The 71,733-nt window shown below is 51.2% G+C and overlaps 1 protein-coding gene across 3 annotated transcripts; it reads right to left on the bottom strand.

Annotated features, from left to right (window-relative positions):
* Positions 1-17,788: 17,788 nt before the first annotated feature.
* Positions 17,789-62,559, bottom strand: LOC140428195 (uncharacterized). 3 transcript variants are annotated; one of them, XR_011948732.1, is made up of 3 exons: positions 62,447-62,559; positions 35,184-37,499; positions 17,789-20,828 (listed from the first exon to the last, which is right to left on the bottom strand). XR_011948732.1 is itself a non-coding variant. In XM_072514380.1 (2 exons), the coding sequence occupies exons 1-2, from the start codon at positions 62,468-62,470 to the stop codon at positions 35,421-35,423; spliced, it is 2,103 nt and encodes a 700-aa protein (XP_072370481.1). In that variant the 5' UTR covers positions 62,471-62,559; the 3' UTR covers positions 33,150-35,420. The 3 variants fall into 3 exon arrangements, 2 of the variants coding, with proteins under 2 accessions (XP_072370481.1, XP_072370491.1); XM_072514380.1 differs by lacking the exon at positions 17,789-20,828 and having other exon boundaries at positions 33,150-37,499; XM_072514390.1 differs by lacking the exons at positions 17,789-20,828; positions 62,447-62,559 and adding an exon at positions 48,149-48,365 and having other exon boundaries at positions 33,150-37,499.
* Positions 62,560-71,733: the final 9,174 nt, after the last annotated feature.

Here is a 71,733-nt window from a genome sequence, read left to right as displayed (position 1 = left end):
ACGAGGCAAGTTTTTTACGCAAAGGGTAGTGGGTGCCTGGAACTCGCTACCGGAGGAGGTGGTGGAAGCAGAGGCGATAGTGACGTTTAAGGGGCATCTTGACAAATACATGAATAGGATGGGAATAGAGGGATACGGACCCCGGAAGTGTAGAAGATTTTAGTTTAGACGGGCAGCATGGTCGGCACGGGCTTGGAGGGCCGAAGGGCCTGTTCCTGTGCTGAACATTTCTTTGTTCTTTGTTTTTTGTTAACATTATCATTGCTTTTCATTTCAAGGTGGCTAGAATTTTCATTGCATCTCTTCTTTTGTCTCGCTGACACTATTGACCAGAGAAAACGGGACAAGTGAAGCTCGACTTCAGTGGGTGGATCTGGGTAAACTCTCCCACCTTGGCTTGTTTCTCCAGAACCACAGAGATGACATTGAGACCTTGTTAAGTCTCAGATGTTGAAGCACATGACAACAATCCCTCTCACTCTGCATCATACATTTTCTATTTGGAGAGTTACTGCCCTTCTCAATCTCTCTCAGTAATTTCAGGTCTGTATTGGGGTGAATCCTGGTTGATGTGTTGGAACCCCACTTGCAATCTTCTATTCGGGATTAACTGTCTTCCTCTTCTTCTAGGGCAATCCCTCAGCATTGAGGATGAGGATTGAATGTAGTTTAAAAGCGGTTGGTGGAGCAGGTCTCTAGCGTCACGTTTCCGTGCCGAGCATTTGGACAATATATTTTATGCGGATGGCGTTAAATCTGTTAGAACGTCACTGGCCTGAAACATTAATTCTGTTTCTCCCTCCATAGATGCTGCCGGACCTGCTGGGTTTGCCAGCATTTCCTGCTTTTATTTCATTTTTCCAGCACCAACATTATTTTGCTTTTGAATCTAAACTGGGGCCCAACCTCTGTCCCAACATTTTGTGTTCTTCAAATAGGTTGTGATAACTAACTGATCTAATAATTGCATCCAGAAATCTTAATGCAATCATTCAATCTACTTCCTTCAGGTCAAATAACAAAAAAAATCACAGAGTCCTCGAAAGGATCATTTAAATGTACAAAATGTACAAATGACAGGCATCCAGGACGACATTACGAACAATTTCATGACCTGTTTTTAAAATTAATTTATGGAATGTGGGCGTCGCTGACTAATCAGCATTTACTGCCCATCCCTAATTGCCTTTGAGCAGGTGGTAATGAGCTGCCTTCTTGAACTGCTGCAATCCTGAGGGAGAGGTACACCCACAGTGCGGCTAGGGAGGGAATCCGGAGGTTTGGCCCAGCAGCAGTGAAAGAACGGTCCATATATTGCCAACTCTGGATGGTGAGTGACTTAGAGGGAAACCTCCAGGTATTGGTGTTCCCAAGTTCTGGTTGCACTCATCCAGGCAAGTGGAGAATATTCCGTTACACTCCTGACTTGTGCCTTGTAGATGGGGGACAGGCTTCAGGGAGTCAGGAGGTGAGTTACTCGCCATACGATTCCTGGCCTTTTTGTGCTAGCGTACACTTTGAGGTTAAATACATTTACAACCACATAATTACATTATTGGGAAGATAAGGGGCGGGTTTCTCCCCTACCCAGCGGGTAGGGCGGTCCCGGTGCCGAGGAGTGGCGTGAACCACTCCGGCGTTGGGCCGCCCGGAAGGTGCGGAATCCTCCGCATCTGCAGGGGCTAGGCCGGCGCCGGCAGGGTTGGTGCTGCGCCAACTGACACGGAAGGGGCTTGGCGCCAAAGGGCCTCCGCCAGCCGGCGCAAATTGGCGCATGCGCGGGGGAGGTGCATGCCAGCGCATGCGCAGGGGGGTTCATCTCCGCACCAGCCATGGCGGAGGTCCACAGCAGCCGGTGCAGAGGGAAAGAGTGCCCCCACGGCACAGCCCGCCCGCGGATCGGTGGGCCCTGATCGCGGGCCAGGCCACCGTGGGGGGCACCCCCCCCCCGCAGAGCCAGATCCCCCCGCACCCCCCCCCCCCCCCAAGGGCCCCAGAGGCTGCCCGCAGGGCCAGATCCCGCCGGCAAGTACCAGGTCTAATTTACGCCGGCGGGACCGGCCTAAAACAGGCGGCCGCTCGTCCCATCGCGGGCCGGAGTATCGCCGGGGGGGGGGGGGTGCTGCTGCCAGCGGCCGCCGACCGGCACGGCGCGATTCCCGCCTCCGCCAAAACCCCGGCACCGGAGAATTCAGCAGCCGGCGGGGGCGGGAATCACGCCCAAGGGGTTCGCAATCCTTTTTGCTTCTGAAATCCACCCTCCTATTTTATAAAACATCTACTGATTTCCTGTCACCCCCCACAATTACATTTCCTGTGTAAAAAATAATTCTGCAAATAAACACATGACTTTTATGTCAGTTTCACTTGCGAATGTGAACCTCGTTGTTGCTGCTCCTAAGTGGCTTCTGTGAAATGGTAAAAAATCAGCAAATGTTTTACTGGTGGGCGGGCCCATGGCTTAGCGGTGTTTTCAGCACCAAGCTGATGGCTGTCATTGCGAATTGATGCAGGTTTTTTTTGCTCACTTTCATAAAATGCGAAATATCCTTGAGAGGTTCGTGGAAACAGAGAGGTGATTGGAGCAATCTCTCTGGTGAGGGCTCATCTTCGCTCCTTGGAAACCCTGTTGCATGGTATGTCGTCTATCCTGGCCGACTCGGGGAGGATGTGCCGGACATGGAGAGTTTGTGCGCCTGGTCTCCCGCGAGAGCGGGGGACGAATCCTCAATCGATTTTGAGAGTTCACTGCCATGCTTTCGCAATCTCTATTTGAAGACTGGTCTTCGGGGCCTGGGGTTGGTCCGAGACTCCGACCACTGGTCTTAGGTTGTCTTGTCCTCGAAGATCGTCAGGAGGGGTTGGAGGCAGCTGGATGCGTCGGGTTGTCCCCTGCTCCTGGGGCCTAGGTTCTTTGCTCCTGGGCATCGGGAAGACAGTGTGACAGAGGTATAAGTGCTTCGTTTGATGGAACTTTGGAGGGACCCTGAATGCTGCTCGATGATTCTGTCATGGCTTTTGCCTTTCCAAGCGCCAAAGATGGTGTTATTGGGCGGGATTCTCAGACCCCCCGCCGGGTCGGAAAATCGCCGGGGAGCGGCGGGAATCCCGCCCCTGCCGGCCGCCAAATTCTCCGGCACCAGAAATTCGGCAGGGGCGGGTATCATGCCGCGCCGGTCAGCGGACCCCCCCCCGGCAATTCTCTGGCCCGCGACGGGCCGAAGTCCCGCTGCTGTCATGCCAGTCCCGCCGGCGTGAATCACACCACCTACCTTACCGGCAGAACTGGTGGCGCGGGCGGGTTCCTGGGGGGGGGGGCGTGGACCGATCTGGACCTGGCGGGGTGTGCCCCCAGTGGCCTGGCCCGCGATCGTGGCTCACCGATCCGCGGGTGGGCCTGTGCCGTGGGGGCACTCTTTTCCTACCGCCTCGGCCACAGCCTCCACGATGGCCGATGCGGAAGTGGCCCCCTCCCACTGCGCATGCGCGGGGATGACTTCGGCCCCGGCTGGTCTGGCGCCAAAGGCCTTTCCCGCCGGCCAGCGGCGCGCCAACCACTCCGGCGCGGGCTTAGCCCCTCAAGGTGAGGGCTTGGCCCCTAAAGGTGCGGAGAAATCCACACCTTTGGGGCGGCCCGACGCCGGAGTGGTTCCCGCCACTCCATCCCGCCGGGACCCCCCGCCCCGCCGGGTAGGGGAGAATCCCGGCCGTAGTTTCTGTCTCATCGTGCCCTATTTTTTTGGGTTATAATCCTTGCATTTTAGTCACCACTCACCTTGTTTATAGAGAAGATGAGTATAGTCACAGCAAGGTGCTGGATAGATGGTTGGTGTGGTAGTGGGTGGTACGGTTCGGTAAGTCTTCACTTGGATTGAGGAAAGCCCCCAGTTAGACATATCTGTATCGAGTTTTTATTTTGTAATTTTGTTACTTTCTATCTTTTTAAAAAATATATATATTTATTAAAGTGTTTTAACACAATTTTTCTCCCTTACAAACAATAACCCCCCCCCCGTAACAAAAACAAAAACAAAACAAAAAAATGAGAAATCGTGCAGAGCAAGATATATACATGGCAAAATGATATATTTACACAGCTTTGTGCACTGGGACTCACCCGTACGTGCCAGTTTCCCCAACCCTTCATGTTATCTCTTGCTCATCCACCCTCCCAGGCAGTCCCCCCTCCCCCCCCCCCCCTTCCCAGGATGACCCCCCCCCCCCCCCCCCAAGATTGCTGCTGCTGCTGACCGACCTTCCTCTAACGCTCCGCGAGATAGTCTAGGAACGGTTGCTACCGCCTGTAGAACCCCTGCGCAGACCCTCTCAAGGCGAAACTAATCCTCTCCAACTTTATGAACCCAGCCATATAATTTATCCAGGCCTCCAGGCTGGGGGGCTTTGCCTCCTTCCACATTAGCAAGATCCTTCGCCGGGCTACTAGGGACGCAAAGGCCAGAATGCCAGCCTCTTTCGCCTCCTGCACTCCCGGTTCGTCCACTACTCCAAATATTGCTAGCCCCCAGCTTGGCTTGACCCGGACTTTCACCACCTGAGACATTGCTCCCGCCACTCCTCTCCAGAACCCCTCCAGTGCCGGGCATGACCAAAACATATGGACATGGTTCGTCGGGCTCCCTGAGCACCTTCCACATCTGTCCTCTACCCCAAAGAACCTACTCAACCTCGCCCCCGTCAAGTGCGCTCTGTGGACCACCTTAAATTGTATCAGGCTGAGTCTGGCACACGAGGAGGAGGAATTAACCCTACCCAGGGCATCAGCCCACAGACCTTCCTCGATCTCCTCCCCCAGCTCCTCCTCCCATTTACCCTTCAACTCTTCTACCAGCGCTTCCCCCTCTTCTTTCAACTCCTGGTGTATTTCCGACACCTTGCCCTCCCCGACCCATACACCCGAGATCACCCTGTCTTGAACTTCTTGTGCCGGGAGCAACGGGAATTCCCTCATCTGTCGCCTCACAAAAGCTCTCACCTGCATATATCTAAAGGCATTTCCCGAGGGTAACTTGAACTTCTCCTCCAGGCTCGCAAACGTCCTGTCGATGAACAGGTCCCCCATTCTTCCAATCCCCGCCCGATGCCAGCTCTGGAAGCCTCCGTCCATCTTCCCCGGGACATACCGGTGGTTACCCCTGATCGGGGACCACACCGATGCTCCCATTGCACCCCGTGCCGTCTCCACTGGCCCCAGATCCTTAGCGTTGCCGCCACCACCGGGCTCGTGGAATACTTTGTCGGCGAGAGCGGCAGCGGTGCCGTCACCAACGCCCCCAGGCTTGTTCCTTTACAGGACGCCATCTCCATCCTCTTCCATGCCGCCCCCTCTCCCTCCATAACCCACTTGCGGATCATCACCACATTTGCTGCCCAGTAGTAGCTCCCCAGGTTTGGCAGCGCCAACCCTCCTCGGTCCCTACTGCGTTCCAGGAACCCTCTCCTTACTCTCGGGGTCTTATTCGCCCACACAAACCCCATAATACTCCTGCCTACTCTCTTAAAAAAGGCCTTAGTGATCACGCTGGGAAGGCACTGAAACACAAACAGAAACCTCGGAAGGACCACCATTTTGACCGACTGCACTCTACCCGCCAGCGAGAGCGGTAACATGTCCCATCTTTTGAAATCCTCCTCCATTTGCTCCACCAACCTCGTCAGATTCAGTTTATGTAGGGTCCCCCAACTCCTGGCTATCTGGATCCCCAGATACCAAATGCTCCCCTCCGCCCTCCTCAGTGGTAGGTCCCCTATCCCTCTTTCTTGGTCCCCCGCCTGTAATACAAAGAGCTCACTCTTCCCTACATTGAGCTTATAGCCCGAAAACTCCCCAAACTCCCTTAGAGTCTGCATGACCTCCACCATCCCCTCCATTGGATCCGCCACGTACAGCAACAGGTCATCCGCATATAGCGACACCCGATGCTCTTCTCCCCCTCGGACCACCCCCCTCCATTTATTAGACTCCCTCAATGACATGGCCAATGGTTCGATCGCCAATGCGAACAACAGGGGGGACAGGGGGCACCCCTGCCTCGTCCCTCGGTACAGTCGAAAGTACTCCGACCTCCGCCGGTTCGTCACTACACTCGCCATCGGGGCTCTGTAAAGGAGCTTAACCCAATTGATAAACCCTCCCCCGAACCCAAACCTACGCAGCACCTCCCAGAGGTACTCCCACTCTACTCAGTCAAAGGCCTTCTCCGCGTCCACAGCTGCCACTATCTCCACCTCTCCCTCCTCCGATGGCATCATTATCATGTTTAAGAGCCGCCGCACATTGGTGTTTAGTTGCCTGCCCTTTACAAATCCCGTCTGGTCCTTGTGGATTACCCCCGGGACACAGTCCTCGATCCTCGTGGCCAGCACTTTTGCAGCAACTTTGCATCCACATTGTGGAGCGAGATCGGCCTGTACGATCCACATTGCAGTGGGTCCTTGTCCCGCTTTAGGATCAAAGAAATTGTCGCCTCTGACATTGTCGGGGGCAGGGTCCCCTCCTCTCTTGCCTCATTAAAGGTCCTCACCAGTAGCGGGGCCAACAGGTCTGCGTACTTCCTGTAGAACTCCACCGGGAATCCGTCCGGTCCCGGGGCCTTCCTCGCCTGCATGCTCCCCAAACCCTTGCTCAGCTCCTCCAACCCAATTGGTGCCCCCAAACCAGCCACCTCTTGCTCCTCCACCCTCGGGAATCTCAGCTGATCTAGGAATCGTCCCATCCCCAGTGTGGCTCTGAGGCAGAGCAGACGGGGAGAAGTTGCTGAACACAGCGGGTCTGGTGGCCTGAAGTGCATATGTTTTAATGCAAGGAGCATTACGGGTAAGGCAGATGAACTTAGAGCTTGGATTAGTACTTGGAACTATGATGTTGTTGCCATTACAGAGACCTGGTTGAGGGAAGGGCAGGATTGGCAGCTAAACGTTCCAGGATTTAGATGTTTCAGGCGGGATAGAGGGGGATGTAAAAGGGCAGGCGGAGTTGCGCTACTGGTTAGGGAGAATATCACACCTGTACTGCGGGAGGACACCTCAGAGGGCAGTGAGGCTATGTGGGTAGAGATCAGGAATAAGAAGGGTGCAGTCACAATGTTGGGGGTATACTACAGGCCTCCCAACAGCCAGCGGGAGGTAGAGGAGCAGATAGGTAGACAGATTTTGGAAAAGAGTAAAAACAACAGGGTTGTGGTGATGGGAGACTTCAACTTCCCCAATATTGACTGGGACTCACTTAGTGCCAGGGGCTTAGACGGGGCGGAGTTTGTAAGGAGCATCCAGGAGGGCTTCTTAAAACAATATGTAGACAGTCCAATGAGGGAAGGGGCTGTACTGGACCTGGTATTGGGGAATGAGCCCGGCCAGCTGGTAGATGTTTCAGTAGGGGAGCATTTCGGTAACAGTGACCACAATTCAGTAAGTTTTAAAGTACTGGTGGACAAGGATAAGAGTGGTCCGAGGATGAATGTGCTAAATTGGGGGAAGGCTAATCATAACAATATTAGGCGGGAACTGAAGAACATAGATTGGGGGCGGATGTTTGAGGGCAAATCAACATCTGACATGTGGGAGGCTTTCAAGTGGCAGTTGAAAGGAATACAGGACCGGCATGTTCCTGTGAGGAAGAAAGATAAATACGGCAATTTTCGGGAACCTTGGATGACGAGTGATATTGTAGGCCTCGTCAAAAAGAAAAAGGAGGCATTTGTCAGGGCTAAAAGGCTGGGAACAGACGAAGCCTGCGTGGAATATAAGGAAAGTAGGAAGGAACTTAAGCAAGGAGTCAGGAGGGCTAGAAGGTGTCACGAAAAGTCATTGGCAAATAGGGTTAAGGAAAATCCCAAGGCTTTTTACACGTACATAAAAAGCAAGAGGGTAGCCAGGGAAAGGGTTGGCCCACTGAAGGATAGGCAAGGGAATCTATGTGTGGAGCCAGAGGAAATGGGCGAGGTACTAAATGAATACTTTGCATCAGTATTCACCAAAGAGAAGGAATTGGTAGATGTTGAGTCTGGAGAAGGGGGTGTAGATAGCCTGGGTCACATTGTGATCCAAAAAGACGAGGTGTTGGGTGACTTAAAAAATATTAAGGTAGATAAGTCCCCAGGGCCTGATGGGATCTACCCCAGAATACTGAAGGAGGCTGGAGAGGAAATTGCTGAGGCCTTGACAGAAATCTTTGGATCCTCGCTGTCTTCAGGGGATGTCCCGGAGGACTGGAGAATAGCCAATGTTGTTCCTCTGTTTAAGAAGGGTAGCAAGGATAATCCCGGGAATTACAGGCCGGTGAGCCTTACTTCAGTGGTAGGGAAATTACTGGAGAGAATTCTTCGAGACAGGATCTACTCCCATTTGGAAGCAAATGGACGTATTAGTGAGAGGCAGCACGGTTTTGTGAAGGGGAGGTCGTGTCTCACTAACTTGATAGAGTTTTTCGAGGAGGTCACTAAGATGATTGATGCAGGTAGGGCAGTAGATGTTGTCTATATGGACTTCAGTAAGGCCTTTGACAAGGTCCCTCATGGTAGACTAGTACAAAAGGTGAAGTCACACGGGATCAGGGGTGAGCTGGCAAGGTGGATACAGAACTGGCTAGGCCATAGAAGGCAGAGAGTAGCAATGGAGGGATGCTTTTCTAATTGGAGGGCTGTGACCAGTGGTGTTTCCACAGGGATCAGTGCTGGGACCTTTGCTCTTTGTAGTATATATAAATGATTTGGAGGAAAATGTAACTGGTCTGATTAGTAAGTTTGCAGACAACACAAAGGTTGGTGGAATTGCGGATAGCGATGTGGACTGTCGGAGGATACAGCAGGATTTAGATTGTCTGGAGACTTGGGCGGAGAGATGGCAGATGGAGTTTAATCTGGACAAATGTGAGGTAATGCATTTTGGAAGGTCTAATGCAGGTAGGGAATATACAGTGAATGGTAGAACCCTCAAGAGTATTGAAAGTCAAAGAGATCTAGGAGTACAGGTCCACAGGTCATTGAAAGGGGCAACACAGGTGGAGAAGGTAGTCAAGAAGGCATACGGCATGCTTGCCTTCATTGGCCGGGGCATTGAGTATAAGAATTGGCAAGTCATGTTGCAGCTGTATAGAACCTTAGTTAGGCCACACTTGGAGTATAGTGTTCAATTCTGGTCGCCACACTACCAGAAGGATGTGGAGGCTTTAGAGAGGGTGCAGAAGAGATTTACCAGAATGTTGCCTGGTATGGAGGGCATAAGCTATGAGGAGCGATTGAATAAACTCGGTTTGTTCTCACTGGAACGAAGGAGGTTGAGGGGAGACCTGATAGAGGTATACAAAATTATGAGGGGCATAGACAGAGTGGATAGTCAGAGGCTTTTCCCCAGGGTAGAGGGGTCAATTAGTAGGGGGCATAGGTTTAAGGTGAGAGGGGCAAGGTTTAGAGGAGATGTACGAGGCAAGTTTTTTACGCAGAGGGTAGTGGGTGCCTGAAACTCGCTACCGGAGGAGGTAGTGGAAGCAGGGACGATAGGGACATTTAAGGGGCATCTTGACAAATATATGAATAGGATGGGAATAGAAGGATACGGACCCAGGAAGTGTAGAAGATTGTAGTTTAGTCGGGCAGCATGGTCGGCACGGGCTTGGAGGGCCGAAGGGCCTGTTCCTGTGCTGTACATTTCTTTGTTCTTTGTTCTTTGTATCCTCTCTTCCCCCGCTGGGGGCTGGGATCTGTGCAGCTCTTCATAAAAGGCCTTGAATACCTCGTTTATTTCTGTTGCACTCCGAACCGTGGCTCCCCTTCCATCTTTGACTCCCCCTATTTCCCTCGCTGCCATCCTCTTACGGAGCTGGTGTGCCAGCATCCGACTAGCCTTTTCCCCATACTCGTAGGTCGCCCCCTGTGCTTTCCTCCACTGTGCCTCCGCCTTCCCTGTGGTCAACAGGTCAAACTCTGTCTGGAGCCGTCGTCTTTCCCCAAGTAATCTTTCCTCCGGGGCCTCTGCGTATCTCCTGTCCACTCTCAAAATCTCCCCCACTAACCTTTCCCTTTCCATACCCTCTGTCTTCTCCCTATGAGCCCTAATGGAAATTAGCTCTCCCCTGATCACCGCCTTCAACGCCTCCCATACCACCCCCGCCCGCACCTCCCCGTTGTCGTTGGCCTCCAAGTACCTTTCGATACACCCCCTCACCTTCCCACACACTAGCTCGTCCGCCAGCAGTCCCTCTCCTCTCCCAGCTCCAGTTCCACCCAGTGCGGGGCATGGTCCGAAACGGCTATAGCCGAATACTCCGTCCCCTCCACCCTCGGGATGAGCGCCCTACCCAGAACAAAGAAATCTATCCGGGAGTAGGCTTTGTGTACATGGGAGAAGAAAGAAAATTCCCTGGCCTGCGGCCTTGCAAACCGCCATGGGTCCACTCCCCCCATCTGATCCATAAACCCCCTAAGTACCTTGGCCGCCGCCGGCCTCTTTCCAGTCCTTGATTTGGAACGGTCCAGTGCTGGATCCAACACTGTACTGAAGTCCCCTCCCATTATCAGGCCTCCTATCTCCAGGTCCGGAATGCGTCCCAACATGCGCTTCATGAATCCTGCATCATCCCAGTTCAGGGCGTATACGTTTACCAACACCACCCACGTCCCTTGCAGCCTACCGCTCACCATTACATATCGCCCTCCATTGTCCGCTACAATAGTCTTGGCCTCAAATGACACCCGCTTTCCCACCAATATTGCCACCCCTCTATTCTTCGCGTCCAGTCCCGGGTGGAATACCTGTCCTACCCATCCCTTTCTTAACCTGACCTGGTCCGCCACCTTCAGATGTGTCGCTTGGAGCATGGCCATGTCCGCCTTCAGTCCCTTTAAGTGCGCGAACACTCGAGTCCTCTTCACTGGCCCATTCAGGCCCCTCACATTCCATGTTATCAGCCGGATTGGAGGGGCTCTCACCCCCCCCCCCCACCCCCCCCCACGCCCCGCCGACTAGCCATCTCCTTTTCTGGGCCAGTCCCGTGTCCACCCCTCCCTCACCCTCCAGTCCCCCAGAGGGGGGACCCCCGTCCCGACCACCTCTTCTGTGTCCCATTCCCTTTAAGCCAGTGCAGCAGCAACCCTTTTTCCCCCCTTCCCCCCCTCCCCTCCCCCGCTAGACCCCTGTCTAGCTTTTTTGCTCCCCCCATGTCACTCCCGTAAGTCAGCTGACGCCTGCTGACCCCGGCTTCCCCCGCCGTCCCATTGACCTCCCCGCGTGGGAGTCTCCCAATCCATATGCATTCCTTTGTTCCCTTTCCGTCTTTCTTCACGCGCGCGGGAAAAAACCCCGCGCTTTCCAAAGCCCGCTCCGCCCCCTCTGGCGCAGCTCCTGTCGTGGCCTTGTCTCTCTCCCCCAGCCCATGTAACATTTCCTGCGTGTGATTGACCCCCTATATACAACAACCATCACCATCAAACCTCAAACATCCCCCCTACCCTCACAAACCCTCAGTTAGAGTCCAACTTTTCGGCTTGTACAAAGTTCCACGCCTCCTCAGGCGTTTCAAAGTAATAGTGTTGGCCCTTGTATGTGACCCACAGTCGCGCTGGCTGCAGCATTCCGAATTTCACTTCTTTCCGGTACAACGCCGCTTTGGCCCGGTTGAAACCCGCTCTCCGCTTTGCAACCTCCATGCTCCAGTCCGGGTATATTCGGATCTCTGCATTGTCCCACTTACTGCTCCGCTCCTTCTTGGCCCATCTCAGGACCCACTCTCTGTCCGTGAACCGGTGGAACCTCACCACCATCGCCCTTGGCGGCTCATTTGCCTGGGGCTTCCTCGCCAGCACCCGGTGTGCCCCGTCCAACTGCAGCGGCCTCGAAGGGGCCTTCGTGCCCATCATCGCCTCGAGCATCGTGCTCGCGTATGTCCCGGCATCAGCCCCCTCCACTCCCTCAGGGAGACCCAGGATTCGCAGATTCTTTCTCCTCGACCTGTTCTCCAGGTCTTCGAGTCTTCCCGCCCACCTCTTGTGTAGCGCCTCGTTCTGCTCCACTCTCACCGCCAGGCCCACGAGGTCGTCCTCGTTCTGACTGATTCTTTTCTGTACCTCCTGGTTCTTAGCTTCGTGGGCCTTCTGGGTGATCCCGAGTACTTCAATTGCCGAAAGCATAGGCGCCAACATCTCCTTGCGCTGCTCCTCGAAGCAGTGCTTGATGAACTCCTTCCTTTGTCCCTGGCCGCCGCCATAGCCGCAACCGGAAGTCGAGAGGGAATCCTTTTGGCAGTGTTCGCTTCACCAGTCTGCCCCAAAAGGTCTATGGAAACTCCTGAAAAAGGTCTGAGAGCCGGTTCCAGATGGGAGCTGCCGAATGCGCGACCTACTCCTTCATGGCCGCCACCAGAAGCCTCGTCCCCGCCTCTTCAATGGCCTTGGTAGATCCTTTCACAGTTGTTCCCTCTGCTGCTAGAATTCACCTTTGATAGAGTCAAGTCAGATTGCAGCTTTAAACTTGCCCTTTCCCCGCCTGCATGCTGGAAGAGGCCTTTGTCTATTGCTGCAGCTCAAGCCAAATCCTTCACTGTTTCTGCCGGGTCTGGTAGCCAAAAGACATAATATTCCTGGGGGACACTGTCAGGGGAATGTTGCAGTCTTCTTCCCACACCGGGAAATGTCAAACAAATGCCGTGGGGGCCCTGTAAAAGAGCCCAAAAGTCCGTTCCAAGCGGGAGCTGCCGAATATGCGACCTAGCTCTGCATAGCCGCACCCGGAAGTCGTTACTTTCCATCTTGAGATCCTCCTACAAAAGCCCAGACAGATTGTGTATCCGCGAGAGAACTGGGTTCCTTGTGATTCTTCTTTGTGGTTGGTGACTCTGGAGTTTTGGGAGTTGGGGGAAATGTGTGATGGGGTGTACCTGGGTGTGGTCGGTTATTCCTTGTTCGACTTGTTGCAATGAGAGTTTGTATGCTGTGGATCTGTGGTGTTGGAGCCTTTCTTAGGTTTGAGGGTAGGCCAGATGGGAGGAGATAAGCATCCTCCACCAGGTGGTCTTATATGCTTCTTCCTGACTGCCATCCTCATTGCAGTCGGATCTTCCATGGGAAGCAGTGTTGTGTCCATGTTGAGGCAGCGCTGCTTTGTCCCCGAGTATCCTCTTTCTAATGGTGTGCACAGTGCTGATCTGTGTCCAACATTCTTTGATTAACCTGGGCGCCCTCCTTTATGGGGGTTTCTTCTCTTTATCTGGGTGGGCAGCTGCGGGTCTCGATTTGGTCTTCTGGATTACAAGGTATTTTCCTTACTGTATTGGGGGAGGATGATTGGCCTCCTCCCAGGATGTCCAGTTGATGGGTGTCTTGACGATTCTTCTCCTCGGTGGTGAGGTCTCCGTGGTTGAGGGTGACACGACTTTTCTAGTGTCGGTGGGGCTGGTGCGCTGCCTTGGTTGCGGTTAGTGAGGGGCAAGGCCGGTTCGACGGTGAGTCTTGGCATGTGCTGAGTATCCGTGAGGTACTGACTCCTGCAGCAAGAGTGTGCTGGACGAGGCTAGGTCCAGTGCGGTGACGGGCTTCCTCTTGTCCCCTAACGCTTGGGACATCCCTTCCCAAAGGCACTTAGTAAGGACGTCCTGAGAGGCTGAGGCTTGATATTCCTGAGCATCCTTGGTTGACTGACTCCTCGGTGCACAAGGGTGTGGGGCTGGGCCAGGCCCTGTACTGTGGTTGGTCTCATGGTGCCCCCCTTATGTTTGGAACATTCCTTCTTAGCTGGAATGTTATAAGAAGCTGAGTGGGGTTTGAGCCAGCAGCTTTTCTCTTTGTTTTATTATAGTGAGGGGCGTCTGCCGGAGAATCATGGGTTTCTGGTTGTGTCCTAAGACCCTCTCCTCCTGGTAGTTTTCCCTTTTTATCCTGCCTCAGTTAATTGCTGGTCCTCTCTGTGTAAATCTGTTGGATGATTGTTCTGTACTGTGCCTGAGTTTGGGGTTTTGTTACATCTTGTGGTATATGTAAAATACCCTTTTAGAACTGGACTGGATTCTCCAATCTCCCAGCAGTGTCTTTCATGGCGGTGTGCTGTTCGCTGGCAGTATGATTCTCTCTTCCTGCCGCTTGTCAATGGTATTTCCCATTGAAGCCACCCAGCCCTGATATTCTCGCAAATGTTTGGCTCTGTAATTTTTTACTTCTTTAATTGTGGGTTTACAGAATGCAGGATTGGTTCCTGCAAGGGGACAGACAGGTCTGATTATGTTGAGGCATTTTTGCTACGCTGTATCATTCCTGTGGTTTTGATGTCTTATTTGTTAAATTAGAAAAACTTCAATAAAAATACATTTTCAAAAATGGTGGCTGGGATTCTCCATTTGAGAGGCCCAAGGCCGGGATTCTCCCCTACCCGGCGGGGCGGGGGGTCCCGGTGGGATGGAGTGGCGGGAACCACTCCGGCGTCGGGCCGCCCCAAAGGTGCGGATTTCTCCGCACCTTTGGGGGCCAAGCCCTCACCGTGAGGGGCTAGGCCCGCGCCGGAGTGGTTGGCGCGCCGCCGACCGGCGGGAAAGGCCACGCATGCGTGGGAGCGTCAGCGGCTGCTGACGTCATCCCCGAGCATGCGCAGGAGGGGGTGTCTCTTTCGCTCGGCCATGGTGAAGGCTGTGGCCGAGGCGAAGGGAAAAGAGTGCCCCCACGGCACAGGCCCACCCACGGATCGGTGGGCCCCGATCGCGTGCCAGGCCACCGTGGGGGCACCCCCCGGGGCCAGATCGCCCCGCGCCCCCCCCCCCCCCCCCCACAGGACCCCGGAGCCCGCCCGCGCCGCCTGGTCCCGCCGGTAAGAGAGGTGGATTGATTCTCGCCGGCGGGACAGGCATTCCAGCAGCGGGACTCCGGCCCGTCGCGGGCCGGAGAGCCGCCGGGGGAGGCTCGCCGACCGGCGCGGCGCGATTCCCGCCCCCACAGAATATCCGGTGCCGGAGAATTCGGCAACCAGCGGGGGCGGGATTCATGCCAGCCCCCGGCGATTCTCCGACACGGCGGGGGGTCGGATAATCCCGCCCCATGTACTGACGCTGGGACTGAATCGCGAGAGTTCTACGTTGACGAAAGTGGTGCCAATCCCGGAGCAACTCAGGACACGTTAATGGGCCAGGCCCGACACCATTTGGAACTGGTGCAATTTCAACCAATGGCGGCATCTGATTGACTGGGGTCAGGATTGGCACTGGGGAGCCTGACAAGCTGGAGCTGCACATAAGCACCCTACCCACCACACACACACTCATTCCAGCCAAGATGATGCCACCCCGAATTGCGGCCCCGCGATTCACAGATGCGGAGCTGGAGACATTGTTGGATGGTTTGGAGGAGAGGCGGGACGCCCTGTTCCCCGGGGTGGGAAGCAGACTGCCATCCGTGGACGTAAACCGGGCCTTGCCGCAAGTGGCAGAGACCATGAGCGCCGCCGGCTCCACCGCCTGAATCGGCCAGCAGTGCAGGAAGAAGCTGCACAACCTCCTCAGGGTGGCCAGAGTGAGTCCCCGTCCCACACCCTCCACACCCAGAGCGCCCCCCACTCGGTGCACACACACACCACGAGCTGCGGCCCCCTGTGTGGCCCACGTCCCAGTGTGCATTATCCGTCCCCCTCGGAGAAGGCAGCCCACAAGCGCAGGGAGAAAGAAAAGACCCGAGGGAGCCCGCCAGACCTGCGGCCCCTCACCGCTACCGAGCAGAGAGCGTTGGACCTGGGGTGTGGGTAGGCCCCGAGGCAGAGGTCGGCATCGGGGAAGCAAGTAAGCCCCCGATAGATGGTGGTGTCCGTATGGCACCCCCCCCCCCCCACCAAAACCCCTCACAGCCCCACCCTCCCACCCCGCCATCACCCTCAACCCCCCCAACACCCACACCACCGCAAACTCCAATCCCCCCCCCCCCCCCACCCCCACTACCTTCACCCGTGACCTAACCATCCGTCTTGTCCTTTGTCTTCTGCGGTGGAGGCTTTGGTGAGATGGTATCGGCCATGGGTCAGGATGTTCAGGGCCTGGGACACTCTGTGCGTGTGGTGGCCGTGGCACAGGATAGGGCCACCATGTCACAGGCAGCCATGTACCAGGGCCACATCGACATTGCAGTGGTGTTCCAGAGCTTGGCCCAATCACAACGGGCCATGGCTGCAGGCGTCGAAGGCATTGGCCTGGCGCTGGTTGACCTGAACCAGACACAGAGCAACCTGGCACGGTCACTGAGTGACGTGGCACTGTACCAGAGGGCCGTGGCACAGTCCATGTGTGCCATGGCCATGAGGATGGGCCCTGAGGTTTGGATTTGACACACTCTTGAAACATTTCAGAAGCCTTTCAGAGGACTGCGGACTCAATGCATGCTGTCGCTGATTCAGTTTTGGGGCGGGTTGCTGGATTGACCTTCTGTGATTTCATGTAAACAATTCCCTTTTCAACAACACAAGTTCAGAAAACAGAATTGGACAGAGTTGAAGTAATTCACAGCCCAGATCAGTGGGAGTTCCTGCATTTGCTGCACAGGATCTGATTGTGTCAGGATCTGATTGTGTCGGAGTGAGTCACTAATCCAGTTCAACTGGTTGCAGTTTTTTATAAATAACATCTCAGGGACTACGCCTTAAAGGAACAGGGATGTAGAATTTTACAGCACAGATCAGGGCCAGTATGCCCATCAAGTTCATGGAAATGTACACCTCAGGTGTTTAGATTTTAGTTTCCTGTTTTCCATCCAGTTGTGGGGTTTGCTAATAGTTCCCTTTATAGGCCTCCATTTCATCATGCAAAGATCTGAGAGGTTGATGTAATCCACAGGGCATTTCCTCACTGTGGATTTATACCCCAGGGCGAATTAACTGCATTAGGATTGAAGCTGCTGAAATATAAACATACCTTTTCAAATGTGTTTGCCTCTTGCATTCGACAGTGTGATATCATAGTTTGAATTAAAACACATCCCAAACTCACTCTGGGTAGGTATATTTTCAAAAGTATGCAGGACAAGAAAAGGACATAGGGAACTCTAATCAATCCGAATTCTCTCTGCACAGTCATTTGTTCCTGCTCTATAAAATATTTCTCTTCACTCGATTCTATTGACTCGATTTCCAGGCTAGCAACAATACCTTGGGCGAAATTCTCCGGAAACGGCGCGATGTCCGCCGACTGGCACCCAAAACGGCGCAAATCAGACGGGCATCGCGCCGCCCCAAAGGTGCGGAGTGCTCCGCATCTTTGGGGGCCGAGCCCCAACATTGAGGGGCTAGGTCGGCGCCGGCCGAATTTCCGCCCCGCCAGCTGGCGGAAAAGGCCTTTGGTGCCCCACCAGCTGGCGCGGAAATGACATCTCCGGGCGGCGCATGCGCGGGAGCGTCAGCGGCTGCTGACGGCATTCCCGTGCATGCGCAGTGGAGGGAGTCTCTTCTGCCTCCGCCATGGTGGAGACCGTGGCGGAGGCGGAAGGGAAAGAGTGCCCCCATGGAACAGGCCCGCCCGCGGATCGGTGGGCCCCGATCGCGGGCCAGACCACCGTGGGGGCACCCCCCGGGGCCCGCCCGCGCCGCCTTGTCCCGCCGGTAAGGTAGGTGGTTTAATTTACGCCGGCGGGACAGGCATTTTGGCGGCGGGACTTCGGCCCATCCGGGCTGGAGATTCGGGGGGGGGGGCCGCCAACCGGCGTGGCGCGATTCCCGCCCCCCGCCGAATATCCGGTGCCGGAGACTTCGCCAACCGGCAGGGGGGGGGGATTCACGCCCCTTGTGTAGCGCACAATGACTTACACAAGTCGAGAAGTGATGAAGTCTATCGAGGCTTTATTAAGCAAGACTTGTTCCCCAGCAGCTCAGTTACAGAATGCGGCTGCTGGGAGAACTCGAGCTCTTATACTCCGCCTTCAGGGCGGAGCCAGAAGTCGGCAGATCCAACCAGGACCTGGGACCTGTCAGCCAACAGCCTCTCGGCTTCACAGGTACCATATTACCCCTAATACATACCACCACATTCACCCCTTGTTAAAAAAGAACCCGGCGGGGTGGTGGTTCGCATGGTGGTAGGGGTTTACAAGGCTGGTCCTGGAAAAAAATTTCGAACCATGGCTATGCATTTTTAGCCCAACATTTAGCTATGTACAAGTTTGTGTCAGAATTATTTACAACAAAATTATTTACAACAGAATTCTTGTTTTCTTGGTGTCACGCGGATTCCACGAGTCGAGCGGGTGGCCTGGTCATCCTCGTTGATCGCCTCAGCCCCGGTGGTGGTGCAGGTGCTGGCTCGGGCACTGTCGTCTCTGGGAGCGTTGCGCTGTTCGTTCCTGTTTCTTTACTCCTGGGCGGGCACGGGAGGAGGACCGATCCACCCGGGAAGGGGGCGGTCGTGGGGTGCGCCGGTGGCAGGGAGGGGGTGATCGGTTTTGGGGGTGTGTGTGCGTTGTCGGCGGGCGCCAGGTCCCGCAGGGAGACCGTGTCCTGTCGGCCGTCGGGGTACGCCACGTAGGCGTACCGAGGGTTTGCATGGAGAAGGTGAACCCTCTCGACCAACGGGTCCGATTTGTGCGCCCGCACATGTTTCCGGAGCAAGATAGGTCCTGGGGCTGCCAGCCAGGTCGGCAGCGACGTTCCGGAGGAGGACTTCCGTATCTAGGTGAGTAAAACTTTCCGTGCTCCCGGAGTCGATCAAGCATGGCGTCTCGTATCCGAGTCGTCGTTTGGAGCGTCCAGGGCCGCGATTGATCCAGAGTCACCGAAGCCAGTCGTGGTAGTAGCGTCGCGGCGTTTTCTTCGGACCCCGTGGAGCCGTCTATGCTGGGGTCCTTTGTTGTCAGCCAAGATGGCGGTGTCCATGGATCGCACGCGGTCAGGGGTGGACAAAATGGCAGCCCCCATGAATCGCACGTGGCCGGGGGTCACAACATGGCGGCGCCCATCCTCCCCTCGTGGTGTCCGGGACCTAAAATGGCGGCGCCCGCGGGTCGCGCATGGATCGTTGAGGGGGGGTTGGGGGGGTTTGGAATCTGCTGTCCTCGTTCTTCCCCGGGGATTGCGGTGACCCCCCGGGACCGGGACACTGCCGCGTAATGGCCCTTTTTGCCGCAGCTTTTACAAATAGCTGCGTGGGCCGGGCAGCGCTGCCGGGGGTGTTTCGCCTGCCCGCAAAAGTAGCAGCGGGCCCCACCGGGATGATCTGATGCTCTAGACACGCAAGCTTGCGGGGGTGTGGGGGGTGCCGGGGAGTCGGTCGCAACGGGGGTCCACGGAGCCCAAGGGGCTGCCACGCGGTCGGGGCCATAGGCGCGGGCGTTTTGAGAGGCCACATCAAGGGAGGCTGCAAGGGCCCATGCCTCTGAGAGTCCTAGCGACTCTCTTTCTAAAAGTCTCTGACGAATTTGGGGAGAAGTCATACCTGCCACGAATGCGTCTCGGATTAGCAGGTCCGTGTGCTCGATCGCGCTCACCGATGGGCAGTTGCAGTTTTGTCCCAAAATCAGCAGCGCGCTGTAGAATTCGTCAAGCGAAATATCCAGGAATTTGCCGTCTCGTTGGTGGCGTGCGTAGACCTGGTTTACGGGCCAAATGTAGACACCTTTCAGCAACGCGAGCGCCGTCGGGAAATCCTCCGCGTCTTCGATAAGCGTGTAGATCTCCGGGCTCACCCTGGAATGCAGGACCTGCATTTTCTGCTCTTCCGTGGTCCGGCCGGGGGCCGTTCGAAGGTAGCCTTCGAAGCATGCTAGCCAGTGTTTGAACACAGCCGCCGAGTTTGCTGCATGGGGGCTGATCCGCAGGCACTCCGGGGCGATCCGGAGCTCCATAGTCTTTTAAGCTCGCTTAATAAATTGTAGCGCACAATGACTTACACAAGTCGAGAAGTGATGAAGTCTATCGAGGCTTTATTAAGCAAGACTTGTTCCCCAGCAGCTCAGTTACAGAATGCAGCTGCTGGGAGAACTCAAGCTCTGAAGGGTGGAGCCAGCAGGCGGCAGATCCAACCAGGACCCGGGACCTGTCAGCCAATAGCCTCTCGGCTTCACAGGTACCACATTACCCCTAATACATACCACCAGACCTTGTATTTATATAACACCTTTAATGCCGTAAAGTACCCCAAGGCACTTCACAGGAACATTCTCAAACAACAAATGACACTGAAATACACGGGAAATAATAGGTCGGTTTTCAGGAACGTCTTCGGGGTGAGAAGGTTTATGAAGGGATTTCCAGAGCTCAGAACCGAGGATGTCAGGGATGATATGTCACAAAGCCATTCTTCACACAAAGCGAAATGGAAATCTCACCCATACCCCATAGCATTTGAGGGCCGGGGCAAGAAGGAAGGAGGGAAGTTTGAAATTCTCAAAACTGAGAGTGATAAACTTTTGATAAATTGGAATATTAAAGGTTCCAGATTAAGATGCAGATCAATCAGAATCTTATTTAATAGTCGAATAGACTCCAGGGACTAAATAGCCTCCTACCGTTCCAATGTTCCCCGTGGATTTGACTGGTGTCCTCTCAGAATTTTGGGAGAGGCTGGGAGGGGCTTTGTGGAATTTCAAGCCCTGGATGGGTTCATGCAAGGGAGATCCCAGTAAAATAAAGTCCTTCAACACAAGGAGGTGGATCAGCAAGAGCCATTCAGCCCATCAAACACTCTACCTCTCACTGGCCATGTACATTCACCATCCATTTAATCTGCAGAAGCACAGTTTTCCTCTGAATCAAAATTCTTTCTTTGAATATGGGCGTTGATAGCACAGACAACATTTATTGTATGGGGCCGTTCCTGGCTGCTCCCCAGAGTTCGGTTCTCATTCCTGATTAGCCATCACTCAAGGCCCCTAAAAGATTAAACCACAAAAAAAACAGGTCACCATTCACAGGAAATAGCATTTTTAGTTTCTCTCAGTAAACAATTGGATTATAACACAGGAAGCGTAAGTCGGTACAAACAAAAGAAATGCCACAATATGATTGGATTGAGTTACAAAAGGATTGCTGACTTCAATCAGCAAAGGACTGGATAATATTGATCATGATAAAGTGGGTTTCATCCTGAACAATCGATCCAGAGATTGCAACCTGAGTTTAAAGGGGACCGGGAAATTAAAAACTAACCCACGTAGACAATGGCCGGAATTCTCTGGACATTGCGATTCACCTTTCCTACTGGCAGTGCATCCCTGCCCACGGGTTTACCAGCGGCATGGGATGGTTACAATGGGAAATCCCATTGACAAGCGGGGAATGATATAATCCCGCCGCCAGCGGATGGCACGCCACCTCGAAACACGCGGCTGGGGGACCGAAGAACCCCGTCCATTATTTTGTTCAGTGAGTAATCAATCCCTGGAAATGGTTCCCAGAGGAGAGAGATGATAAAGGACAATATTGACCCATTCACAAATCAGATAGATTCAGTTTATAAAAATGACGGACGGGATTCTCCCTCCTGATGGCAGAGTGTTGACTCCGCCGTAAAAACCGGAGAGTTTTACGACGGCGTCATCAGCGATCCTGAGCCCTACAGGGGGCCAGCACGACACTGGAGTCACGCCGCTCCAGCTGCCGATACTGGCGTCAAACGGGGGCCGCGGGTCTGCGCATGCGCGCTACGGCCGGCGTCAACTCGTGCATGCCGCTATCTTCCTTCTCCGCGCCGGCCCCGATGCAACATGGCGCGACGCTACGGGCCCCGGGGCTGCTCCGATTCTCCTAGCCGGATGGGCCGAATCAAACCACATATTTAACAGCGTCAACCAGTCATGCTGGTTGACGCTGGCCAGCGCGGAGGTAGGGCTCGGCATGGGGTGGGCCCTGGGGGGGGGGGGGGGGGGGGGGGGGGGGGTGAGTGCCGGGGAGGGGGGTGCCGGGGAGGGGGGGATGTGGGTGTGCATGCCAGGGGGTGGGGGAGGGAGAGTGCCACGAGGGGGCGAGTACCGGGGAGGGGGGATGAGTGTGAGTGCCGGGGAGGGTAAGTGCCGGGGAGGGGGTGGGGGGTAAGTGTGAGTGCCGGGGAGGGGTGTTGAGGGTGAGTGCCGGGGAGGGGGGTTGAGGGTGCGTGCCAGGGATGGGGGGGGGGGAAGAGTGTGAGTGCCGGGGAGTGGGGGTGAGGGTGCGTGCTGGGGAGGGGGGGGGGTGAGGGTGAGTGGTAGGGAGGGGGTTGAGGGTGAGTGCCGGGGAGGGGGGTAAGTGTGAGTGCCGGGAGGGGGGATGAGTGTGAGTGCCGGGGAGGGTAAGTGCCGGGGAGGGGGGGGGGTGGTAAGTGTGAGTGCCGGGGAGGGGGGTTGAGGGTGAGTGCCGGGGAGGGGGGGTGAGGGTGCGTGCTGGGGAGGGGGGGTGAGGGTGAGTGGTAGGGAGGGGGTTGAGGGTGAGTGCCGGGGAGGGGGGTAAGTGTGAGTGCCGGCGAGTGTGAGTGCCGGAAAGGGGGGCAGGCAGTTGGGGGTCTCAATGGTGGTGCGCCCCCGACCTCTGCATCCGCAACCTCCCGGTCCTCGGGTCTGCCTGCCAGGTCCAGGGCCATCTCTTTGTGAACGGTGAGGGGGCGCATTCCAAGTGGACCCCCTCTGGTCCTCTCACGCTTCCGGTTGTTATGTGCGCGCTTCTCCTGCAGGGCGGGGGGGCGGGGGGTGGGGGGATGAAGGGCAACAGTGTTTGGCAGAATTATACATGCGGACCAGCGGTTGTGTGTATGTTGGCAGAGGTTCACACCCCATCCTGCCAATGCAGCCTGCATGGGTGGGTGCAGCCCTGTCGGTTACAGGTACGGATGTCCCGCACTTCGGGTGTGGGGGGGGGGTGGGTGGTACTTGCCCTGGCTGCCCTGACTAGGTCATTGACCTTGTGGCACTGGGTGCCTGTCCTGGCTGTTACGGCCACAGCACTGACGGCTTCTGCCACCTCCCTCCCCAGACGCCGGCTGAGGCGTGGAGCGACCCTGCGTCCGTGCCCGGGATACAGGGCCTCCCTCCTCTGTTGCACTGCGTCCAGGAGCGCCTCGATGTCCCGCTCTTGGAACCTTGGAGCTGCGCGGCGGGCGGCAATTTTGCCTGGTCTCCGGCGGGGGTGTCTTTTGTGGTGCGATGCCGCACAGCGTCATTGACGGTGCGCGCATCGGCAACGGGTGACACCGGCGCGAATAGCGTCACGCCGCTACTAGCCCTTTCCGGGCCAGAGGAGTTTTGACGTTCCGGTCGGCCCGATGCCGGAGTGGTTCGCACGGTTTTTGACGGCGGCGTCGAGTCGTCGCGCCGATCGCGGAGAATCCGGCCCATAGTCTACGATGAGAAATTATTTAGCTGTTTGCTGGTTTGTGATGCAGAACAAGCCCAGCAGCGCGGGTTCAATTCCCGTACCAGCTTACCTGAACAGGCGCCGGAATGTGGCGACTAGGGGCTTTTCACAGTCACTTCGTACTTGTGACAATTAAAGGTTAGTATATTATTATTATTATTATGTGTGCTGAGTGTAGTTTGGAAGGCACAGGAAGGTTTGGACCTATGATTCCAAAAGCCCTCCACCAATGGGGGTTTTCCTCATTTCAAATTTAAGTCTGTTGTAGAAATTGATTTCTATGATTAGCCAATAAGTTACATTGTATTGTACCATTTGACAACCAGGGTGGGAGGAGAATGAAATGGGCCTTCACTTTTTACATCCAGAAATCCGAGTTCCTAAACTTCAAGGTGAACATCAAAGGATTCAAATTCCATTTATATCTGATTTTGTATTTATAAAGCATCTTGATTGATTTTAGGATGTTCCAAAGCTCTTCACAGCCAATGTTATACTTTGAGTTGTAGTCACTTTAGAAATATAAGGAAAGTAGGAAATAAAACAACCAATTTGACACAGCAAGCTCCCACAAACACGAGGATGACCAGATAATCTCATAGAGTCAAATTTTACCAGCCCATTGTGTCTGCGCCAGCTATCAAGCACCTCGCTATTCTAATCCCTTCTTCCAGCACTTGATCCATAGCCTTGTATGTTATGGCTTTTCAAGTGGTCATCTAAATGTTCCTTAAATGTTGTGAGGGTTCCTGCCTCCACCCCCCTTTCAGGCAGCGAGTTCCAGATTCCCACCACCCTCTGGGTGAAGGTTTTTCCTCACATCTCCTCGAAATCTTCTGCCCCTTACCTTAAATCTATGTCCCCTGGTTATTGACCCATCTAAGGGGAAAAGTGTCTTCCTATCTACCACATCTATGTTCTTCATTTATTTCATACACCTCAATCAGGTCCTCCCTCAGCCTGCTCTGCTCGAAGGAAAACAATTGCAGCATAACCAATTTCTCTTGAAAGCAGAAATGGTCCAACCCAAGCAACAACCTGATTAATCTCCTCTGCATCTTTTCTAGTGCAATCACGTCCTCCCTAAAGTGTGGCCACCAGATCTGCACACAATACTCCAGCTGTGGCCTAATGAGTATTTTATACACCTCTCGCCTCTTTTCTGCTAGGCATCGGCTAATAAATGTAAGTGGGGCACACACCCACCTGGAGAGGTGAGAGTGCTACCCGTTGAGTCATGGCTGCTCAGTTTTAACCTAATAACTGACGGCATGGTGGCACAGTGATGCATCACAGCTCCCGGGACCCGGGTTCAATTCCGGCCTCAGGTGACCGTCTCGTGTTGTCTGCACATTCTCCCCGTGTCTGCGTGGGTTTCGTCCGGGTGCTCCGGTTACCTCCTACAGTCTAAAGATGTGTAGGTTAGTTGAATTGGCCATGCTAAATTGCCCCTTACTGTCCAAAGGTTAAGTGGGGTTACGGGGATCGGACATGCACTGGGGAGGGTGCTCTTTCAGGGTGCAGATTCGATGGGCTGAATGGCCTTCTTCTGCACTGAAGGTATTCTATGGTTCTAACTCATTGCTACCTGCAGATAGTTTGATGTGAGTGAGATTAGGCTCTGGGGCCAATCACGATAGCAGTGAAAATGCGAAACATTATCCATCCTGTTGACTTTTCCCTCTTCCTGTGAGAACCACCCATGAAGAAAATGTAAAAAATTAATGTTTATATAGAAGCCAGGATAGTGAGAGAAGGGAAACGTTTACATTCTGAGTTAAAATAAGACGTAGGGCACAGTCCATATAAACAGTGGTCAAAGCCATTCATACGTTAATCCCTGGAAAATGTGATCAACCACAATGACTACGACAAGAAGACAAACTTTTGGGAAATAACTCCTCTGTCAAATACTCCAGGATATCTGTCTAATCTTACAGTCTACCCAACCCTGTCGCTTACCTCAGATGCCATCTCAATGATCACAGCAACACAGAAATCCTCTTGTCCCTCACAGAAATTGTTTACCTGTGTCTGCGCTTAATTCTATAACTTCCACTCCTTTTTTTTATTCATTCCCACAAAACTTTTGATGATTGCTGGAATATTGTTTCCTATCACCGGGAGTCTATGTGTTGATAGACAATAAACCCACTCACCTCTATTACTGCTTCAGTCATGCTGGGCTTGCATTAATAAGAGTAGTTGTGTGTGTCCCTCATCCTAAACAGGTCCGCGTACTGGTGAGGGGGAAGCAGAGAAAAATAGAGAATAGGCCAGATATGAAATGAAATGAAAATCGCTTATTGTCACAAGTAGGCTTCAAATGAAGTTACTGTGAAAAGCCCCTAGTCGCCACATTCCGGCACCTGTTCCCCTACCAGCCTCCCCGAACAGATATTGTGCCCCTATATCCAATTGTACCTGTTACTGGTGGGGCTGTTTAAGGAGTCTTACAAAGTTAATCCTTCTCCTCTCCTGTCATTTATGAAGTTTACTCACTCCTGAACCAGTGTAGGGAGACCGTCCTTACTTACTGCACTAAACCCTGCATAAGTATTGACTAAAATCCTCTTTTCTCCTCCAATGCCCTGTCCCTGGTATAATCGCTGTGAAAATCTTCTGTACCTACCTCCTGAAATAATTCCAAATCCAATATTCTCACCATGGCTGAGCCAATGATTTGGATAGGTTAAGCTTCAGCTTTTTGCTTCAGTGTGTGATAATTTGTTTTATAGCTCAAAGCAGGAAGTCGTGCTGTGCTGACTACTGCATATTGTCCATCAATAATGTAAAAAGGAGGTGACTTGCCTGATGGGCTTTTTTCTGCTTATCAGCAAATTAGATTTTTTTTCTGCTGCCCCAACAGTTTTCAATTCAATTAGACGATTTGCTATTCATTTCAGGAGATTTAATCTTATTAAAAGCCTTGTTTAAAACGAAGTAAATGATGTACACGGAAAAGATTAACTGGTTGCGTCCTGGGAGTCACGCATTAGCAACTGCTCTGATGTCACATGAGAACCGCCCAATCGTTGCCGCTCTCTTCAGCAGGCCAATGAAGAGATGCCCCAGACTAAAAGGAGCTGGTCCTCCCTGTTGGACGAAGAATGGGTTGTGAGGGAAGTGAGACAGTCATGAAGGGGGAAACAAAGAAAGTGAATTGGCCATGTTAAATTTCCCCTTAGTATCCAAAAGGTTAGATGGGGTTAAAGGGATAGGGTGGGGACCTAGGTAGGGTGCTCGTTTGAAGGGCTGATGCAGACTCGATGGGCTGAATGACCTCCTGCACTATAGGGATTCTACGATTCTATGGGGGTGTAGACTGGGAGCCAGGGGCAGGATTCTCCAGTCCGCCAGCCGTGTTTTCCTAGGCGGCCGCTCTTGCCGGCAGTGGGATTCTCCGTTCCCGCCACCTGCCAATGGGATTTCCAATTGTGGCCACTCCATGCCACCAGGAAACCCATGTGCATGGGTGTGTTGCCGGCACAACAGAGAATCCTGCCCAAGATATTTGGTAGCATAGTGGTTAGCATTGTTGCTTCACAGCGCGAGGGTCACAGGTTCGAATCCCGTCTTGGGTCACAGTCTGTGCGGAGTCTGCACGTTGTCCCCGTGTCTGCGTGGGTCCCTTCTGGGTGCTCCAGTTTACTCCCATAAGTCCTGAAAGACATGGGGCTCGATTCTCCTTTTTGGAGGATAAGTCTCCATTCAGCGTTAAAACGATGGTCTTTTACGCCAGGAAAACTGGCGCAAAACGGCCACTGATTCTCCGTTTTGCTGGGTGCTAGCAGGGAGGCAGCGGAGAGCTCGCAGATCTAGCTGCCAATGTGGCCCTCAGTACTTCTGGTTCCGAGGCCGCGAATGCGCATGGCGGCGGCCTGTAGTGGCTGCGCCGTGATCCATAATGGACTCAGCCCATGGACCCGGACCGCTAAAGTAATGCCCCCATCCGACCGCTCGCATGCCCTGGACCACCTGCCCACAGTCCCCCCAGCCTCGAATGAAGCGCCCTTGCCCGCGGATCGGCCCTCGCCCGACTGTGGCGGCCCCGGACTGAGTCCGCAGCCACCACGTGAGGTTCCCGCACGGCTGAGACCATGAGAGTCCCACGCCGTCGGGAACTCGGCCGGTCGGGGACGGAGCATCGTGGAGTGGGCCTCAGGCAATAGCATGAGGCCGTGAATAATCAGCGCAGCGGACTCCTAGAGTATGCCGCTGTTTAGGGATCTGGGAATTCAAAAACCGGCGCATCTTCCAATTTTGGCCCTGTTATGGGTCAGGGTTTAGAGACCCTCAAAGTGCATCATGGCGATCACCTGACCCACAACTTTTAATAGATTGTGGTATGGGGAGCACACGGCCCACTCTGCAGGTGTGGTACAGCAGAAATGGAAAAGTATTTTTTAAAGCAAAACAATGTTTATTATATAAACTCAAGTTAACCTTTTTAAAACATATAGGGCGGAATTCTTCGGAAACCGGTGGGGCGGGCAACTCCGCCGCGAAGGAGTGGCGTGAACCACTCCGGCGTCGGGCCGCCCCGAAGGTGTGGAATCCTCCGCACCTTCAGAGGCTAGGCCAGCGGCGGAGTGGTTTGCGCCGTGACGGCCAGCGCAGAAGGGGCTTGACGCCACGGCAACCTGCGCCGAAGGGCCACTGCCGGCTGGCGCCCATTGGCGCAAGTGCGGGAGCATCAGCGTGTGCTGGCGTCATCCCCGCGCATGCGCAGGGGGTGGTTTTCTTCTCCGTGCCCGCCGTCGCGGACCGGTACACCAGCCGGCGCGGAGGGAAAGAGTGCCCCCATGGCACAGGCCGCCTGCGGATCGGTGGGCTCAGATTGCGGGCCAGCCCACCATGGGGGCACCCTCCGCGGCCAGATCTCCCCCCCCCCCCCGAGGACCTCGACTAATACCCCTTCTGGCTGTGACTGCAGCTATCCAGCTCTGAAAATGAAACTAAAACACACCCTGCAGCAAACAGCCTAAAACGAAAGTAAAAAGCTGACAGACAGCCCAGCTCCACACACTCTCCGACATCTCTGCAGTAATAAATGAAATGAAATTACATGAAATGAAAATCGCTTATTGTCACAAGTAGGCTTCAAATGAAGTTACTGTGAAAAGCCCCTAGTCGCCACATTCCGGCGCCTGTTCGGGGAGGCTGGTGCGGGAATTGAACCGTGCTGCTGGTTTGCCTTGGTCTGCTTTAAAAGCCAGCGACTTAGCCCTGTGCTAAACGAGCCCAACACCCATTTCTTAAAGGTACTCGCACTACAGATATTTATATACACACCCATTTCTTAAAGGTACTCTCACATGACAGGCGCCAAAACGGATTCACCGCCCCTTCGCCGAACGTGATTTCGGTGTCGGGGAGTGGAGAATCCAGCCGGGCTTTGACAAAGAGTCATTGGACTCGAAACGTCAGTTATTTTCTCTCCCTACAGATGTTGCCAGACTTGCTGAGATTTTCCAGCATTTTCTCTTTTGTTGGAGAATCCAGCCCGTGCTGTTAGGTAATTTGGACATTCTGAATTCTCCCTCTGTGTACCCGAACAGGCGCCGGAATGTGGCGACTGGGGGATTTTCACAGTAACTTCATTGCAGTGTTAATGTAAGCCTATTTGTGACAATAATAAAGATTATTATTATTATGTTTGTGGGCTGGTGAGGAACTGAGCTTCGCACAGGCAATAAATGGTGGCATTTATTGTACAAATATCTAATTTTAGAAACTTAAAATAATTGCATTGAGGACTGTCACTTGTGGGAAATGGAACTTATCTTTAGTCAAAAAGGAAGTTTGGCAGTGTTGAATTATCAATGCATTAACGCAAGAAATGTAGAGAATAAGGTGGTTGAGACAGAGCAGATTGACACGTGGGAGTAATATACTATCACTATTACCGAGGCATGGCTTCGGAACAGCTGCTCAACATTTACTGCTTACAGGGATTTCAGACGAGACAGAGAAAGGGAGATAAAAAGGAGGGGGATCAGCAATATTGATTAAAGAAACAAGGGGCGTCATTCTCCGACCCCCTGCTGGGTCGGAGAATTGCCGGGGGCTGGCGTGAATCCCGCCCCCGCCGGTTGCTGAGGTCTCCGGCACCGGATATTCGGCGGGGGCGGGAATCGGGCCGCGCCGGTTGGCAGGCCCCCCCGCTGGATTCTCCGGCCCGGATGGGCCGAAGTCCCGCCGATAAATTGCCTGTCCCGCCGGCGTGGATTAAACCACCTTTTGAACAGCGGGACAAGGCGGCGTGTGCGGGCTCCGGGGTCCTGGGGGGGGGCGTGGGGCGATCTGACCCCGGGGGGTGCCCCCACGGTGGCCTGGCCCGCGATCGGGGCCCACAGATCCGCGGGCGGGCCTATGCCGTGCGGGCACTCTTTCCCTTCCGCCTCCGCCACGGTCTCCACCATGGCGGAGGCGGAAGAGACTCCCTCCACTGCGCATGCGTGGGAAACTGTCAGCGGCCGCTGACGTCCCGCGCATGCGCCGCCCGGAGATGTAATTTCCGCGCCAGCTGGCGGGGCAACAAAGGCCGTTTCCGCCAGCTGGCGGGGTGGAAATTCCTCCGGCGCCGTCCACAGCTCATTAGTTTACAGCACTCAGGGTGCAGGTCCAGGTACCTTTTCAAAGAGTTTAAGGTCTCTGCCACCAACTCGGGCAGCAAATTCCAGACTCCCCACTACCTTCTGCGTAAAAAGGCTTTTCTCATGTCCACTCTATACCTTCCAAACTCAGCAAGGCAACACCCAGCCTGACATTTCCATTTGCTGCCTCCAGAAAATATTTGAACATCTGACGTAGGAAATGGGCGGGAGGTGCAGTTTGAGTTCTGTTGCTGATTTGTGTGTGTATTATGAAGTGGCTGAGAATAACCGAGACTTTTTCATCCTTCACCTCCGGCGGAGTCTGGAGACAATATCTCAAATATTATTCAAACACAGGGCTCCACGATGCAAAGATAATCTTTTTTTACTGATAATGGGGTTTGCACGCCACTGGAGTAATTGCTCTTGAGTAGGTGGTGTGTGAGCCGTCTTATTGAACCACTGCAATTCCTGTGGTTTGGGTACACCCACAGTGCTGTTAGAGAAGGAGTTGTTTGAGGCGGGGTGAGGGGGGCGGGCTTGAGCTGTAGCTGGGATCCACGTTCAGGTACCTAAACAAACAAAGATCTAAAGGTGGCTAATTGAGCCTTAATGCGACACATTTCTTCGTAAGCAGTGTCGGTGAGGTATTGTGGGGATGAGCGCCTCCACCTTCTTGACAAAGTGAGAGTGAATGGGTGCATGGGAATAGAAAATAGAATCTGAAATAAGAGACAACCCTCACTTTCAATTAGTAACAACTTGAAACAGTGACTACATTATGCGAGGATTAGTTGCCCATTGTGCAATTTCCTTTGAAAATAGGACCAGTGAAAAGAAGAGAGAATTTTTAAGGAACCAAATAGTTTGTGTCAGTAAACATTTCTTACAGAAACAAACAGTCCCCTCATTATCCCACAAGATTTAATTGTCAAATTAAAAGACAGATCCCAGCTTGTGGAATCTTGTGGTTTTGGAGCAGGACTCAGGCCAGCAGGAATTGTGACTTTGCACTGATTGTCAAGACTGACTTTTGTTCCTTTCTGCTCTTTTCCCAAGGAATTCTGCTCAGCTGGGGAGCAATTCAGGCGGCCTGCTCCTCGGGCATCGAGGAGAAGTTCCACAGTCTTCCATCCCATGGTCCTTCCTCCCTGCCAATGAAGCCCCAGCTGGATGGCCTTCTCTACCTGTCCCTAATGCGGCACCTGAAACAATCACACGCATGGGCGTACGCCCTATCACCCTGCGGCACCAACCTATTGGCCCTCCGATACTTTTAGCTGCATTGCCAATTACCTATTCATTTTGGAGATATGGGGCGGGATTCTCCGACCCCCCGCCGGCAATGTCATTTCCGTGCCAGCTGGCGGGGTACTTCTGCCAGCTGGCGGGGCGGAAATCAGTCCGGCGTGGGCCTAGCCCCTCAAGGTTAGGGCTCGGCCCCCCAAGATGCGGAGGATTCCGCACCTTTGGGGCGGCGCGATGCCCGACTGATTTGCGCCGTTTCTGCCGGCGGACATGGCGCCGATACCGGAGAATTTTGCCCATGGTCATCACTGGAAAGAGCAGCAATTAGCGCCTGTCCACGGTACTGGAAGAGGCACTGGCGAGCTGCCCCCTTCTTGCACCACTGCAGTCTATGTGGTGAAGGCTGTTGATACAATTAGCAGCTTCCTGGTCACGTTTACTGAAACCGGAGTTTTATTTTAAACTGAATTAAAATTCCCAAACAACCAATGATGGCATTTGAACTTACATTCTCCGTATTATTAGTCCATTAAATACCCATTACGTTACTGTATGTGTGATCCCAAGATTGCAGGTTGCAGTGGTGGTTGTGGGGAGTGGGGTTGTGACCCAAGTGCATGTCTTCTGGTAGCACGAGTGATAAAACCACTGGAAATGGTCACTGGTAGAACATAGTGAGTGCAGAAGGAGACCATTCGGTCCATCGAGTCTGCACTGACCCACTTAAGCCCTCACTTCCACCCTATCCCCTTAACCCAATAACCTCCCCTAACCTTTTTGGCCACTAAGGTCAATTTATAATGGCCAATCCACCTAACCTGCACGTCTTTGGACTGTGGGAGGAAACCGGAGCACCCGGAGGAAACCCACGCAGACTCCGCACAGTGACCCAGCGGGGAATTGAACCTGTGACCCTGGCGCAGTGAAGCTACAGTGCTAACCACTATGCTACCGTGCTGTCTGGTTTGTATATTACTGGTGAGCTGCAGGATTCATCATGGCACCAGAGCAGATGGGTGCAGGATGGTGAGGCATTTGATGTGGAGCATGTATGACACCAGTTGCCATGGCTGGAGGTAACTGTACTAGATCCTCTCACTCCCACCTCAGAGAAGCGACATTTCCTGCTACGTGGGGATAGGAAATCAGCTTTGTAACCGGTGATTCCAATTCATGGAGTGGAGTTTTACGAGTCTGTCATGTCAGGAGCTGGAGAATAAAAATGCAGCGTTCCGTTTCTTACCTGAGAAAGGATGTACTGGCACTGGAGGGTGTGCAGAGGAGATTCACTAGGTTAATCCCAGAGCTGAAGGGGTTGGATTACGAGGAGAGGTTGAGTAGACTGGGACTGTACTCGTTGGAATTTAGAAGGATGCAGGGGGATCTTATAGAAACATATAAGATTATGAAAGGAATAGATAGGATAGATGCGGGCAGGTTGTTTCCACTGGCGGGTGAAAGCAGAAGTAGGGGGTATAGCCTCAAAATGAGGGGAAGTAGATTTAGGACTGAGCTGAGGAGGAACTTCTTCACCCAAAGGGTTGTGAATCTATGGAATTCCTTGCCCAGTGAAGCAGTTGAGGCTCCTTCATTAAATGTTTTTAAGATAAAGATAGATAGTTTTTTGAAGAATAAAGGGATTAAGGGTTATGGTGTTTAGGTCGGAAAGTGGAGCTGAGTCCACAAAAGATCAGCCATGATCTCATTGAATGGCGGAGCAGGCTCGAGGGGCCAGATGGCCTACTCCTGCTCCTAGTTCTTATGTTCTAAAGTTCATTCACTGCAACAGGACCGGTAATTCCGCCCGGGGGTGGGGGGGTTGGTCTCGGTTAAACCATCAGGAGAATGAGCCCAGTGGAGGCCACGTTCTTCTCAATGAGAAAGAAGGAAAGCCTTGGAGAATGTGATCCACAATAGGCTCTTTCCCACTCTGCGCCTTCAGCCCCAAGCTTAGCCAGAGAATGGTCTACAACAACTAAACAAAGATTGAAAATTCTAAAATAAGTTGTCACTTTATCCCAATGTCTTTCCATTATTATTTATTGAAACTTTTGTTATACTTTGGTCAGAATACATTAAATATAACTGAATTAATTTGTAAATTGGAACCAAGCCTCATTTGCATAACTCGTATGGTGAAGGAGCATCCTCTGAACAGGTTAGATTGTCTGTATCCTGCCTCACACTGGATCCCATGTTAGATAGTCTATGGCCTGCCTCACAGTGGATCCCACATTAGTTTGTGGTCTGCTGTGCAGTGGATCCCATGATAGAGAGCCCATGATCTACTTATAGTGGATTCCATGTAAGATAGCCTATGGTCTGCCTCACAGTAGATCCCACATTAGCGAGTCTACTGTATTTCTCACCGTACATCCCACGTTCGAGAGTCTATTGTCTTTCTCACCGTACATCCCACGTTCAAGAGTCTATTGTCTTTCTCACAGTACATCCCACGTTCGAGAGTCTATTGTCTTTCTCACAGTACATCCCACGTTCGAGAGTCTATTGTCTTTCTCACAGTACATCCCACATTAGAGAGTCTATTGTCTATCTCACAGTACATCCTACGTTAGAGAGTCTATTGTCTATCTCACAGTAGATCCCATGTTAGAGAATCTATGGTCTGGCTCACAGTACATCCCACGTTCAAGAGTCTATTGTCTTTCTCACAGTAGATCCCACATTAGAGAGTCTACTGTCTTTCTCACAGTATATCCCACGTTAGAGAGTCTATTGTCTATCTCACAGTACATCCCACGTTCGAGAGTCTATTGTCTATCTCACAGTACATCCCACGTTAGAGAGTCTATTGTCTATCTCACAGTACATCCTACGTTAGAGAGTCTATTGTCTATCTCACAGTAGATCCCATGTTAGAGAATCTATGGTCTGGCTCACAGTAGATCCCACGTTAGAGAGTCTATTGTCTACCTCACAGTAGATCCCACGTGACAGAGTTTATGATCTGACTCGCAGTAGACCCCACGCTAGAGAGTCTATAGTCCGACTCACAGTGGATCCCACATTAAAGAGTCTATTGTCTATCTCACAGTCAATCCCACATCAAATAGTCTATGTTCTGACTCACAGTAGATCCCACGTTAGAGAGTTTATGTTCTGACTCACAGTAGATCCCACGTTAGAGAGTTTATGGTCTGACTCACAGTGGCACCTACATTAGTGGGTCTATGGTCTGACTCACAGTAGATCCCACATTAGAGAGTCAATGGTCTGACTCACAGTAGATCCCACGTTAGAGAGTCTAGGTCTGACTCCCAGTAGATCCCACATTAGAGAGTCAATGGTCTGACTCACAGTAGATCCCACGTTAGAGAGTCTAGGTCTGACTCACAGTAGATCCCACGTTAGAGAGTCTATGGTCTGACTCATAGTAGATCCCACATTAGATAGTCTATGGTCTGACTCACAGTAGATCCCACGTTAGATAGTCTGTGGTCTGACTCACAGTAGATTCCACATTTAGATAGTCTATGGTCTGACTCACAGTAGATCCCACATTAGCTAGTCTGTGGTCTGCTTCTCAGTGGATCCAATTTTGAAGAGCATTGGAGTTCATCCCATTCTCCTGGTCAATATCTCTCCCTCAACCAGCATCACCAAAATAGATTATTGAGCTTTCTGTGCACAAATTAACAGATGCTTTTCCTTTCCAAACACAGTGGCTAAACTTCTAAGTTGTTCATTTCAGGGAGTTTTATGACTTTGACTCAATGATGATGGATGAACAGCAATTTGCAGTCAAGCTGGAATAGTGCATAATTAAAGGGGAACTTGGGGCTGATTTGCTCCAAAAGGCAATTGGCAGTCACTGTGCAAGACTGTGAATCCATGAACAAACTGTACAAGAGCAAGCCTTCCTGTAAAACTGTTACTTTCTAACATGAAACAAAAGAGAAAGAGGAGGTGAACCACTGGAATAGTGTCCTTGTGGAGGATTGTTGGGATTTGAATCTCCTCTGCACATGGGACAGACACTCCAGGGAGACAAATGCAGGAGGCAACACAGTACATGCACGTGGAGCAAACTCCTACCATGAGTCCCCCTCCATTTGACCATGTGCAAAACTCTTTGAATCCATGTAGATTGACTGGCGGGAGAGGGAATTCGACACAGGGTAAATCTGTGGCTGGCTTTGTACATCAGGGAAAATTGAAGGCATTAATTCCAAATCATGGCAGCACATTCTGTCTCCAGTCTTCAGTCAGTTAGAGGAGCATCTTAATGTTCAACTTCGGATCCTCCTTCAGACTGCTCTTGAATACCTTGCTCTATTGCCCTTCTGTAAGAGGCAGCATGTCCTTTAATGTGGAGTTGATGTTATCAATCCTCTGTTGTAGTTGCATCTCAAATTCCTGTTTGTTCTTCACAACCAGTTGGTTAACTGCCTCTTTTGTGGCTGTGTAACCTTCCTGAAGTTTGGTGCGCTTTACATTAAACATCGGGTCAGAGGGACTCAGATTGATGTATGTCTCCAAACTGGTGACTTGGTCCCTTAGGTGCTTCTGAGAGATCTCCACATAGGTTCCTGAGATCATGTGGCACAGGTTAGCAATGTTGCAAGCCTGAAAGGCTTCTGTGTAGATCATGTCCTTAATAAATGAGTCCTCGGAATATCCTGGGAATGCCTCACAGGCCTCACTGTCGCTCGTGAACTGTGTTAGGGTGTCATTGAGAGAGACCGCAATCAGATTGGACATCATTTGGAAGAAGTTGCTCATCTTGGCCCACTGCTCCTTGACTTGGCTCAATGCATCCAGGCCTGTCACAAGCAGCTTGAGAGTTGTGTCATAGTCTATCTCCTTCACCTGACATTTCATCATGGTGACCAAGATCTCATCAAGGTCCTGAGTCACCTTATCCTTTTTTTCAGACATTCTTTGATACTCCTCTCTGGTGTAATTTAATTGTTTTTCAGTTTGTTCCACCTTCATGCGGGCTTGATCCAGGACCAATTTCGACAGACCTTCTTGCACCTTCTCCAGGTCGGCAGCATTGGTTAGATTTGGCGGTTGCGGAGTGAGGGCTGGAACATTGGTGGATCTTTTGATGTCTGCGAGGTACGTCAGAACATTGGCATTCTGCTCTTTGATGGCTGCACCAAGACTTTCCAACTGAGCCTCATCGGGCTTCTCACACTTAGCGACCTCCTCCAGACGCTCACATGTTGTGATCCCCTGCTGACACAATTTCAGGGCTGTTTTCTTGGTGCTGCAATCTTCCTGCTGCTCTATCTTGCTCAAGCTGTTCTGAAACATGAGTTTGCAGTCAGCAGAGCTGCTGTTCTGCGCGTTGGCATTGGGCAACTTGCTGGTGTCAATGGCTCCACTCTCAGAAACAAGGTCCTGAAGCAATGTGCTGGCCAGCACCATCTCCATCCCTTTCAAATAGATGCCGGTTGGGTCCCCTGAGCTATTGTCTGCGTCTTCAGCTGGGGAACTTGATGGTTTCGATTTTTGCACATTCTTCTTTATATGATGTGCTGCTGTCTCAGTGATTTCAATGGCTAGGCTCAATGGCTCAGTCAGGCCCATTGTCACCAACTCTGTGGCAAGACGGTTTGTCAAGTCAAGCAAAGACTGCGTGACGTAAACTCCAACCAGGTTTTTCCCAGTGGGGATCATCTTCACTGCCTTTCGGTAATTGGCATGGACCTCTTCCATCTTGGTGGATATCTCACTGAACTGAGAATCCACTCTCTTCTTTTCCTTCGCCGCTGCTTCTTTCCTGAACTGGGATTCCGCTAGCGTCTGTTTGACCTGGTCCAGGGCTGCATGGTGCTCTGTTCGGGAACTAGCGCAGAATTCGAGCAATTCCTGCACCAGCTCAATGAGCGAGGCAAATTCCTCCTCGACAGAAGCCGCCAGGCACTGGCACTGCTCCGCCACCTTTTTGATGCTGTTCAGGCGGCTGGGCAGCATGGCTTTGATCACCTTTGGGTCACGACTCAGCACCTGCACTGCGCTGGCCAGATGCTTCGGAGCCGTCAAGGTGTTGAGCCGGATCTGGTCCATATTCTTGTGAGCTTTGTTGAAAGCTTTCCATCCCTGGTCACTCAGCTGCATCAAGCAGGCATGGAATGATTCCGGGTGGCGTAAAAAGCGGAACGTTTTCCCAGCCGTGTTGAGCTTCACCTGGAACGCCTCTGCCGCGGAAATGAATATCAGCTCACCTAAAATCGCGATGGAGATGGGCCCAGGTGTCAGAAACTCCTCCCAGTTGGCATAGGGCTTCATGGTCAGTTCCAGATCTTTCTTGATCTCCTCTGCTGCACACAGCATCTTGATGCTGCTGTTGACCTTTGTCATGGCCTGTGCCTCTTCTGCTGACATGGCGATCGAGTTAATATCCTGTCGAAAAAAATCAGGGACATTTGATTTAGTCAACGGCAGAAGAGGAAAGGAGACAGGTGTGGCTCAGTGTGAGCTCTCTTACCTCTCAGGTAGCTATTTCCTGGTTCAAGTTCCTCTTTACAGACTTCAGCACATGCTTCAGACTGACACACCCCAGGCAGTACTGGGGGAGTGCCGCCCTGTCTGAGGTGTCATCCTTTGAATGAGACATTCAGCCAAGCTTCACTTCATCCGAACATAGGAATTAGGATCAGAAGTCGGCAATGCAACCCTTCGAGCCTGCTCCACCACTCAATCAGGTCAATGATCTCTTCCTGGTCTCAAATCCACCTCCCACCTGTTGTCCACATCACTTTAACCCATTTTTTATTCATTCTTAAATTCGGTAGAAAATATTCCTCAGCACTTTTTGAAAGAGTGCAGGGTGTTATCCCCGGGGTCTGAGCCAATATGTATCCCTCAACCAACAGCAATTTTGAAATTGCTGATAATTTTGCTCATATTGCTATTTATGGGATCTTGCCATGCTCAACTTGGCCACTGCATTTCCTGCATCAAATTGAAAAATACTTAATGGTCAAATGATGAAGAGAGATCGATGATGGAAGAGGTTGTGAGAGACGGAGCAGGAAGGGGTCGGGGGGGGGGGGGTGAGGGGGAGGGTGGACGGAGGCTGTAGATTCACAAGGAGAGAAGAGACTGAGTGCCATATTAGTTGTGGGATGGGTTGGAAAGGGCAAAAGGGAGAATGTGCAGGATGCCAGTCAGAAGAGCAGAATTCCATAAAGCACTTTGGGAAGATCTGAGGTCATGAAGTCCAAGTTCATTTGTACAGAAGCATTTTTGTTGTTGGTTATGGGAATGATTATGGTTGGTTCAGCTGGAGTTTTATTGTTGCAAAACAGTTCGATAGAAAGAGAAAAAATTGCAAGGAAGGAACTTGAACCTCTTGTGAAAATCTCTCTCTGTGACGTTGATTGAGTGATAAATATTGCCTAGGCCACGAGAGGGGACTTCCCTGTCCTTCAGATAACTCTGTAATCTCTCACACACACTTGACAGGGAAGATAGGGCTTTGGTTTAGCTTCAGAACTGAAATATGGCACTTCTGTCAATGCAGCACTCCCTCAATGTCGGCCGAGGTTTTTGTGCTCAAATCTGTGGAGTGGGACTTGAATCCACAGCCTTCTGACTGAAAAGTAAGGGTCTTTAGAGCAAAAGAACAAAGAACAAAGAAAAGTACAGCACAGGAACGGGCCCTTCGGCCCTCCAAGCCTGTGCCGCCCATGCTGCCTGTCTAGACTAAAATCTTCCACACTTCCTGGATCTGTATCCCTCTATTCCCATCCTATTCATGTATTTGTCAAGACGCCCCTTAAATGTCACTATCGTCCCTGCTTCCACCACCTCCTCCGGCAGCGAGTTCCAGGCACCCACTACCCTCTGTGTAAAAAACTTGCCTCGTACATCTCCTCTAAACCTTGCCCCTCGCACCTTAAACCTATGCCCCCTAGTAATTGACTCCTCTACCCTGGGAAAAAGCCTCTGACTATCCACTCTGTCTATGCCCCTCATAATCTTGTAGACCTCTATCAGGTCGCCCCTCAACCTCGTCGTTCCAGTGAGAACAAACTGAGTTTATTCAACCACTCCTCATAGCTAATGCCCTCCATACCAGGCAACATCCTGGTAAATCTCTTCCGCACCCTCTCTAAAAACTCCACATCCTTCTGGTAGTGTGGCGACCAGAATTGAACACTATACCCAAGTGTGGCCTAACTAAGGTTCTATACAGCTGCAACATGACTTGCCAATTCTTCTTCTCAATGCCCCGGCCAATGAAGGCATGCATGCCATATGCCTTCTTGACTACCTTCTCCATCTGTGTTGCCCCTTTCAGTGACCTGTGGACCTGTACGCCTAGATCTCTCTGACTGTTAATACTCTTGAGGGTTCTACCATTCACTGTATATTCTCTTCCCTGCATTAGACCTTCCGAAATGCATAACCTCACATTTGTCCGGATTAAACTCCATCTGCCATCTCTCTGCCCAAGTCTCCAAACAATCTAAATCCAGCTGTATCCTCTGACAGTCCTCATCGCTATCTGCAATTCCACCAACCTTTGTGTCGTCTGCAAACTTACTAATCAGACCAGTTTTTCCACTGTAAAATCACATTAAAGAACGGAATACACACCCACTGCTCTTCTAGTGCATCTCACACCTTCCTCTCCTTGGCAATAAGTAGCACATCTTCCAGTTACCCCTCACCTACATCTGTCTCACACTCCTGTCCCCAATCATCTTCCTACTTCATCTCTCCAGCTTCAAAACCTCCTTCCCCAACGACCTCTTTCACTGCATCTTCGGGCACCTCTACTGCCTTTTCTCTCAAAACTCCACCTGTGTGTCTGTTCCCCAACCTTCCTCCTCCATTAAACGGCGAAAGACCTGTCGCTGGGGTGAAACCAGAACACTGGAATCAGGAAGACACAGCATGTGCCTGTCGGAAGGGTACATTTACAATCTACCCAGGGAATTGTTTAAACTAATTTGGCTGGGGGAGGGGACACAGACTGTGAGCAGAATAAGGATACAGCATAATACAGTCAAGCAATCAAGTCAGAGGGCGTACAGCTGTATTATGTTTCAAAGGAGTAAGGCAAGGCTGGATGACCTCTACTTTCCTGCTGCGAGCGTCGGGAAACATCGGCCTAAATTACCCCTTCACGGGACTCTGCTCCAATTTGGTTAGATCGCGCCTGATATCTTGGAGGGGCAACAAATTAATCTTTGTGGTTTAGTTTTAGGAAAAAAAAGGGACAGTCACATTGCTCGCCATTTATTACAGAGCCCTAGATCACCAGCAGATAAATGAGGAGCAAATATGTGCACAATTTGCAGAGGTGTGTAAAAATAATAACAATCGGCTAATTATATGAGGTGATTTCAACTTTTCCAACATTAATTGGGATAGTCATAGTGTTAGTGTTAAGGGCTTAAACGGAGTGGAGTTCTTAAAATGTATGCAGGAGAACCTTTTAGCTCAATATGTAGCGGGTTCAACAAGGGACAATGCAGAGCTGGACCGAATTCTGGGGAATGAAGCCAGACAAGTGGGTGAGGTGGTAATGGAGGAGTATTTTAATGATAGCAACCACAACATGGTACAATTTAAGTTTGTTGTGGACAAAGAAATAGACAAGTTGCAAAAAAAAAAAAAAAATTGGGGGATTGGGGGAAGAGATGATTTTAGTAAAATAAGGCAGGATCTGGCCAAGGTAGACTGGAAAGAGTTACCTGTGGGGAAACCTACAGAAGAGCAGTGGGGTTGTTCAAAGATGAAATGGGGAGAGCACAGGCCCAACATTTTCCCTCTAGGATAATGGGAAGGTGTAACAAACCCAGAGTACTATGGATCACCAGAGATATTCAGGATACGATGAGAAGGAGAAGAGAGGCTTTTAGCAAGTACAAGGGGAGAAAATTAACGGAGGCATTAGTGGAGTACAGAAAGTGGAAGGTGGAGTTTAAGAAGGCAACTAGGAGAGCAAAGAGGGGATATGAGAAAGGTATGGCTGGTAAAAGTAGGAAAAATCCCAAGATAAACGATAAGTATATCAATGGGAAGAGGATAACCAGGAAAAGATTAGGGCCCAACCGGGACCAAGGACCTATCTGTGTGTGGAGCCAGAGGACATTGGTAGGGTGTTGGACAAATACGTCAGATCTGTCTTCACCCATGAGAATGAGAAGGTAGGTATGGAACCTAGGGAGAGAGACTGCGAGGCTCTGGAGCAAATTGACATAGGGAGTGACAAGATATTGGATGTGTTGGCAGGCTTAAAACTGGACAAATCTCCAGGTTTGGATGTATTGTCTCCCAGGAAGCTGTGGGAGGTGAGGGAGGAGATTGCAGGGGCTCTGACCCAAATTTTTAATTCCTCTCTGGCCACGGTGGAGGTGCCAGAGGACTGAAGAGCAGCTAATGTGGTCCCACTATTTGAGAAAGTTTGTAGAGATAAGCCAGGGAATTGCAGACCAGCGAGTCTCACGTCAGCGGTTGGGAAACTATTGGAGAAGATTCTGAAGGAGAGAATCTACCTCCACTTGGAGAGGCAAGGCTTTGTCAGGAATAGTCAGCATGGCTTTGTCAGAGGGAGGTCATGCCTAACAAATTTGATTGAATTTTTTGAGCATGTGGCCAGGTGTGGAGATGAGGGAAGTGCAGTTGATGTAGTTTACATGGATTTCGGCAAAGCCTTTGACAAGGTTCCACATGGGAGACTTATAAAGAAGGCAAATGCACAAGGGATACATGGGCCGGAATTCTTCGGTCGTTGCGATTCACTTTTCCCGCTGGCAGCACACCCCCGCCAGCGGGTTTCCCAGCGGCGTGGGTGATTACAATAGGAAATACCATTGACATCAGCGGGAAGATAGAATTCCGCCATTAGCTGATGGCGCAGCTGAGAAATATGCAGCTGGCAGACCGGAGAATCCTGCCGAGGGTCATTTGAAAAAGTTGATTCAAAATTGGCTGAGTGGGAGTAGACAGAAGGTGACAGGGATAGATAGGTTCTTGATTAATAAGGGGATCAGAGGTTATGGGGAGAAGGCAGGAAAATGGGGATGAAAAAATATCAGCCATGATTGAATGGTGGAGCTGACTCGATGGGCCGAGTGGCCTGATTCTGCTCCTATTTCTTGTGGTCTTATGGTGATGACAGATGGCTGCTTTAGTGCCTGGAAGCCAGTGACCAGTGGCATACCACAGGGACCTGTGCTGGGTCCCTATTATTCCTCACTTTCTAAACGACATATGTGGGGGGTAGGATTAGTTTGCGGATGACACAAAGAATGGCCAGGTGGTGAACAGTTAGGCTGAGTGTCTTGGGTTACAGAAAGGTATTGATGGGATGGTCAAATAGGTGGATAAGTGGCAGATGGAATGTAAGCCTGAAAAGTGTGAGGTGATCCACTTTGGAAGTAGTAATGTGAGAAGGAAGTATTAAATGAATGGCCTGACACTGGGACGTTCCGAGGAACAAAGGGACCTGGCCGTGTTTGTCCATAGATCTCTGAAGGCGGAAGTGCAGGTTAATACGGTGGCGAAAAAGACATATGGGACATTTGCCTTTATCAATCAAGGCACAGATTACAAAACTTTGGTGAGGCCACAGCTGGAGTACTGTGTGCAGTTCTGGTCGCCACATTACAGGAAGGATGTGATTGCACTGGAGGGAGTGCAGAGGAGGTTCACCAGGATGTTGCCTGGGACGGAACATTTCAATTATTCAGGGAGGTTGGATAGGCTTGGATTGTTTTCAATGAAGCATAGAAGACTGAGGGACAATCAGATCGAGGTGTACAAGATTATGAGGGGCATGGACAGGGTGGATAGGGAGCAGCTGCTCCCCTTAGTTGAAGGGTTGGTTACGAGGGAACACAAGTTCAAGGTGAGGGGCAGGAGGTTTAGGGGGGATTTGAGGAAAAACATTTTACCCAGAGGGTGGTGAGGGTCTGGAACGCACTGCCTGGGAGGGTGGTAGAGGCGGGTTGCCTCACATCCTTTAAAAAGTACCTGGATAAGCACTTGGCACATCTTAATATTTAAGGGCCAAGTGCTAACAAATGGCATTAGATAGCCACGTCAGGGGCGAAATTCTCCATAACCGGCGCGATGTCCGCCGACCGGCGCCAAAAACGTCACGAATCAGTCCGGCATCGCGCCGCCCCAAAGGTGCGGAATCCTCCGCCCCTTGAGCGGCCGAGCCCTAACCTTGAGAGGCAAGGCCCGTGACGGACTGATTTACGCCCCGCCAGCTGGCGGCAAAGGCCTTTGGTGCCCTGCTAGCTGGTGCAAAAATGACATTGCCGGGCGGCGCATGCGCGGGAGCGTCAGCGGCCGCTCACAGCATCCCCGCGCATGCGCGGGGGAGGGAGTCTCTTCCGCCTCCGCCATGGTGGAGACCGTGGCGAAGGCGGAAGGAAAATAGTGCCCCCACGGCACAGGCCCGCCCGCGGATCAGTGGACCCCGATCGCGGGCCAGGCCACCGTGGGGGCACCCCCCCGGGGCCAGATCGCCCCGCGCCCCCCCCCCCCCAGGACCCCGGAGCCCGCCCGCGCCGCCTTGTCCCGCCGGCAAGAGAGGTGGTTTAATCCACGCCGGCGGACAGGCATTCTAGCAGCGGGGCTTTGGCCCATCCGGGTCGGAGAATCGCCGGGGGGGGGGGCCGCCAACCAGCGCGGCGCGATTCCTGCCCCTGCCGAATATCCGGTGCCGGAGAATTCGGCAACCGGCAGGGGCGGGATTCACGCCAGCCCCCGGCGATTCTCCGACCCGGCGGGGGGTCGGAGACTCTCGCCCCAGGTGTTTTTTTACACGTGTTGGTGCAGGCTCGTTGGGCCGAAGGGCCACTTCTGCACTGTGAGATTCTGAGAGTTGTTTCTGTGAGAGTGGAGAATCCATGGAACAAATTGCTGGGGAAACAATGGAAATAAATAGCATTGTTTAATCCAGGTATAAATTAGCATTCGTGAGGTTAGGTAGATGATGTAATTAACAAGTATAGAAACAAATCAAAATGGCTAATAGAATGCTGGCTTTTATATTTAGAGGATTTGAATGCAAGGGTGAGCTGTGGTGTGGGGGATGGTGAAGGAGGAACCAGTAAATCCCAGTAAATCATAATACTAGCAGCAAAAATTCTGGAGCTCAGTTTTAAGGGATACACGTTTCGGCACAGTTTTACACGTTTTACTGTGTTTTTACTGTAACAGTTCAAACACGTTTTACTGTGTTTTTCCTTCTGTGAGATTAGTCAGATTGATACCTGAAACTCAAAATGCTTAATTACAATGCAACATTACTGAAGCTAGTGTTGTACATCATGGCATTTATAAATTAAAGGGGTGATTTGATCAATGTTTTTCAGAGGGGAACACATTCGGTTGATGGGAAGAGAATATTTCCACTGGCTGGGGAGGCTGGGACAACGGGCAAAGATTAAAATTAGAGCCAGTCCTTTCAGGAGTGAAACTAGGAAGCACTTCAGCACACAAAAGGATGGAAGATGTTTGGAACCCCCTTGATGGTAAGTCAATTGTTAACTTTAAATCTGTGATTGGTAGAGTTTTGTTCACTACATGTATTAAGGAATAGGTGGCGTGGGCGGGCTCCGGGGTCCTGGGGGGGCGCGGGGCACCAAAGGCCTTTTCCGCCAGCTGGCGGGTCGGAAATTCGTCCCGCGCCGACCTAGCCCCTTAAGGTTGGGGCTCGGCCCCCAAAGATGCGGAGCATTCCGCACCTTTGGGGAGGCGCGATGCCCGACTGATTTGCGCCGTTTTGGGCGCCAGTCGGCGGACATCGCGCCATTTCCGGAGAATTTCGCCCCTGTTCTATCCCTTTCAGAGGCCACTGTCTTTGAGTATTTTGACACGTGACGTATGGGCTAGGGAGGAACAGGTGACTTTGGAACAATGGGGCTCAAAGCTCTCAAACACTGGGGGGTTTTCTCACCTCGTGTCTGGTTTGCTGGTAGACACATTGATACAGATTGATCACTTTGATTATCCTTTCTGGTTGGGTAATATGACTGCCAGGCAGGATAGCTGAAGGTGAAGTAAATGGACCTTGGTCTTGTGTTGTCTGATAATTGCTATATCGTATTGCGGCAATGCAAGATGGACACTGGAATTCCATCCTGTCTGCACCGTGGGTGTACCTACATTACATGGATGGCAGCGGCTCATGAAGGTAGCTCACCACCACCTTCTCAAGGGCAATTAGGGCCGGACAATAAAAATGCTGGCCCATAAACAATGCCCACGTCCCATAAAAGATTTTTTTCAAGACTTCATTTAGCCAATTTAATTCCTAGCCTATTAAAATCACTGTATTTCTTTGTCTTTCTTTGTTTTAGATTCAATTAAACTAATTGAAGTCTGATAGTCCTCTCTGTCATGTAATGTTAAAACATCCAACCCACTTTCTAACCCACAGTACTAATGTTCCCTTTTAGCAGGCAGCCACTGTGCCCAGAGCCCCTGTAAACACTTTGCTGAGTGAAACTAGTCACTGGAGTAAAATCGTCACTTTATCAGAGGCCTGGACTGACTACCTAACGAACCCACTCAGACACAGCAGTCACAGATTGCTCACAGGGAGTTGCGGATGTGGTTTTGGGTTGAGTTATATCTGTTTTCTTTTGTTGCTGCTCGTCTCCTGACAATTGCTCCGTTTCTATTATGACAACCAAACAAATACATTGGTGCTGCGGTAACATTACCACCAGGGAATCTGGCTGCTCTGTTAACAAGACTTACGTTAGCTGTAATGTGTGTCCTGCACTGATTGGCTCTCCCAGTGTTCTGCCTCTTCCTTTGGTGCGAGATGAACCCTCTCCTGAACTCACACAGCTGATCCCGAAGGATCACAGGGTTGGTAAATCTCTTATCACATGATTCCCACCGTGAACTATCCACCCCACACTCCAAGTATATCCTCCTGCAGTATTCCCTTCCCACTGGCGGATTGGAAATGGAGCAGTGTTACCGAGTGAGATTGGTCCTCATTCTCAGTCGGCCTTTTATTCCCCAACAGCCAGGATTAATTGTTCAAAGAAATAATACAAACACAATTTTGTTTCAATCTCGAATGATTATTTAAAACATCCTGTAAATTAATTTTTCAATTCCAGGACACTTCTGGATCATCCCAGAGCACAATCTCTACATTTTATGCTGCATTTCAGGCAATTTAAAGCCTTTTCACCCCTTTGAGGCTTTTGCGTGGCTGGCCACACAGTGTACTTTATGGGTTGAGTTGTGTGTGGGATCTTTCATGTTGCTGCCTATCTTAAAAGGTAGCCATGATGTGGAGACGCCGGTGTTGGACTGGGGTGAGCACAGTACGAAGTCTTACAACACCAGGTTAAAGTCCAACAGGTTTGTTCAAACACTAGCTTTCGGAGCGCTGCTCCTTCCTCAGGTGAATGAAGAGGTATGTTCCAGAAACATATATATAGACAGACCTATATATATATGTTTCTGGAACATACCTCTTCATTCACCCGAGGAAGGAGCAGCGCTCCGAAAGCTAGTGATTCGAAACAAACCTGTTGGACTTTAACCTGGTGTTGTAAGACTTCTTATTGTATCTTAAAAGGGACATTATTGGCAAGTCTAACTGGGAGATGTGGGAGCTTGTTACCTCCCCCTCTGACCCAGCACCATTGCCTGAGAATCTCCGTCGTCCCCCCCCCCCCGTCCCCCCCCCCCCCCCGCCCGTCCACCCCCAGCTCCTTCCCCCAACTCCCTACCATGGCTTGTGCCTCCCATCCCCCATCACACACTGAACATGGGTAGTCCTGAATCATTAACCCTGCCCTCTCTGCACAGATGCCACCTGCATGACTTGCTGAACATTCCCAGCAGTTTTTGACTTGAATTCAAACCCCGCAACCCAGTTGTTTCCTGCACAAGGATCTTTTTTGTATGCCGATGATTTTCTGCCTATTTCCTACATTTTGTTGGCTTGGGGACACATCACACACACATTGACAGACACCCACCCACCCACACACACACCCCCCAAAACACACACTGACTGAGACAAACACACACACACACACACACACTGACAGAGACAAACACACACACACACACACTGACAGACACCCACCCACACACACACCCCGACACACACTGACAGACACGCACACACACACTGACAGACACCCACCCACACACTGACAGACACCCACCCACACACACACAAACACCCCGACACACACACAGACAGAGACAAACACACACACACTGACAGACACCCACCAACACACACACCCCGACAGACACGCACACACACACAACAGACCCCCACCCACACACACACTGACAGACACCCACACCCTGACACACACACACCCCGACACACACACACTGACAGACACGCACCCACACACACACACCCACACCCCCCGACACACACCCACCCCTCGACACACACCTACACACACACACCCCGACACACACTGACAGACACGCACACACACACTGACAGACACCCACCCACACACACTGACAGACACCCACACCCCAACACACACACACCCCGACACACACAGACAGATACGCACCCACACACACCCACACCCCTCGACACACACCCACCCCTCGACACACACCTACACACACACCCCTCGACACACACTGACAAGCACCCACACACACACCCCTACACACATCGAGACACCCACAGACACACACACGGATACACACTGAAAGACATGTACAGACACACGCATGAATATACAAACACACTGACAGACACCCCCCCACACATACAGACACACATACATGTACAGACAGATACACATATACAGACCTACCCAGACATAAACTATTTGCCTTTAGGTTAATTGGCATAAGCTGGCTACTGTTGTATCCCTTATCATCATCAGGCAAAGCCTGGTGACAGGGCTATTACTCATCCAGAAGACTGGGCCCTTGTTTCTCTCTCTCTGTGATGTAAGCTGGAGCTTGGCTTGACTCTACACCTGGGGTGGGGCAACAAACAATAATTAAACAGGAAGGAGAAAGGAAAGGAGGCAGCCACCTCGCATTCAGTAATAATGTACCTGGGGAGCTGAGGATGGTCGGAAGGCTGAGGTTGCAGTTCGAATCCAGCAGGCCTGTAACACTATGATTTAAACACAGTCACTGGCTGAGCCACTCCCTTTGTGTTTTGCAGCTGCTGTCTTCAGCCTTACACCCAGTGCTCCTCGCTCTTCTCTGGTGCTGCCAATGTGAGGGATGATTGGGTGATTTCCTCTCACATGCCCAGCCTCCACCCTGTGGGTCTGCTGTCTTCTCCAGAATGCACCCTCAGTTTCCATTTACAATGTGTGCAGTTAAAGCCTTAAACAACCGACAGAAAACTCTGCGATTGTCCTGTCACCTAACTGATTAGGAAGGAAATACTGTTTATTAAATGCGCCATGTTAATTATAGGTCAAATTTACATTCTAGAATCAGCCGTAAAATTATCCAAAATAGAATTCCAGCTATCAAAACAAAAGTAAAATGAAAAAGTTAGCTATTACCTGTCTCTGAAATAAATATTATGGTTTGCTATTTTCGCATCTAAATTAGTATCTATATCAGAGACACTTGACAGAGTTTTTTTTTTTAAATTAACAGGGCTCTAAATTGCTAAATTACAAAGGCAAGTGGCACAGGCTAAGCTGAGAGACATTCCCTCGAGTAGAGAAGACTAAGGGATAATTTGATTGTGGTTTTCAAGATAATTAAAGGATTTTTTCGGGTAGACACAGAAAAACTTTCTTCTGGTGGGGTAATGAAGAAGAAGGGGGAAATGAGTGTGAAATTCAACCCAGTCCATTCAGGGGTGACATCTATAAAGCTCTGCTTCACAACAATGGAACTCTGAATCATTGGGCAGAATCTGAGCAGAAAATGACATGTCAGTTCTGGTGAGAAAAATGGTGCAAATCCTGCTTTTCGGGGATTTTCAGCCTCTCAAGCAAAAATATTTTTCTTCCTGTGAATTACACCGGGCTCTGGGCAGCCTCTCACTGATTCGCTCACCCCAGGGAAACTTACTGCAATTACTGGGGAGCTCCATTTAAACACCTCCCAGCACCTTTTCCAGATCCAACTGGGGGATGGCAGCCGGGAACTATAGAATCATTGAATCCCTGCTGTGCAGAAGGAGCCCATTTGGCCCATCGAGTCTGCACCAACCCTCTCAAAGAGCACGTCACCCCCAAGCCTATTTCCCCACCCTATCCCAATACCACCTAACCTCCACATCTTTGGACACTAAGGGCAATTTATCATGGCCAATCCACCTAACCTGCACATTTTGGACTGTGGGAGGAAACCGGAGCACCCGGAGGAAACCCACGCAGACACGGGGAGAACGTGCAGACTCCACACAGTCACCCAAGGCTGGAATTGAACCCGGGTCTCTGCAGCTGTGAGGCAGCAGTGCTAGCCACTGTACCACCGTGCCACAGGAAGCCTGCTCCAAAATTCTTGGAGGGAGCCCTCACCAGGCTACTGGATGGAGGCCAGCAGAGACAGCATGTCCTACACCCGCATTCCCCCGGGCATCCCCCCAGCCAGGTGACCATCCCTGCCGGTTAGGCTATGGTGGCATTAGTGAGTGCCAGCTCCCTCCAGAGAGGACTGGGCAGCAGTGCAGCAAAAAGATGAATGATCTGTTTGACATGGCCAGTCCAAGTTTGCCTCTTCCAGTCTCTCACTGCACTTTTCACCCACCTCTCCCACTTGCAAGGTGATCTCTCACCCAGCCACTTCGCCAGTTCCCCACCTGTCACGAGGCCTTCTTTCTCCCCCCCCCAACCCCAATCCCCATGGTGCCCCTCCCCCAGTATCTACTCTGCTCCTCACATTCCCCCTTCCACTCCAGCCCCATGCATGCTACTCCTCAACCATCTGAACTGTCAGGACATCTGCCTACGATCTCACCATCTGCCTCTCTGCAGGACAAACATGAGCACAACAGTCGTGACAGGGCACAGTCACCCTGAGTGATGTGTGAGCTCCATTGCCTCACCCCATAAGAGCCCTTGAGTTGGCTGGGGAGGGCCAAAATCAGGCAGCGGCAAAGTGGGGGCAGTGAGCAAAAGTGGCAACCTTAAGGGCACAGTCAAGGACCTGGGGCAAGATTCTCTGAGCCCCCGCCGGGTCGGAGAATCGCCGGGGGCTGGCGTGAATCCCGCCCCCGCCGGTTGCCGAATTCTCCAGCACCGGATATACGGCGGGGGTGGGAATCGCGCCGCGCCGGTTGGCGGGACCCCCCCCCCCCCCCGCGATTCTCCGGCCCAGATGGGCCGATGTCCCGCTGCTAAAATGCCTGTCCCGCTGGCGTAGATTAAACCACCTACCTTACCGGACAAGGCGGCGCGGGCGGGCTCTGGGGTCCTGGGGGGCGCGGGGCGATCTGGCCCCGGGGGGAGCCGCCACGGTGGCCTGGCCCGCGATCGGGGCCCACCGATCCGCGGGCGGGCCTGTGCCGTGGGGGCACTCTTTCCCTTCCGCCTTCGCCACGGTCTCCACCATGGCGGAGGCGGAAGAGACTCCCTCCACTGCACATGCGCGGGAAACTGTCAGCGTCCGCTAACGCTCCCGCGCATGCGCCGCCCGGAGATGTCATATCCGCGCGAGCTGGCGGGGCACCAAAGGCCTTTTCCACCAGCTGGCGGAGCGGAAATTCGTCCGGAGCGGGCCTAGCCCCTTAAGTTTGGGGCTCAGCCCCCAAAGATGCGGAGCATTCCGCATCTTTGGGGCGGCGCGATGCCCGACTGATTTGCGCCGTTTTGGGCGCCAGTCGGCGGACATTGCGCCGATACCGGAGAATTTCGCCCCTCATGAGCAAACATCTCGCATCATTTATCCCCCGTGATGTACTAATGCCATCTCCCTTCCCTTGCAGGGCAATCAGGCAAGCAGCCCAACTGGAAGCCTGTGTCCAGTGGGGTCCGGCAGGGATCAGTGTTGGGGCCCTTGCTGTTTGTGGTTTATATAAATGATTTAGATATGAATGTAGGTGGGTTGATCAGTAAGTCTGCGGACGGTACAAAAATTGGTGAGGTGGTACATAGTGAGGAGGATAGCCTTCGATCACAGGAGGATACGGACAGGCTAGTCAAAATAGAATAGAATAGAAGAATAGGATTCCTAGAGTGCAGAAGGAGGCCATTCGGCCCATCAAGTCTGCACTGACCCTCTGAAAGAGTACCCTATCAAGGCTGACTCCCCCACCCTATCCCCATAACCCAACCTAACCTGCACATCGCTGGCATGAGGAGGCAATAGATCATGGCCAATCCACCTAATCTGCACATCTTTGGACTGTGGAAGGAAACCGGAGCACCCGGAGGAAACCCACGCACACACGGAGAGACAGTCACCCGAGGCTGGAATTGAACCCGGGTCGCTGGCGCAGTGAGACAGCAGTGCTAACCGGTGTGCCACCATGCCACCCCGAATGATGGTGATCAGTGGCAAATGGAATTCAATCCGGTTGTGTGTGAGGCGATGCACTTGGGCAGGACAAACAAGGCAAGGGAATACATGATATACGACAGGCCCCTGAGAAGCAACGAGGATCAGAGGGACCTTGGTGTGCATGTACACCCATCCCTTAAGGTGGCAGAGCAGGTGGACACAGTGGTTCAGAAGAAATTTGGTATACTTGCTGTTATTAGCCGAGGCATAGAGTTTAAGAGCAGAGAGGTTATGCTGCAACTGTATAAAACGTTGGTTGGGCCACAGCTAAAGTATTGTGTGCAGTTCTGAAATCCACATTATAGGAGGGATGTGATAGCTCTGGAAAGGATGCAGAGGAGATTTACCAGGATGTTGCCTGGGCTGGAGAGTGTTCGTTATGAAAAGAGATTGAATAGACTTGGATTGTTTTCCTTGGAGCGGAGGAGACTGAGGGAGACATGGGGCTGGATTCTCCGTTTTTGGGACTGTGTCCCCCACGTCGTCATGGAAACTGTGGTCTTTCCTGCCAGAAAAACTGGCGTCACAGCCTTGCAGGGGGCTGGCAGACAGCTGTCATGGCGCTCGCAGCTCCAGCTGCCGATATGGCCCCCGCACGTCCGGGTCAGAAGCCATGTATGCTCACGACGGGGGCCTCCGCGCCGTGCCCCACGGCGGACTCAGCCCGCGGACCTGGACTGCCGAAATAGTGCACCGCATCGACCGCTCGCCCGACCCGGACTGCCCGCTCACATAGCCTCCAGTCCCAATTGAGGCCTCCCCTTGCCCTCCGATCGGCCCTCCCCCGACTGTGGCGGACCTGAACTGAGTCCGCAGTCGCGAAGCCAGGTTTCCAAACGGCAGGACCGGATTAGAAACACGCCGTGGGGAATTCGGCCGGTTGGGGATGGAGCATAGCGGAACCGGCGCATGTCCCGATTTTGTGCGGGAAAAAGGATTCTCCGCCCCCATCACCGAACGCGATTTCGCAATCGGGGTGAAGAGAATCCAGCCCATGATATGAGGGGCATAGATAGAGTAGACAGGACCAAACATTTCCCCTTGGTGGAGGGATCAATGACCAGGGGGCAGAGATTTAAGGTGAGGGGCAGGTTCAGAGGGGATGTGAGGAAAAATCTTTTTACCCAGAGGGTGGTGGGAGTCTGGAATTCGCTGTCTGAAAGGGTGGTGGAGGCAGACAGCGTCAGAACGTTTAGGTATTTAGATGTACACTTGCGATCCCAGGTATACAAGGCAATGGGCCAAGTGCAGGAAATTGGGATTAGAATGGTTTGGTGGTTGTTTTTTGACCACCGCTGACGCAATGGGCTGAAGGGCCTTTTCTGTGATGTATGATTCATAGAATTTACAGTGCAGAAGGAGGCCATTCGGCCCATCGAGTCTGCACCGGCTCTTGGAAAGAGCACCCTACCCAAGGTCAACACCGCCACCCTATCCCCATAACCCAGTAACCCCACCCAACACTAAGGGCAATTTTGGACACTAAGGGCAATTTATCATGGCCAATCCACCTAACCTGCACATCTTTGGACTGTGGGAGGAAACCGGAGCACCCGGGGGAAACCCACGCACACACGGGGAGAACGTGCAGACTCCGCACAGACAGTGACCCAAGCTGGAATCGAACCTGGGACCCTGGAGCTGTGAAGCAATTGTGCTATCCACAAGGCTACCGTGCTGCCCCTGATTCTATAACTGTATGACTATAACCATCCTCACACCCCTTGGAGACCACTGAAATGAGCAGCTCCGAGGGAGAATTCTCAGACATAATAATAATCACTTATTGTCACAAGTAGGCTTCAATGAAGTTACTGTGAAAAGCCCCTAGTCGCCACATTCTGGCACCTATTGAGGGAGGCTGGAACGGGAATTGAACCCGTCTTATTCCGCATTACAAGCCAGCTGTCTTAGCCCACTGTGCTAAACCAGCCCCACACCATTGAAGAGGCATCACATCCTCCACGATGCGCAGGTACTCACACCTCGGAGGGATTAACTAGTAGGCAGGCTTCTGGGTCACTCACTGGTGAGCACCTCACAGCTGATGCACCACAGCAAGTAGAGGCTAGGATGTCACAGGGATTCGGCACTCAGGATTCTGCTCAACCCCTGGCTGATGTGCCCCCCTAGGTCAGGTTGTCACAGAGTTGATGGAACAGCAACGGCAGAGTCGCGAGAATCAGGAAGGGATGACATGATCCATCCTCGGACTGGAAGGCTGACTGGAAGAGTTCCATTGCCTCTTGCCTGAAGAGATGGTGCCGTCATTCCACCTCAACAAGGCCAAGACTGCGAGTGGGGCATCCACAGTGGAAACCTTGGTGCAGGATGGGCACTCCATGACGGAGGATGACCGCTCCATGGTTCAGCTCATGACCTCCATGGCTGAGGGCATGAGTTCCATGGTGCAGGACTTAAACTACATGGTGCAGGCACAGGTGGGAATCCACGAGTGTTTGCTCCCGAGAACAGCAAGACTTCAGGCAACATGGCATGGAAGGCAGCAGGCTGTCTCAATCTCAGCTGTGGGCCCTGGGGGATACACCTAGACATAGTGGCAGGGTGAGGAAGAGCAAGAAACTGTAGGCACCTCGTGGGCACTGGTGAACATAGGCACCCGTTAAAATTGGTCACCACTGTAATATAGCACTTGTAAACAAACATTACCTCCATCCTGTTATTTAATGGCGCCATGTTCCACAAACCCCACACACACTCGGTGCTTCACCCCTATGGAGTGTGAGAGTGGCAGGGCTCCAGACGCGTCCAGCTCTCTGTCAGGCAGGAGTCAGACATATCGGTGACCATCATTCGGTCCTAAATACAAGTCATCATCATTCTCCCCAGTGTCTGGCCAATGGCATTAGCACCCTGTCCCTGAACTTGGGCACCATCATGAGACCCCCACCGCTGGCACCACATTACTGATGAGATGTTACACCCCAGGGTAGGGACAGCTTTTCAATTCCTGGTCCTGGTCGTCCCAAACTGAGAGGCTATGAGGGCATTCCAATTCCTGGTCATGGCCTGAGGTCCTTCCTCTTCTATCTCTGGGAGTTGTCCCTCGCCCCCCCTCCTCGACCTCCTCCTCACCCGCGATGATGTGTCACTCCCCCATCTTCTCTTTATAGTAAGTCTCCATACTGGTGTCATCAGCCACCTCCTGAGTGTGTACCCCTTGACCCCAAGGAGCCAACCCTGCAGATGCTGCTCTCCCTCAACAAGTTTGGGATCTGATATCGTCCCACGATGTAACTGTCATGGATGTATTATGTGCATTGTGTGGTCACCAAGGAGTTGGATATTGAGGGAGTGGATTGCCTTGCAGTTCCTGAATGATACCTCATGATACCATGGAGGCTGAAGGGCCAGGTGGGTGCAGTTTATCACACCCTGCAACTCGGGCTTGCCTGCTAAACGGGTGACAAAATGGTCCTGACGTCCGAGGTCGCCTTGTCCCGGTCCAAATTGATATACATGTGGGCTGCCACATAAAGGGCATCTGTCACCCCCCGAATGCATTCGTGTGCGGCTGACTGTGAAATGCCACACAGGTCAGCAGTGCTGCCCTGAAACGAGCCACTTGCCTAGACGCTCAGGGCGGCGGAAACTTTAATAATAATAATTTTTATTAGTGTCACGAGAAGGCTTACATTAACACTGGAATGAAGTTACTGTGAAAATCCCCTAGTCGCCACACTCCAGCGCCTGTTCGGGTACACAGAGGGGGAATTCAGCATGTCCAATTCACCAAACAGCTCGTCTTTCAGGCCACGTGCAGTGGGTGCTCTCCCAGTCCATGTGGTGCCAGCTCAGGATGTAGCAATGGTGGTCCACCGCTCTCCGGGACAAGTTCAGCCTTCTCCAGCACTGTGCCTCCGACATTGTAGATGACATGTCCGTGTCGGAAGACCCTCGGATGGTACTGTCTCAAACGGGGCTGTTTTCTCTGTGGTGCAGCTCCCAGAACAGCTATGGGCCCAGCCGATTGTGTTTTCCGATTCTCTCGGATGTTGAGCCTGCACCGCGTTTCTCACTGACGGCTAATGCGGGCTCAAAACCACCCCCACTCTCTCCCAAAGCACTGTGGGTGTTGAAGGTTTTGCCTTGGTGAACCGCTGCAGAGTCTGAGGTGTAGGTACATCCACAGTTCTGTCAATAGATTTTTATTTTGTAAGAGTATCGAGAGATTTGGAACAAAGGTCAATGAATATTGTTGAGGTGTCGATCAGCCCTTATTGTTGACTGGCGGAACTGGCTTGAAGGTCTGAAATGGTCTCTTCCTGTTCTTACTTCCTAAATCACTCTGATAACAGAAATGTTTCAAGGCAGTCAGTGATGAAACGGTCAGCTCACACCACCAGGCTCCATCAGACGGGTGCATTCCAAGGCTCTGACTGGTGGTGAGTAGCTCCTGTCCATCCAGTGTGGGCAGTACAGTAGCATTGTGGATAGCACAATTGCTTCAGAGCTCCAGGTTCCCAGGTTCGATTCCGGCTTGGGTCACTGTCTGTGCGGAGTCTGCACATCCTCCCCGTGTGTGCGTGGGTTTCCTCCGGGTGCTCCGGTTTCCTCCCACAGTCCAAAGATGTGCAGGTTAGGTGGATTGGCCATGATAAATTGCCCTTAGTGTCCAAAATTGTCCTTAGTGTTGGGTGGGGTTACTGGGTTATGGGGATAGGGTGGAGGTGTTGACCTTGGGTAGGGTGCTCTTTCCAAGATCCGGTGCAGACTCGATGGGTCGAATGGCCTCCTTCTGCACTGGAAATTCTATGAAATCTTCGCATCCACAATGGGAGATGTGTTCAGAATGCCGGCTTCCTGCCTCAACGTTGTTGGACTGGTTTGAACTATCAGTAAAAGAGTGAAGAGGCTGGGGTTCTTGGTTCCAGTAGAGATGAGAATGAAGGGTGTGCTTGTAGAGTTAAGAAAGGTTTTGATAGGCGAGATGTGGAGAAGGTGTTTCCACTTGTCGGGCAGACTAAATAAAAGGTCAGCACTAACAAATCTAACCAGGAATTGAGGAGAAGGTTCTTCACCCAGAGAGTGGCGAGAATGTGGAACTCACTCCCACAGCGAATGATTGAGATGAATTATATAAAAACACCTGGAGGAAGAAAGGAATAGGAGGCTGGGGCTGGAGGAGATTCAGGTCAAGAACACTGGTATCTGTCAGTTGGGCCGAATGGCCTGTTTCTGTTCTGTGCAGCCCATGTAAGTCTACGTAATAGCCTAACCAAACAAATATTCACCAACTTAGTTTTTAAATTTATTTTTCTGGTTGGCAAATCCATATTCTAACAAGTGTCTGCTAATCTTCCTCCCTCCATTACAGCGTAGAATAAATATCAGCCAAAACAAACCCATTATTCACTGGAGTGATGATGGTGGGATCTTGCTGTGCACACACTGCTGGACGTGTTCAGCTGCATGCGAACATTCTCAGCATATGGGCATCGCTAGTAAAGGTGGAATTAACTGCCCATTTGTCAGAGAAGGTGATGGTAACCCGCCTTGGTGAACCACTGCAGTCCACGTGTTGATGTTTTGGTAAAACCGAGAGGCTAGCGGGCCATGTTCACGGTGGTTAAAAGTCAACCTCACTGGTTTGGGCCGGAGTCACATAAAGGTGCAGCCTGCGAAAGGACAACAGGTTCCGCTCCCTAAAGGACATTAGTAAACCAGTTGGACTTTTACAGACAACTTCATGGTTACTTTTACCAATGCCAGCTGGTTACTTGATTCCAATTTCTTTGAAACTGTATTAGAATCCTCAAACTGCCCATTGTTGGATTTGAAATCACACTTGTTGGATTATTGGTCTCGGTTATGAGTTCGGTGACTCTATAACTACACTATCAACCTTAAATTCACAGCACACAAAGCATCTGGGAACATTACTGAGACCAAGAATGAGATAAATGAATGTTCACACATTCTGACAGCTGTGTCCATTACATTGTCCTTCACACTGACAATATTACATCCTCCAATGAGAGCACTCAACTTTGGGTTACTTCTGCATGGCCTATTGTCCAGCCTGAGGAATTCAGGTGAGGATGAGCAGGAACGGATGGAGAGCCCATCTGAACCTCGTGTCCCTGTTGGGCTAGTGAAGAGGTTCCTAGATGAGTCTGATAACTGGTTGCCACGTTTCGTGACTGTCGATCTGGAGACCGGCCGGGCAGCTCAAATTCAATGGTGCACATTTAATCCTGTTCTCCAAGGCCTGGGGTTGGATTGGACCTCCAACCTCTGGTTTTGTGTGGTCTTGTTCCTGTTGTCGGTCGAGAGGGGTTGGGGTCACCTGAGCTGGCCAGGTCGTCCCCCCCCCCTTCTGGGGCTTAGGTTGTTAACCCCTTGGGCTCGGTCGAGTCAGCATGTTGGAAGTAATGAGGTTTGTGTTCCGATCGTTGGAATCCTTCGAAGATTCTGAAGAGTGCTCTCAGTTTCACATCCTGCTTCATCCTGGATGTCCACTTTCTTCATGCACCAATGAAGTGGTCCTTATCCTGATGTCAACCTCTTTCCTCAATTATCCTGGACTTTACTCTCTGATAATCATGTTGTCTGTTGATGTTGTCATTTTTTCTGCTTTCAGGGCAGTAAATATTTTGGCTACGATGCCCTGCACATTGGTTATTGTGATTGAAGAAGGGGAAGCTGACTCGTGGATTCAGGATTTGTGCACAATTTCTTTATTCTAATAGGTCCTTGGGGAGAGGATGAGCAGAGCTGAAGAGGGGGGAGGGGTGGAGGGTGTGGGTGATTAGGTTAGCTCTGTCCTCGCTATGTTCGAAGAAGGCCCCCCCAGAGTCAGAACTACTTTTTACTTTGGGCTGCGCCTTTTTCTTCTCCAGGCCCAGACGGACCTGTTGAGGGCTGGGATTTGCTGGACTCCCCTCGAGGGGAAATCAGTCCATTCTCCTGATGCGGGACTTCCTCGTCAATTGTTCTCATTGCTGTCAGAGCTCATGAGGGTGAGAGTGGTCTGAATATCCTTTATCTGGTTGTCTATCCTTTATCTGGGGAGGGGGTGGTGTAGTGTCATTATCACTGAACTGGAAATCCAGAGACCCAGAGTACTCTGGGATCTCAGGTTCAAATCCCGCCACTGCAGATGGCGAAATTTGAATTTTTAAAAAATCTGGAATTAAAAGTCTAATGATAACCATGAAATCATTGTCGTAAAAACCCATCTCGTTCACTCATATCCTTGAGGGAAGGAAATCTGCCATCCTTACCTGGTCTGGCCGACATGTGACCCAGAAATGTGGTTGATTCTTAACTGCCCCTCAAGGGCAATTAGGGATGGGCCATAAACGCTGGCACAGCCCACGTCCCATGAACGAATAATTTTTTAAAAAGGTGGTGTGCCTCGCAAGGTGATCCCACCCAGGGAGGTTTTTTTTCTCTCTTCACCTCTCCTGTTGGGGTGGATGGAATGGGATGTTTTTTTTTGGGGGGGGGGCGAGGGTAGAGGTGTTGTATCCTGTACAGGACCAAACTGGCATTGCTTCGGAGAGGTGCGAGGGCAGGGGTATCATGGTAGTTTTTGAGGCCTAGTTCCCCGATCTTTTCTTCTAGCTTGCTTCATGGTCATTATCCTGCCGCCCCTTGAATGGGGACACCACCCCTGGGGCTCCCGTGGGGAGTCCAGTGTGGTTGGATCCGCATGTGGAGCAGTGGCTGTTTGGACTTTGTCTGAGGTTTGCGTCCAGTAATTATCTTTGCTCTTTTTGTGCTGAGATTTCGAAGGGGCCGCCTGACGGCTAGCTGGCCAGTTCATGTTTAGTTTTAAACTGCTTTGTGGATCTGAGGGGTTAGTTCTGACAGTTCTTGCTCTTCTCCTTCACTGTTCTTCTGGCTTGGAGAGGTTTTGGGGGCACTGCTTCTACATTTCTTAGTATTAAACTCTTGCGAGCTGAATGTAGTAGTGGTGGATGGTAGGTCTGGGTGTCGGGGACATTTTGATACGGATCTACGTTGGCATTGGGTGGCTTCAATCCTTTCCCCTTTTGGGTGGTCCTAGTTGTTGGGAGGGGGGGGTCTTGTAGTTCCGGGGTGGGTGCGGGTCGGCCCTCCCTCTCCCCATTTTGTGTGTTGCTCTGACGGCCCTCTCTCCTTGGAGTGGGTTTCCCCCTGTTTTACGACTGGGACCATATTCCTTTTGCTCTTGGCTCCACAATGTCCTGTTGTCCACTTGACGGTGGTAATGAGGCTGGAGGTCCATTGATCTGTTTTGTCCTCTGAACTGGGGCTGTGAGATGGGGCTATGGGGGTTCGGATTCTTGCTCTCGGCTCAATGTTCATGCTTTCTTTTTGCTTTTTCTATGGGAGACCCTGGGGTGCGAATTATGGCACCTGGTCCTCTCTTTGTCATTTTGCCATCTTGTGGTGAAAAAGTGGATGCCTGAGTCTAGGGAAGAGTTTAAATTGCGCTGTAAGAGTTAGTCAAATTCCCGGGAGTTCTGGGTTCTTGGGTTGTTGTTTTTTACTTCTGTCATTCTGGCTTGAAGTTATGGGTCTGATGTAGGTTTGTGATGTTGCCTGTGATATTGCTCTTGATTAATAAGGGGATCAGGGGTTATGGGAGAAAGCAGGAGAATGGGGATGAGAAAAATATCAGCCATGATTGAATGACGGAGCAGACTCGATGGGCCGAGTTGTCTAATTCTGCTCCTATGTCTTATGGAACCTGTTTGGTTGCAGACAGGCCATTATCTGTGGAAGGAGCATATTGGGGATTTTGTACCTGATTTATTCGGCCTGGTTTGTTACCAATTATGCAATGACTTGTTTTGTGATCTACCTGTTCTACATTGATACCTTTGGCTATCATTGTCTTTATGTTTGTTCTGAGGCCATTTTTAAAATTAAAAATTGAAAATTCCAATAAATAAACATTACGGTGGAATTCTTGCATGAATAGTCATATGACTAGACTTAGATATTTTGCTGGTCTCAAACAAAAATGCATTTATATTCAGACAAATCAGGCCCTACAAATTTTAAACATTTCATCCTTGTTTTTAAATCCCACTATGTCCTGCCCCTCCCTATCTCTGGAATCTCCTCCAGCCCTTCAACTCTCCAGGATTTGTGTTCATCGAATTCTGGCCTCTTGTGCATTTCCGATTTATAATCTGAGTCTCCAGCAATGGAATTCCACCCCCCCCCCCCTCCCCTCCCCTCCGCCCATCTCTCTCTCTCCTTCTTTAATCTTTTTCCTGCTGCTATGTCTTCTGTTCCTCTGTTATGATGCTCCTTAGAAATTACCTTTTTGTCCAAACTTTGACATTCTAATGTCTGCTTACGTGGCTCAAATTGTGTGAGATCATCACTCGTGTAGAGTGGGAGGTTTTGCTGCTTTAAAGGTGCTACTTGAATGGAACATGTTTTCTGTGCGGTGTTGGGGGGAGGTGGTGAGTGTCCCTGGGGGTCACTTTTGATACTCTGACCCATTGGAGAGAACGTATGTCACTGGGGTCACACTGTGTCCACTGCAGGAATGCTATAATAAGAGTGTGAATATATTTCCATTTTCCAAATATCTGAATGGAAAACTGGGATAGCTGAGTTGTCATGGAGACCGTGTGCTGGGGGTGTTTGGGTGTTGGGCTGGAGGAATGGGGGTGGCCTTTTGTGCTGTGCTATTAACTCATATTCGGAACTCTCTGATTGGACAGTGCTTCTCATTCAAGAGTCAAGTTCCTTTTAGATTTTGTCCCTCAAGGTTTAGATAAACTATTAGCAGACAGCATGTTTCCTGAATCTTAGAATCAGCAAAGGACAATGATAGAAGGTAAAATGAAGGAGATTTCAGATAGAAAGCAGCAGAGAGTTGTGTGTGTGTGAAACTGGAGGGACCAGGCCAGGCTGGGTTAGAGAGGTTGTTGAAGGAACAGGGAAAAGAGTGAGATGGGAACAAAAGCAGGCTGTGAGGAAAAACTATTGGCTGTCTTACTGAAGCTGCTGACAGTCTTCTGTATCAATACAAACAATAGACACAAGGAAAATAAACTTTCAGCCATGGTGATGGGCTTTCTCTCAGGGCTGGTTGAGTGGCTGGGTGATGGACCAACCCCAGGGATGGACTGAAGGGAGCAATACACGGTAACTATGGAGACAAGTGTTCACACTGAAAGTACATTTAAATATAGTTTTATAATTTCCCAAACAAATATTTCCACTCAATGAAAATGTCTCTTGTATTGTCATCGCCACAGAGTAAAGGTGGGAAAGCTCAGGAGTAACCTCAACAAAACCAGAACACGCTCTGGTGATACGGTCAGTTCCAAATTCACTTCATGTTGGTTACTATCAATTCAGAAACAACATTTAAAACTCATTTTCCTTCCCATTGAACTCAATTCGGAGAAGGCTGTGGATGGGTTTCGAAATATGAGGGGATCTTGTAGGGTATCACTAGTTACAAAACAAGCCTGCTATCCATGGGCTAACGTTCATTCCAAATTGGACATTTCCTTTCAAAAATATATTAACTATACCCTGTTCATCTTCTATCCCAGTTTAAATCCTTTCACTCGAAACCACAACACACTCTTAACTAGGACTGCAACTTATACACACACACACACAGTCCGTGTGTTTTGGGGGGAAAACATATATATTCACGTGCACAGTCAAAGCGTGAGTCACGCCTTCAATGGTCAGGGAACAAACGTTTACCTCACACAACAGGCAGTCAGCAACATTGAAGACAACAGATTTTAATTGAAATCATTAACTTTCAGCCTAACTCTACATAAAGAGGAATCTCCATGAATAAAACAGCTTTGAAAGAATTCAAGTTCCATTTCCTTTCTCTTTTTGGAATTAATTTAGGTGATAAAAGATTCTCTAAAATTGCTTACCTTGTGGAGGTGAAAATGGTGCATAAACTTCTTCTGAATAGCAATGACTAGTCTATCTTACACTGTGAACTGGGCACAGACTGTGAAGGTAGATTACTGTGAATTGTAGTTGTTGCTGCTGAGGGATATCTGGCTGGAAAGTCAGATGATGTTGGTTTTTATATCTGGGTGGATGGTGGGGCACTTCCTATGGGCGGAGTTAGGCTAATTCAGCTTGAGGAGAGAAGCCAGCTCCTTTCCTACAGAGCTTCACATCTCTACTAGGGTTTGTCCAGCAGGGTAAACTGCAGGGTTCCAGTGGAGGAGCATAGAGGGCTGTGTGTGACTGGAAATGTACTGGACCAAGCCACCCCCTCTCCCTCCTGCAATATCCCCTCTCAGAGAAATGGGGAGGGAAGAAGTCAATCTGCTGGTTATTGTCATTCTAATCCATTTGTAATAATGATTCAGAAGGAATCAGAGAGGAGCATGGAATTACAGCATTCACAAATAAACCATAACACTCATTGTGAATTACTTTTATAAAGTTACAGTGCAGTGACTGTTGGCGTATGGGCCATAAAGTGCAGAGCAAGACGCTATCAATAGCAGTGACATGCACAGCTTGTTTGTTTGCTTTAGTGGTGTTGGTTGTGGGAATAAAAATGAAATGAGAGGGGATATTGCAGGAGGGAGAGGGGGTGGCTTGGTCCAGGGTGGTTAGGAGGAATCTCTTCAGTTGGATGAAATGAATGAAAATTTCTTATTGTCACAAGTAGGCTTCAAATGAAGTTACTGTGAAAAGCCCCTAGTCGCCACATTCCGACACCTGTTCGGGGAGGCTGGTACGGGAATTGAACCGTGCTGCTGGCCTGCCTTGGGCTGCTTTCAAAGCCAGCAAATTAGCCCTGTGCTAAACAAGGATGGTGGTTAATCTTGGAAATTTTCTACTCCAGAGGACGATGGAGATTGAGTAATTCAGTACATTTAAAGAAAAGGTCAATAGATTTCCAGATATCAATGGCATTATGGGATACAGGGATAATACAGGAAGATGTTGTTGAAGTAGAAGATCAGCCATGATCTAATTAAATGGCGGGGCAGGCTCAAGGGGCCAAATGCTGCTTCTAAGTGCCTATGTTCCAATATTTGAAAGACCAAAACCATTGTTTTCAGTTCCCCCCCACGCACCCCTCCCCCCGACAAACTCTGCACCTTATCCCCCAACTCCATCCGTCTCCCTTGCAACAGTTCATGGTCAAAACAACCTTGGTAACATTTTGACCTCCAAGGTATTCTCCCAACGGCATATCCACACTTCACTATTTGCCTATTTCCACCTCCATAACATAAGACCATGAGACCATAAGACATAGGAGCAGATGTAAGGCCATTTGGCCCATCGAATCCACTCCACCATTCAATCATGGCTGATTTCAACTCCATTTACCCGCGCTCTCTCCATAGCCCTTAATTCCTCAAGAAATCAAGAATTTATCAACTTCTGTCTTAAAGACACTCAACGTCCCGGCCTCCACCGCCCTCTATGGCAATGAATTCCACAGACCCACCACTCTCTGGCTGAAGAAATTTCTCCTCATCTCTGTTCTAAAGTGACTCCCTTTTATTCTAAGGCTGTGCCCCAGGGTCCTAGTCTCCCCTGCTAATGGAAACAACTTCCCTACGTCCACCCTATCTAAACCATCCATTATCTTGTAAGTTTCTATTAGATCTCCCCTCAACCTCCTAAACTCCAATGAATATAATCCCAGGATCCTCAGACGTTCATTTGACTCTAACACTTGATTCAAAAACTGCTTCTTCCCGCTGTTACCAGACTTCGAAACGACCCTCTTATGGACTGACCTGATTAATACTACTCCTGTATGCTTCATCCGATGCCGGTGTCTATGTATTTACATTGTGTACCTTGTGTTGCCCTATTACGTATTTTCTTTTTCTTTTCTTTTCTTTTCATGTACTAAATGAACTGTTGAGCTGCTCGCAGAAAAATACTTTTCACTGTACCTCGGTACACGTGACAATAAACAAATCCAATCCAATCCAATCCAATTCTGCTGAATTCCAAATCTGTTCCTTTGTTACACCGGATTTGATGAGTCCATTATTTTCTTGGCTAGTCTGCCACATTCCTTTCTCCACAAACCTAACATCATCCAAAGCTCTGCTACCTGGATCTTAATTCACAACAGGAGCAGAATTTTATGGTCCCTCCACAAGCAGGTTTACAGCTGGAGGAGTCTGCACAGCTCTGTCGGTAACTTTCCCCCAGCTACCCACCCGCTCACCCCTGACCTCACCACACCCACTCTTGCCCCAATTTAGATCCGTAAATAGCCAATTAATGGCCACTTCCTGCCTTGTTTCTTTCTGTTTGTTAACACACTTTGAAGTAACTTCATGGAATCATAGAATCCCTACAGTGCAGAAGGAAGGCCATTCAGCCCATCAAGTCTGCACCGACCCTTTGAAAGACCACCCTACCGAGGCCCAATCCCCCGTCCTATTCCTGCAACCCCACGCTAAGGGGCAATTTAGCATGGTCAATCCACCTAACCTGCACACCTTTGGATTGCGGGAGAAAACCGGAGCACCCGGAGGAAACCCACGCACACACGGGAAGAATGTGCAAACTTCACACAGACAGTCACCTGAGGCTGGAATTAGGGGCTGGTTTAGCACAGTAGGCTAAACAGCTGGCTTGCAATGCAGAACAAGGCCAGCAGCGCGAGTTCAATTCCCGTACCGGCCTCCCCAGACAGGCGGCAGAATGTGGCGACCAGGGGCTTTTCACAGTAACTTCATTGAAGTCCACTTGTGACAATAAGCAATTATTATTATTATTATTACATAGAACATAGAACAGTACAGCACAGAACAGGCCCTTCGGCCCTCGATGTTGTGCCGAGCTTTGTCCAAAACCAAGATCAAGCTATCCCACTCCCCGTCATTCTGGTGTGCTCCATGTGCCTATCCAATAACCGCTTGAAAGTTCCTAAAGTGTCCGACTCCAGTATCACAGCAGGCAGTCCATTCCACACCCTAACCACTCTCTGAGTAAAGAACCTACCTCGGGTATCCCTCCTATATCTCCCACCCTGAATCTTATCGTTATGCCCCCTTGTAACAGCTACATCCACCCGAGGAAATAGTCTCTGAACATCCACTCTATCTATCCCGCTCATCATCTTATAAACCTCTATTAAGTCGCCTCTCACCCTCCTTCGCTCCAATGAGAAAAGCCCTAGCTCCCTCAACCTTTCCTCATAAGACCTATCCTGCAAACCAGGCAGCATCCTGGTAAATCTCCTTTGCACCCTTTCCAATGCTTCCACATCCTTCCTGTAATGAGATGACCAGAACGGCACACAATACTCCAAATGTGGTCTCACCGGGGTCCTGTACAACTACAGCATAACCTCACGGCTCTTAAACTCAAGCCCCCTGTTAATAAACGCTAACACATTATAAGCCTTCTTCATGGCTCTATCCACTTGAGTAGCAACCTTCAGAGATCTGTGGACATGAACCCCAAGGGCAGCACGGTAGCATTGTGGATAGCACAATTGCTTCACAGCTCCAGGGTCCCAGGCTCGATTCCGGCTTGGGTCACTGTCTGTGCGGAGTCTGCACATCCTCCCCGTGTGTGCGTGGGTTTCCTCCGGGTGCTCTGGTTTCCTCCCACAGTCCAAAGATGTGCAGGTTAGGTGGATTGGCCATGATAAATTGCCCTTAGTGTCCAAAATTGCCCTTAGTGTTGGGTGGGGTTACTGGGTTATGGGGATAGGGTGGAGGTGTTGACCTTGGGTGGGGTGCTCTTTCCGGGGGCCGGTGCAGACTCGATGGGCCGAATGGCCTCCTTCTGCACTGTAAATTCTATGATAATCTATAATCTACACCTCATCCACTACTCCACCAATCTTGGTGTCATCAGAAAATTTACTGACCCACCCTTCAGCCCCCTCCTCCAAGTCATTGATAAAAATCACAAATAGCAGAGGACCCAGCACTAATCCCTGTGGTACACCGCTGGTAACTGGTCTCCAGTCTGAAAATTTTCCATCCACCACCACCCTCTGTCTTCTATGTGATAGCCAGTTACTTATCCAATTGGCCAAATTTCCCTCTATCCCACACCTCCTTACTTTCTTCATGAGCCGTCCATGGGGAACCTTATCAAAAGCCTCACTGAAATCCATGTATACAACATCAACTGCTCTACCTTCATCTACACACTTAGTTATCTCCTCAAAGAATTCAATCAAATTTGTGAGGCAAGACTTACCCTTCACAAATCCGTGTTGACTATCCCGGATTAAGCTGCATCTTTCCAAATGATCATTAATCCTATCCCTCAGGACCCTTTCCATTAACTTACCGACCACCGAAGTAAGACTAACCGGCCTATAATTACCAGGTCATTCCTATTCCCTTTCTTGAACAGAGGAACAACATTCGCCACTCTCCAGTCCTCTGGCACTATCCCCGTCGACAGTGAGGACCCAAAGATCAAAGCCAAAGGCTCTGCAATCTCATCCCTTGCCTCCCAAAGAAACCTAGGATATATCCCATCTGGCACAGGGGACTTGTTGACCCTCAGGTTTTTCAAAATTGCGAATACATCTTCCCTCAGAACATCTACCTCCTCCAGCCTACCCACCTGTATCACACTCTCATCCTCAAAAACATAGCCCCTCTCCTCGGTGAACATTGAAGAACGCCTCTCCTATCTCTTCTGACTCCATGCACAAGTTCCCACTACTGTCCTTGATCGGCCCTAACCTCACCCTGGTCATTCTTTTATTTCTCCCATAAGAGTAAAAAGCCTTGGGGTTTTCCTTGATCCGACCCGCCAAGGAATTCATATGCCCCCTTCTAGCTCTCCGAAGCCCTTTTTTTAGCTCATTCCTTGCTACCCTGTAACCCTCAAGCGACCCAACTGAACCTTGTTTTCTCACCCTTACATACTCTTCCTTTTTCCTCTTGACAAGACATTCAACCTCTTTTGTGAACCATGGTTCCCTCACATGGCCATTGCCTCCCTGCCTGACAGGGACATGCCTATCAAAGACACGCAGTATTTGTTCCTTGAACAAGCTCCACTTTTCATTTGTGCCTTTCCCTGACAGTTTCTGTTCCCATCTTATGCTCCCTAATTCTTGCCTAATTGCATCAGAATTACCCCTCCCCCAATTATAAACCTTGCCCTGCCATATGGCCCTATCCCTCTCCATTGCAATAGTGAAAGGCACCGAATTGTGGTCACTATCTCCAAAGTGCTCTCCCACAAACAAATCTAACACTTGGCCCGGTTCATTACCCAGTACCAAATCCAATGTGGCCCCACCTCTTGTCGGCCTATCCACATACTGTGTCAGGAAACCCTCCTGCACACACTGTACAAAAACTGCCCAATTCGAACTGTTCGACCTATGGAGGTTCCAATCAACATTTGGAAAGTTAAAGTCACACATGACAACTACCCTGAGACCTCCACACCTATCCATAATCTGCTTTGCAATTTCTTCCTCCACATCTCTAATACTATTTTGGGGCCCATAGAAAACTCCTAACAACGTGACCGCTCCTTTCCTATTTCTAACTTCTGCCCATATTACCTCAGTAGGCAGATCCCCCTCGAACTGCCTTTCTGCAGCCATTAAACTATCCTTGATTAACAATGCTACTCCGCCACCTCTTTTACCACCTTCTCTACTCTTACTGAAATATCTATACCCTGGAACTTCCAACAATCATTCCTGTCCCTGTTCTAACCATGTCTCCGTAATGGCCACAACATCGTAGTCCCAAGTACCAATCCACGCTCCAAGTTCACCTACCTTGTTCCGGATGCTCCTTGCATTAAAGTAGACACACTTCAACCCACCTTCCTGCCTGCCGGTACACTCCTGCGACCTTGATACCCTCCTCAGTACCTCACTACTCTCAACACTGGCTTCTACTGGCCCAGAGAGGCAGCAGTGCCAATCACTGTGTCACGGTGCTGCCCTGGGGATGATTTACTATGTTCATGGTGATGTTTAAATGCAGGGTGCTGTGGAGGAATGATGAGTTGGGGATTGTTCTGTCCCTATCATCTGAACAAAAACAAACCCATTTTCCACCAGTGAGGCCAATATCAGGCTCAACTGGGACTCTTTGCAAAGGTCAGATAGTCTGCTGACACTAACCGACTGGCTACCCTATTTGGATGATGAAGAACAAGGAAAAATAAAGCTGTGCATTCATATAGCACCTTTTACAACCTCAGGACATCCTAAAGGGCTTTTCAACCAATAAAGAACTAATGAAGTGCAGTCACTCTTGTAACATAGAAAACATAGCTGCACAGCAAGATCCCAAAGCAGTAATGCGTTTCAGTGATTTTAGGTGATGGTCAAATATTGTGCAGGTGACTGGGGATTTCTACCCTGCTCTTCAATATCTTGCAGTGGGATCTTTTCCAGCCACTCTTCACAGCAGGCACAGGCCTCAGATCAGGTGAAACTGGCAGCTCTAGAACCGGACCCCAGGATGAGACCGAGTTGACCATCACTATCCGAGTGTTTACCCACCCACTGCAGAACTCGTCATCCTTTATCATCCCTTTAGACATTAGGATTGGCAACTGTGTATTCCATTCCGCACACTCATAGCTGGCCCCCCGCAGGGAAAAGAACCGATGTGATTACCTCGCCATCTAAACTTTGGCAACTGCATTCCAGATCCTATCCACTTGTTGCATAAATTGTTCTTCCTCACGTTACTTTTGATTCTTTTTGCAATCAACTTAGATCGGTGCTCTGGTTCTTGATCCTTCTAGTGATAGAACACGGCAACACGGTGGAACAGTTATTAGCACTGCTGCCTCATTGTGGTGAATGTATTATACCAATAATCCACCACTGTATCAGGACCAGGCTTTGCCTTTGTATTTGCATCTATGCTATGCTGTTGCCCTTGTGGGCTCCACCTATGGGCCATTGTATGGCATCATCCACAGGGGAACATGTTGGGACATGTATGGGCTCCACCCATGGCTCCTCCCCTTGAGGGGGGTATAAAGAGCAGTCGACCTGTAGGCGGCGCACAGCATTGTATCAGTCGCAGGCAGGCACTGTTCTAAGTTGATTCAAGCCACGGTTTACTTTTACTCTTGTCTCAAGTGAAATGATGGTCGCGTCAATTTAATTAACTTAAAGGCAACTATGGAATCGGCCCTCAAACCTGACCGACTGGAACTCGATCCGCAGGCCGCGGAGGCAAAAGAATTTTTTTTGCACTGGCTTCGATGCTCCAAGGCCTATCTCGCAGCTGCCTCCACGCCGTCCGTCACCGACGAACGGAAGCTGAGCCTCCTCCACGCACGGGTGAGCCATCGCATTTCTGTCCAGCTCGACAAGGCCTCCTCCTACGCAGATGCCCTCGCGATGCTCGAACGCACCACCCGCCGTCAGCGTCCCGGGGAGTTGCTAGATGACTACCTACGTGACCTCAAAGCCCTTGCACGCAACTGCAATTACCAGGTCGTTACGGCCACTCCGCATATGGAACTTGCCGTCCGAGACGTCCACGTGGCGGGCGTCCAGTCTAATTACGTGAGACAGCGCCTACTCGAAAAGGGGGCCCTGGACCTGGATAACACGGTAAAGTTAGTCTCCTCTCTGGAAGTAGCGTTCCAGAGCCTTACCGCGTTCCCAGCAGACCACGCAACCCCCTCGTGGGCCCCCGACCACAGACTACCCCAGACCTGTGCCGTGCGGCTGACCGCCCATCATGGAGGGCTACTCTGCTATTTCTGCGGCCAGCCCCAATACCCCCGGCATTACTGCCCGGCCTTGCAACGCGAACTGCAGCAGCTGCGGGAGGAAAGGACATTTTGCCAAAGTCTGCCTGGCCATGTCTAAGAACTCTAACTCACAGGCCCGATCCTCAGACTCACAGGCCCGCAGACCCCGCAGTGTGGCAGCGTGTCTGCCAACTCCGCCCCCCTCATCAGCCTCGTGTTATCAGTGGGAGCAGCCATCTTCCAGTCCTCACAGCACGTGTAACTCACGGGGGCCGCCATCTTGGCCATCCTCCCCCACGCGGCTGGCCACGTGTGATCCATGGTGGCTGCCATCTTGGACACAATCTTCCTCGCCGCCTCCACGCTCGACCAATGGGGGCCGCCAACTTGGCCGCCATCTGCTACGCCGCTCGACGCGAACGATCAACATGGGCAGCCATCGCGGGGCCGCCCCAGCACCTCCGACCAGGCCGGCTACCCGCAACTCAGCACGGTCATCCTGGACCAGTCGCGACCCAATCACCTCCGGAGCTCCATGATGACCGTCCGGGTTAACGGGCACAAGACGCCTTTCCTCTTCGACTCCGGGAGCACAGAGAGCTTCATTCACCCGGACTGGGTAAGACGCTGCTCGCTCCCAATTTTCCCGGCGCACCAAACCATCTCCCTCGCCTCTGTGTCGCACTCGGTGCAAATCCAAGGTTGCACTACCGCAACCCTAGCAATACAGTTCGCCGAGTACGCCAATTTTAAATTATATGTGCTCCCAGACCTCTGCGCTCCTCTCCTATTGGGACTAGATTTCCAATGCAACCTCAGGAGCCTAACCCTGAAGTTCGGGGGCCCCTACCCCCACTCACCATATGCAGCCTCGCGACCCTAAAAGTCGACCCTCCCTTACTCTTCGCAAACCTCACCGCCGACTGCAAACCAGTCGCCACCAGAAGCAGGCGGTATAGCATCCAGGACAGGACTTTTATCAGGTCCGAGGTCCATCGACTCTTGCGGGAGGGAGTCATCGAGGCCAGCAATAGCCCCTGGAGAGCTCAGGTGGTGGTCGTCAAGACCGGGGAAAAGTTCCGGATGGTTGTTGATTACAGCCAGACCATTAACCGGGTTACGCAACTCGATGCGTACCCCCTTCCCCGGATTGCAGACATAGTAAACCAGATCGCACACTACCGCGTGTTCTCCACGGTGGATCTGATGTCTGCATACCACCAGCTCCCAATCCGCCCGGAGGACCACCACTACACGGCGTTTGAGGCAGACGGCCGCCTTTCCCACTTCCTCCGGGTTCCCATTGGCATCACAAACGGGGTCTCAGTGTTCCAAAGAACAATGGACCGAATGGTGGACCGGTACGGACTGCGGGCCACATTTCCGTACTTGGACAATGCCACCATCTGCGGCCATGATCAGCAGGACCACGATGCCAACCTCCACCGATTTCTCCAAACCGCCCAAAAACTCAACCTCACCTACAACACGGAGAAAT

The sequence above is a fragment of the Scyliorhinus torazame genome, chromosome 1 (genome assembly GCF_047496885.1).
Source record: "Scyliorhinus torazame isolate Kashiwa2021f chromosome 1, sScyTor2.1, whole genome shotgun sequence".
NCBI lineage: Eukaryota > Metazoa > Chordata > Chondrichthyes > Carcharhiniformes > Scyliorhinidae > Scyliorhinus > Scyliorhinus torazame.
The sequence above is the reverse complement of the archived record's forward strand: the minus strand, read 5'-3'. Positions and strand labels throughout refer to the sequence as shown.

Coding starts and splice junctions, on each gene's coding strand:
- LOC140428195 (XM_072514380.1), bottom strand. CDS start 62,470: ATGCACCATTTTCACCTCCACAAG. Junction 37,500..62,446: donor ACCATTTTCACCTCCACAAG/GTAAGCAATTTT, acceptor TTTTTTCGACAG/GATATTAACTCGATCGCCAT.